The sequence below is a fragment of the Chenopodium quinoa genome, unplaced genomic scaffold, assembly GCF_001683475.1.
Source record: "Chenopodium quinoa cultivar QQ74 unplaced genomic scaffold, ASM168347v1, whole genome shotgun sequence".
NCBI classification, from domain to species: domain Eukaryota; kingdom Viridiplantae; phylum Streptophyta; class Magnoliopsida; order Caryophyllales; family Amaranthaceae; genus Chenopodium; species Chenopodium quinoa.
In genome coordinates, this window is record NW_018745675.1 from 301,511 (window position 1) to 373,599 (window position 72,089).

At 39.5% G+C, this 72,089-nt stretch overlaps 3 protein-coding genes and 1 long non-coding RNA gene across 4 annotated transcripts; 2 read left to right on the top strand and 2 right to left on the bottom strand.

Moving 5' to 3' along the window:
• Positions 1 to 16,562: 16,562 nt before the first annotated feature.
• Positions 16,563 to 20,965, top strand: LOC110717207 (conserved oligomeric Golgi complex subunit 4-like). The gene is made up of 3 exons (XM_021895858.1): positions 16,563 to 17,384; positions 18,077 to 19,009; positions 20,152 to 20,965. The coding sequence occupies exons 1-3, from the start codon at positions 16,692 to 16,694 to the stop codon at positions 20,779 to 20,781; spliced, it is 2,256 nt and encodes a 751-aa protein (XP_021751550.1). The 5' UTR covers positions 16,563 to 16,691; the 3' UTR covers positions 20,782 to 20,965.
• A 7,521-nt stretch (positions 20,966 to 28,486) lies between these two features.
• On the top strand, positions 28,487 to 29,875 carry LOC110717265. Its single transcript, XR_002510722.1, has 3 exons — positions 28,487 to 28,661; positions 28,741 to 29,195; positions 29,698 to 29,875. It is a non-coding gene; the product is annotated as an uncharacterized LOC110717265 (long non-coding RNA).
• A 1,199-nt stretch (positions 29,876 to 31,074) lies between these two features.
• LOC110717282 (protein FAR1-RELATED SEQUENCE 1-like) lies at positions 31,075 to 31,707 on the bottom strand. The gene has a single exon (XM_021895936.1). It carries the CDS (start codon positions 31,705 to 31,707, stop codon positions 31,075 to 31,077), a length of 633 nt encoding a protein of 210 aa, XP_021751628.1.
• A 14-nt stretch (positions 31,708 to 31,721) lies between these two features.
• Positions 31,722 to 32,944, bottom strand: LOC110717283 (protein FAR1-RELATED SEQUENCE 5-like). The gene is made up of 2 exons (XM_021895937.1): positions 32,387 to 32,944; positions 31,722 to 32,273 (listed from the first exon to the last, which is right to left on the bottom strand). Exons 1-2 carry the CDS (start codon positions 32,942 to 32,944, stop codon positions 31,722 to 31,724), a joined length of 1,110 nt encoding a protein of 369 aa, XP_021751629.1.
• Between the last annotated feature and the right edge of the window lie 39,145 nt (positions 32,945 to 72,089).

Consider the following 72,089-nt stretch of genomic DNA (forward strand, 5'->3'; position numbering starts at 1 on the left):
GTTGTGTTTCATATTTCAATCTAAATTTTATTGGGATTAGTGAATTTTTAGACTTTTTTTTTTGGATTGTGCTAATATTTTGGTGTTTAATTATACCCAAACATAATTGTAATGTGGCACAAGTGTTTGAATAACAGGAGATAAAATACTCATGGCACAAGTGTTTGTTTGTCACAAAATAGAATTACCCGTGGCACAAGTGACAATTTTCCACAAGAACAAATTACTCGTGACATAAATGTTTATCATCCACGGGAATATTATATAGCCGTGACACAAGTTTCAATTAGCCACACATTTATATTTTCTCGTGGCATAATATTTTGTTGTCATTTAAGTTTACTGGTTGAATTTATTTTCTCGTGGCAAGATCAAATTATGCCACGAATTTTGAATTCTTGTGGCATAATTCGTGGTACAAGTGGTGAAATGTTGTAGTGTACATTCTTAGGCGACAATTGTGTTGTCGTTATCTTTTTTAGCAATATTTTCTAAATTTGTTGCCTTAGGTAAAAAAAAAGCAATATTTTAGGTGATTGTTATCTTTAATGGTGTATAACAACACTTTTTTAATTGTTGCACATAGATATAGTAGTATTATTTTGGTTCATAGTAACATTTAATATTCGTTGCCTTAGGTTATCAAGGGTAATAGTTTATTTAGTGTTGCACTTTTAGGTGTTGCCTATTCTCATTATTTTTGTAGTGATGGTTACTAGTCATTTCCACCCTTTTGTCCATTTAATACAAATGAGGTTTTTTTAATGTTCATTTAATTGCATAAGTAAAAACAAAAAATGATTTCCCTTAAATAAAGTTGTCCTCAACTACAAAAGAAGGTATTTTAAATACGAAACTATTAGCTCATTTATTATTTGCTTACCAACCAAAAGGATGGTTATTACGAAACTAGTCGAACATTGATAAGTTTAATTGTGTTTATTTTATTTCTTTCATTAACTAATGATATTAAACGATTACAATCGTATTCCATTTTTACAGTAACCAATATTATGTTTTTAATTTTGCTTTCCTAAACTGAATTCATTACAAAATATCTGAAAATATTTACACCTGCACTTGTACACTTTTAGGACCCGAACTAAGAATAACAAAATTACTTAAAACATTAATATTACCCGAACTTATAATATTTATTTTGGAACCGAGCTTTACATAATTAGGCATTTTAATATTTAACACAAAACATTTAAACACTTAAATAATGCTAAACCGAACACATGATAATCCGAACTAAGTTGTAATAAACACATAAAATATTAGCTCTTGCAGAGTCCGAACTACCCTTCTTCACCGCTATTAGAGTTCTTGTACTCATCGGACTCACGCCTGAAATCCGAAATACCTCTGAAACGGTCTACTAGCTTCATACCATATGATTCAAATGCACATTCAATGTTTTCGCAATAAGCCGATAGGTCATCAACATTCAAATTGCACATCAGCCTAACGAATTCCTTGTACTCATCCCCATTTTCTTTGTACAACTTGCGAAAGTCTTCACTCCCGAACCTAAGCCAGTTGACAATTCCCTTTGGTTTCTTATTTTCTTCTTCATCCTGTTCTCCTCCAACTTGTCCTCCATGTTCCCCTTTTTCTTGTCCTCCCTGTTCTCCTACTAGTTGTTCCAAATGAAGCTTTGAGAACTCTCTTCTAAATGTGACTAAATCCCATGCATAATTACCGTGTGACTGCTGCAATTCGTCTAAAACCATTTTCCACTCTGGTAATTTCATAAACATGTGCAAGAACGCTGACAAATGCCTATAATTATGCTCATAGTACACACATTTGTAGACATAATCCTGCAACGTTCATAGCTGGATAGAAAAACTACTAGTGTAAAGATCGAGCATGTAATACAACATACAGTAGGCCTCCTTTCAAAATTTTAGGGGATTTTGTATTCTAAAGGGTTGGAGAAATGGGTATTTAGGATGAAACTTGATGTCGGCCACGTTGTTATTACCACTCCAGGTTATGGCGGCTAGTTGATGGCTGAACATTTGCCTTCGATTCCTTGCCTTCAATGCAAGGTACCCAATGTTAGCTTGTAGAATAGGAGGCCCTTCCATTATTCTATGAAAAACTTTACTTACATCAGCAACGGTTTTCGGCCGGGAACAGGGAGGGCTTACAAATTCAAAGGTAACCTTTATTAGAGGGTTGTCCATTTTCTCAGACATTTTATGAGTGGATTTACAGAATTAAATAGGGGGATGTACGATTTATATACACACCACCGAAGAGCACCAATTGAATTGATAAACCTTTAAGTTTCGTTCCACGAAATACAAAACTAGGCAGGAAAAACCAAAAAATAAAAAAAAATCCTCCCTTTAATTTTGTGCGCCTAAACCACACTTCACTCTGTCATAATTGAATTTACATTAAGGCAATATAAATTATAAAAATGACAATATTATGTTACTAGGAGATAACATATATTATGCACCATATTTACTAAAACAATAAAATTACGTACGAAGTTCACATCATAAAGCACAAATACAATAATATGACATAATATATTGTCAACAAAGACGTTTAAAACTACGAGTTCAACCACTAAACTTTAAAAATGCATAATAAACTAGGCAAACAAGCAATATAGGAGTACATAGCCAATAATGAAGTGGTACATCGCCTATTCTTATAGTAGTACATAGGCGATTTATGAAGTACTAAATAGCCGATTGATGAAATAGTTTTTGCATTCGGTTTTCACAAACTCGACCTGGAATGCATAAGGGTTGCGATGAGGATCATACTTGAAAACACACCTTGCCCGGGCTCAAGTCTCTTTTGCTTAAGCATACCACGAACCCCGTTCTTTATTGTAGCAAGTATAATCTTCAATTCCCCACGGACATCACCTTTGACTATATGAAGCTCAGCGTTCCATGACTTCCTCTTTGAAGTCAACGTAACAACGTTGACCTCACCAAGACCAGTGAAATTCTCCCGAGCAAATTTCAAAGGGACATTCTACACAAATGTAGGAATAATTTTAACTACTTTGGATTAGAGAAAATTGCAAATAAATGTACATCAATAACATAACAACTTTTGTACCATCGTTCCTAAGTCAATTTATGACTTTGTGAGGGTCACCCCAAAGGCTTCCTTGTCACACTAGCGAACCATCCTACCTAGCTTCCTCTTAGTAGCTTGTTTCCTTAGTTCAAATTGCACCGCGACTGCCCTCCAAACCGTATTACCTGGACTTGATTGTTTTTGTTGCATTTGTTCATCACCGGTGATATCAATCTCACCCCTGAAAATTCTACAATAAAACTTACCATGAAATGCGTAGTAAATAACCGAAGTATCATCTGCGTGGATATCATTGTCCGTAACAAATTCTTTCCACCCGCCGTCAATTAAGGTGGCAAATCTTGAGTCGTCTGTTTCCACTAGCGTGGTGACCAAGTTCCATGAGTGGGTAGTGTCTAGGCCCCTATGTATATGTGCATGCCCACCCATATCGGAAGTTAAACCCCTAAACACATCGGGGATACGCTGCATTTCACAAATAAACAACAACTAATTACAAGTATTAAGATTTACAATTATGAACAATACCATAATTATTAAAAAAAAAGAAAAAAAAAATCATTATTACCACACGGTCATTGCTTTCTTTGTATACAATTGTAAAATTAGCTAGCGAGTCGTAAACCTTGCAACCAAAGAAATAAACAACTTAATTAAACTAAGATTAAACAACTGACAATATAAATTTTAAAAAACATGATAATGTTGATTATTTACCGAAGACATGTTAGGTTAACTCTGGACAAGGCTTAGGAGTTATATAGGGACTTATAACATTAGTCCACATTTATAGACATTTACGTTGTTACGTTAGAAACACTGTTCAATATTCTACTAAGCCAACTTCATTGTTTAGAGACTTGAAATAGGTGTGATGGACATGCGACTACTCAATTCAGAGATTTGTCCACTCGGTTTCGATTAAAAGATTCCATTTACAATGTCAAAATACAGTACTATATTGTCATTCAATGACTAGTCACTATAATTAACATTTAAAGGAAACGTATGTTTCGTCTACTACAATTTTTACTGTCATATTTCTAAAATAATGGTCACCCCCATGAACATTGTACTTGTTGTATAATAAACATAAATGACTGTATAATAAGCGTAAATGATAGTTTAACTTTACAAAACTGAAGATCTTTTAACTAAAATGATAGTATAAGTTTTATTATGAACGTGTTTTTATACAAACAAGTACTACGGTTGGTCTTGGGAACACTACATAATAGTCAACAAAGCCATCTTCAATCTTCAGAAAATTGAAATATGTGTGATGGACTTGCGACTACTCAATTCAGAAGTTGTTCACTCGATTAGAATCAAAAGATTCCATTTACAATGTCATAATATAATACTATATTGTCATTCCAAGACGTATCATCAGTAAAAGCTATTGACATTATAATATAACACTATCATAATATAACAAAGTGTCTACATGAAAGTATACCCTATTTAGTCTAGTATCCTCTTAAAAGCCTATTGATATTATATTTTTATAAAGTGACAGTATAACATATCTATTCGAAAATATACCCCATTTACTGTACTATTCTAGTTTTGCAATGTAGTTGAAATATTTCTATTTGGTAGTTCAATTTCAAAGAATGACTAATAATATATAATTTTAACAATAAAAATAGACAATATATCCGACTAACATTTTATTGTACCTATAGTTACCGACATTTGGCTACAATTTCTAGGATCGAGAACGTCATTGTACTTATAGAATCAAGAACGTCATTGTACTTATAGAATCTTGTCAGTATTGGCATTTTCCTGACTTATCTTTATTTATGTTTATTAAAATACTTAAGTTTATTAAAATATATTACATGTTTTTTCAAATTATGTGTATTAAAGTATACAGTAACATTATTCAAATTGATAGTATGCTTTAAAAAACAATAGTATAGTAAGTACATATTGTTTATGGTCAAAAGGTGAAATAATTACATTGTGTGGTCATTTCTCCGACATTGTGATATGAAATTGTCATAAATTGATTCTTTTATTGTCATTCGCAACCCTGTAAAGAAAAAATGCATTGGTTCTTTAAATTATTATGCCATGTTATAATATCATCTTTGATAGTTAAAAATATAGGCCATGTTATAATAACATCTTTGATAGTTAAAAATATATTCAAATCCAATACTTGTAAAAGTAGGATGGTCCTCATAATTATTTAATGTTGATAAAACCATAATTCTTGTATGAATTACAAGTTCAATGTTATAACATGGTAAAGGGTATCCATTAATTACTACATAAGTAACGCCACTACGCAAATAAATTCATTATCCTACATGTTAAAAGGACTCTTATAACATGTTATAGGAAATTTATTATTTACTGGATAGGGGATTTTTTTTTTTAAGACTACTGGATAGGGAATTTTATAACATGTTATAGGGAATCTATTATTTACTGGATAGGTAATTTTATAAAATGTTATAGAGAATCTATTATTAACTGGATAGGGAACGTAACAATGCAAAGAATTGAATTTTTTTGAAAATCTATTCATGGGTATTTAACTTGTTCTATTTTATAACATGTTTACGAGATTCTATTCAAGTTAATCAGTGTGTTAGTTTTATAATTAGAAAGTCAAGTATATTGTCTACCAATTTAATCTACCAAATTAATAAATATAATCCCCTTTTGAAATAATGTTAAATGAATAAGGTATAATGTCAATTCTATTAGATTATAATGTCGTTGAAAAAATAGTTTCGTCACCTCTTTTAAATATTAATAATTATACTGTCTTTTAAATATATATACTGTCAATTTACTAAATATACCGTCAATTGAATAAATATAATGTGTCACTGAAATATGTTTTCATTATTCAGCTTTCATAATACAAATTCTTATAATACAAATTGTTAAAGTTGGATTTGTACCAGGTACTAGTACAGGTATCCTTTGGTCAAAAAATTAATTAAGCATGGTAGACCCCATGTGGTGTATTGTCATTTCCCCCTTTAAAGTATGGGATAATCTAATTTTTGTTTTACATGGTGTCAAATATCGTCATCTACATAAATTATAATGTTAAAGTTTACTATATGATTTGGGTATAAATACCCAGGCCACGTGGCCCAATCAAAGGAGGACACGTGTCACCCCAGGAGAGGCCCAAAAAGGACCAATCACCAGTTGACACGTGGCACTCCCAATCATCAGGGAAAAAGGCGGCTTTCAAAGGCTCAAATCCCAAGACCGTCGTAAATATGGCGCAGCCCATTTACCTAAGTTGATGACCTAGAAAAGGGGTCCTTGATTCCCATGACCCTATAAATAGGGAGATTTACCCTAATTTCGGGGTACGTTCATTTATTACACACAATCAATTCTCTCACATCAGAGAAAACACCTGATCTCGGAATCCGAGAAGATCTACTTTTACTTTCCGCACTTTTTACTCTCCTTCGACTCTTACTAACTTGGTCGTTGGAGGCGGAACTCCGCACAACCGGAGGTTCCATTTGTTTGCAGGTACAGGTAAAGGGAATCCAGTCTTGGTGACGTAACTCTCCCGTAGGACACATAAAAAACCCCGAAACATTTGGCGCCGTCTGTGGGGAGAGTACCTCTAAGATGGTTTCTCAAGAGACTGTACCGCCTCCTGAGGACAAACGTCCAGAAGCAGAGGTCCATTTAGACCATGATACAGATTCTGATCCAGAGGTCGAAGTATACACGACCAAAGATAGATCCCTTAAAACCAGACGCATCCGTTCCAAGGATAATAGGGAACGAGGCATTGATCAGGCGGGTCCGATTAAGTCAACCGGCCAGCCCCAAGTGGCAGGACAAACTGCTCACATCACCCGAGAAGAGTTCATAAAATTCATGACGAGCTTCAAGGGGGAGATGAAGGACCTGATCACCAAGAAGACGGATGGTCCCAGCAAGGGTTAGTTGGCAAAGAAGCCCTCTCACTTTGAAAATGCTAAGTCAGTGAAGGACAGGCCGCCCACTCCGCATTCCAATACAAATTAAAGGAGGGAGGCAGGCCTTTTATCGATTGGTCCAAGTTCTACTTCCCAGATCAGGGAAAGAGGAAGCCCATCAGATATACTAAGCCAGATGGCAGTAAGAAGACTTACTCTGTTGCTTAACTTATCATTGAGCAAAAGAGAAACAGGCAATTGTCTGACTCAGCTTCAACGTCGACTTTGCCAGATAGCTTCAGGCTTACTTCAATGAGGTATTCCCAATCTGTATAGGAGAACCTGTTAGGTGGCCCGTCCGTCCATACAGGTCGTCAGATGATAGGCTCGGTCCCATATGTGCCCTAACCACCATACCGACCGTTTGCCCAACCATACCAGCAACCTGCCCTCTTCGGGGGTCAGGCGGCATATCAATTCTAGCCACTTGACTAGCAGCTCTGTCTGCTAAAACTTGGGGAACAACCTTCTACGTTCTCAAAGGAAGTAACCGAGGCGGTTCAGCCGGCCAAGGTTAAAAATGTCATGGTTGGTACCTATGATGGTAATACCAACCCAGAAGACCACCTGATAGCCTACACCCACCTCATGTACTTGCAGGGGTTGGATGATGTCACGTGGTGCATATGCTTCCCAGCTACGCTAAAGGGCAGTGCTCAACAGTGGTTCATCAATCTGCCGCTTGAGTGCATCAATAATTTCAAGACGCTTGCGTTCTTGTTTGCCTCTAACTTCTCCATGAATATACCCGCCAAAAAGACAAGCCTTGACTTAGGCGCGGTACAACAAGGAGATAGGGAGGGGCTCCGTTCTTACGTCAGGCGGTTCAATCTGGTGAGAACCCAGATCCAAGGACTGTCTGACGACGTTGCATATACAGACTTATTCAAGGGTCTGAAAGACGGGTCAACTCTTAAGTTTAACCTCGTCCAGAAGAGAATCGCCACTCTTCAAGAGGCGCTTATGAAGGCGGAAGCTTATATACAAGCGACCGAACTCTGCTCCACTAGCAAGCAGTCGGACTCAAAGAAGTCTGACAAACAAAAAGGGAGTCGGCAAGAACAGCTGGCTTAAAAAGTTGAAGAGAGAATGAACAGAAAAGAAATTAGGGCGGTTGAGGATTCTGATCAGCCGTCTAAGAAGAAAAAGAAAGAGTTTAAACCGTACGTCTCTAAGTACGAGTTTAACAAGGACTGCTACTCCATCCTCATGGAGATCAAAGACCGGGTGACCATTGAGAAGCCCGCAGCTATGAAGGGTCTGGCCCAAAACCGGAACAAAGACAAGTACTGCCATTTCCATGAGGATATTGGCCATGACACCAACGACTGCTATAGCCTCAAGTGGTTGTTGGACAGATTGGCTGACAAGAGGGTGCTGAAGTCCTACATCCTCAAGTCTAAGGTGACCCTAAAGACGGACCCCAGGCAGCCGTAGAAAAAGTCAGGAAAGGCTGATAGGTTTTCGGACATTGATCCGAACATGATCTGCACCATTGCAGGCGGCTTCGCCTGTGGGGGCCCAACTATCAGAGGTACCAAGGATCATGTTAGACAAATGGATGTCAGCTCGGTCGATGAAGGCCAGACGTCTACCGATACCTTTCCTGAGGTCATCATTTCTGAAAGGACTACGGCGAAGTCCACCGGCCGCATGATGACCCCATTGTCATTGAATGTAAGGTGGCTAATCAAATGGTTAGTCGGATCCTTATTGACACAGGCAGTTCATCTAACATTATCAGCTAGAGTTGTCTGTCAAAGCTGAAGTACAAGCCAGACAGCATGCTCAAGGTCTCTCAGGCCTTGGTTGGTTTTGGGGGTAGAGTTGTGCACCTAGTCGGCCGCATTGATCTGCCCATCCGGCTGGGAGAAAGGGGGAAAGGGCGCAATATGGTCATCCGGTTCTTAGTCGTAGAAGAGCTGACCGCCTATGACATGATAATAGGTCGTCCGACTTTGAACGAATCCAAGGCCGTCATTATTCCATCCCTCATGCTTGTTGCTGGACGAATCTCCCGACTGCTGAGACTGAGATTTGACCCTCATGGGCCCAAGGGGCCATGGGGGTTCAAAAGAGGCATCCGTACCTTGGGGATTTTGCTGAAGGACCAGGTTACCCTCAGCCACTGCAAAACCGGATGCAGCATTGAGTGGCACTCCACTCTTCGACGCCCTTAGGGCGCTCGACTCTTTGCCGACCAACTCGATGCTTAGGCCAAAGCTTTTGAGGCTCTTGCCTGCGGAAGTTGGTAGGTCTCCTCCAGTAGGTGTCGTCTTAGTAGACAACACTTTCTTGGCTTTGGAGGAGCCTTTTGGAGTGTCCCCCGGCTTCTGCTTGAGCATCTTTGAGATGGACTTTGGAGGATTCTTGCTCCCATCCTGAAAATGGAACACATGGGTTATAGTCAATCATTTACCGTCTCAACACAATAAACATATATGAACAAGTCAAAAGGGCAGGCGGAACTTACCCCATCCTTTTTGGCCGCGAGTTGGGCCTGTTTTTTCTCCAAGTTTGCTTTCCTGATCCAGGCTGTAGACCTGGCAGGCGTCTTTTCAGCATTAACCATGCTTAGAGCTTTTTCTGCAAAAAGGTACCGACTGTTAGAAAAATCTTTAGCAAATAACATAAGAAAAATAGAAGCGGCATTAAAGTGCCGGATGGTGGTCTAGGTACGTCTCTCAAACATGGTACTAAGACCACAGGCGGAAAGGAACGCCTCGTCTTTCAACCAGTCCGGATGGGGCACCAGTTCTTGGGTACAATTATTTCTATACCGTCTTCCAAGGGCATAGTAGTAGTCCCAAAGAAGTCCGGCTCTAATATTTATGTCCAGTCCTCGTTAGGGACACGCGGCAGGGCACATTTCTTTCCTAAGAGATCCGATTTTTTATTATACCAATGGAGTGCATGATTTTGACGCCGGCTGGGAGAAGAAACCAAATAAAACTTGTTCCTCCAGTTAGTTCATTTTCATGGCTTATCAAGCGTCATCAAATATTCCGGATGCGTAGTCAAAGTATACCACGCCCTCCAGCCGCCTGAGGCACGACTTAAATAGTGCATGTGGGCAAAAGCCTCCCAGTCGAACGTTATGTTTTGCATCTCACAGGCGGCGATATAGCTAAGAATGTTCATTCACGAATTAGGGGTAAGTTGCCATACGCCTATATCATACACCCTCAAAATGGATTTTATTGTGTCGTGAAGGGGGAAGCGGAGGCCGGTTTTGAATGCCGCCTCATAACAGCCAAAGTAATTATCATTGTTTAGCTGATCGTCTTCCCAAGCAATTGTGCCTTCAGCAGGCGGCACTCTTATTCCCCAATTTCCCCCCAAGGGACGTTTATTAATAAAGGCAGGATGGCCCGTCTCCATTGCTGCCCTATCCCTGGCAGACACATGACCCCAAACGGGTCTGATTGCGCAGGCCAGGAAGACGCCTCATCCTCCTCACTATCGACATCCGCCTGCAGTGAGCTTGACTTCTCGGATTCCTCTAAAATGCCATCACTTGGAGTGCTTGGTGCACCCAGGGGATAGTCATATATTTCGTCAGCCGGCACCTCTAATGTACCGTGATCTCTATATTCCGGATCAGGTGTCGTCATCTTCGTCCAAGCCATAGTGTCCTACACAGACACAGAGACGGTCGGATTCAAAGAAGAGCAAGGGTGGTTCAAACACCTAGAGACGGCACCCCCAGTTCTAGACACAGCCGTACCAGGAGACCGGCTGACTACTGTCCTAGACTGTGTCGTGCATGTTGTTGGTGAATCCATTTATTCAAAGCAATATACACAAACGGTAAAAGGGATGAAAAATCTGAGAAGGAGATAGACAGTTACCTTAATGAGTTTTCTAGGAAGGATGTCAAGCGTTGACCGGCTGTGTCAAACGGAAAAAGCAGACGGTATTTTCAGATTGAAAATCTCAGGCGGTGGTCAGAGTTTCTCTCTCTAGAAAATCTCAACCTAGTTTTTCCTCTCTCTAGACTTTGTAAAAATGTCAAAGATGAGGGGGGTGTAACCCTATTTATAGAGGGGTAAATTCAGGGGCATCCTTGTAATTTCCCCAGAAGGTGAACAGCTAAAAATTGTTCACCAATGCCAAACTGACAAGTGTCACAAGCGCCACGTGGCACGCCACATCACCCTTATGGGGGCAAATGATTTGGGTAAAAATACCTAGGCCACGTGGCCCAATCAAAAGAGGACACGTGTCACCCCAAGAGAGGCCCAAAAAGGACCAATCACCAGTTGACATGTGGCACTCCCAATCATCAGGGAAAAAGGCGACTTTTAAAGGCCCAAATCCCGAGAACGCCGTAAAAAAGGCACAGCCCATTTACCTAGGTTGATGACCTAGAAAAGGGGGCATTGATTTCCATGACCCTATAAATAGGGAGATTTACCCCAATTTGGGGGCACGTTCATTGATTGCACACAATCAATTCTCTCACATCAGAGAAAACACCTGATCTCGGAATCCGAGAAGTTTTACTTTTACTTTCCGCACTTTTAACTCTCCTTCGGCTCTTACTAACTTGATCGTTGGAGGTAAAACTCCGCACAACCGGAGATTCCGTTTGTTTGCAGGTACAGGCGAAGGGAATCTAGTCTTGGTGACGTAACTCTCCCACAGGACACATAAAAACCCCGGAAACACTATAAATATTGTTACTTGGTGGCATTGCAATAATCACAGTCCAAACCGAAGGCAAGACATTTCCAAAAGAACCTAACATGGAAAATCGCTACTCTCTCAATAAGCCAAAATACCCTAAGGGATGCAAACCATTAGATGCACCATCTGAATTGAGTTTCTTTGATCCAAACACCACCAAGAAAAGTGAGAAGGATTTCAATGATTTTGTCTATGGCATTCTTCACAAGGAACCTTATGGGGTTCAATTTCTTGACGACGACGATATCAGGGCGCTCATAAGAAATCCAGATACACCATTGCCCGCTGTTTATGATCCTCTTCAAATTATGAAGAAGGATTGTATCATGCGGCCAGCACACCTTCCAAACTACTATGATATGTATGGTATTATTGGCAATCCCTCTCGTTTTAATTCTAAGCTTATTAACTATGATTATTCTAAAATGACCACTGTCTCTAAGGTTGTTCCAACCTTTATCAAGAAAATTGTTGACTCTTTACCAGAGGTTAATCTGAATTGTCTAATTTACCGTTTGACCAAAACTAACCCAACCGAAGCGAAGTTGGTTGTGGCACTGATGCACTTGTTGTTTATCATGTGCATTCTCTTTTTACCACTGTTGACTTTGTTGTTCTAATTAACCACCTTGTTTCTGGAGCACCTGCTTCTCGGTACGATGGTCTAAGGGTAACACCTACCATAGAAGAAAATTATCTAGCTTTACCAATAGGAACCCCAATTGTTGTATGGAACGTTCGCGATGTGGCTAGGCCATCTTTCTTGGTGAACTTCCAGTCCTTAGTAGACAAGCAAAATCCTGGAGTTATAATACTCCTAGAGACACGAGCTACCCTTAAGAACTGGACCCGTATCTATACAAAATTTAAGTTTACAGATATGCATGAGGCGTGTTTTCCTAGCCTTGGATTACTGTTAGGGGTTATTGTGTTGTGGGACGCAAATCTGGTTGGTTGTGAAACTATATTCACCAAGGGCGGCAACAGCGAGATCCTTGCTTTGGGTTCTATCAAAGTGAGTTTGTATATTACGTTTGTTTATTTATTGAGTTTGTATATTAAGTTTCTATTTTTTTGTAATTTGAAATTACCATGCAAGTCAAAGGGGCAGGGGAAGGTGGAAGTGGAAATGGAGTCGGGCCATCGGGGACTGCGAGTGTTGGTTCTGGTGATGAGGAGTAGCTTCGTGGCTGATGATGTGGAGTTGCTTCGTGAAGGACAAGGCCAAGGGTTGTTAAGCTAGAGGGAGCAATGTTGTAATTGTTGTTTTAGTTATGTTACTGTTGTTTTATTTTCAATAATTCGCATGAACAATTGTTGGACTTCTTAAGCTTTAATTAGTATTGTGTTGTAATATTTGGTACTCTTAGTTATGTTAGTGTGATGTATGGTACTTTTAATTATATATTATTGGTTTATGTAGTATTAATAGGATATGTAGTTTATGCCGACTACTATTCCTATTCCTTTGTGTCAAATATTTGTGGTTAAGAGTTGTCAACAATGTCATAGAATAATCTCATTCTCATGTTGTGGAATTGGGCTTTTGATAACGTTGGGAGATGAAACAATCTCATTCTTAAGTTTGTAAGAATTATATCCATGATATTTGAATTGGCCTTTACGTAAATTTTTAGTGCACTAGTCAAACTATTTCTTCCCTATTTAAAAACTAAGTAAACCTAGTAAAACTATTAAAACATTAAAAGCCATGGTATATTAAGTCATACTAATATAATAAGTAAACTATTTTTTCATTATATTTCCTCCATATTTTTATAACTAGTCAAACTATTTTTTTTAACTAAGTAAACCTAGTAAAACTAATAAAACATTAATAGCCATGATATATTAAGTCGTACTAATATAATAAGTAAAACTATTTTTCCATTATATTTCTTCCATATTTCTTAAACTAGTCAAACTATTTTTTTTAACTAAGTAAACCTAGTAAAACTATTAAAACATTAATAGCCAATTTTGCATCTGTGTAAATGTTCCTAAACGTCTCTTCAATCTTGAAATCTGTCACTAAGCCACAAAGATAAACAACGGAATTCCCATATGCCAACCTCTCTGCATCCATCCGGTGTTCCATAACACTCACATATCTCTCAGCAAAGTCACAAAGTCCAGTATTCTTATCGAAAAATTCATCAAAAAAATTATGAATGCTTTCCGACCTCTGCATGGTCTTCATTCCAGCCCAAAACATGTGCTTCATGGCCGCGGGAATCCACATTTCACGCTCTGAATACAATACAGCCAACCACATGTTACTCTCCAAGTTATGCTTCCACCTTAATTGCTTCCACCTTAATTCAAACTCCTCCATACTTAAACTATCATATATTACATTCTTCAGCTCCTCTTTGAATTCAAAATACCCTTTACACTTGCCTAACTTGCTGCCAAACTTCTCAGTGATATGCCAAAGACACCATTTATGCCTTGTTTGTGGCATAACACCTTCAATGCTTTGCACATTGTTGGATCTTGATCAGTCAATATAGCCATGGGAGGATTTCCCCTTATAGGATCAATCTAGGTTGAACAAACCCACCAAATATAACATTTGACAAATAAAGAAAACAAAATAAGCAATGCAAAATTAAGCTTATAAACAAAAGTTATTAGGATGAAAAATTATAACATCACCTACTTGAAAGTTTCTGTAATCTCTCGAGATATTAGGGCACAACCAAGCAATGTTGTCTGCTCTTGATGGTTTACACCAACAAAATTTGCAAATGGCAAATCATATTTATTCATCAGAAAAGTCGTATCGAAACGCACGACATCACCAAAAAATCCTCATAAGCAGCTCGACTTCTAGCATCGACCCATAACGCATCCTGAAGCACCCCATTTGAATCCAACCGCTGCATGTGATAGAAATTCTTGTTGTTCTTCTACATCATCTGAAAATAATTCATCATCGCATTTGCGTCACCATCTTTGAATTTCAGCTTCTTCTGCTTAGCCCGCAAATTATGCAAGTCCCTCTTAGTAAATGGCATATTGTCTAGGCCATTCCTCTCACTGGCCAACATGTTATGCATCATTGAGGAACTGATACCAACATCATCACCAAATTCAAGCCTTCGCCTAACATAAGGCACTATCTCCAATTCAGCCATCCTGTACTTTGGAACAAACAATGCTTTAGATGGGGTTGGAATATGGTTAGTATGCTTCAACTCCACTTTCTTCAACTCCTATTTACCAATTTCCAACAATCCAGCATACACCTTTGCACCACAACCACATTTTTTGACTTCTTTGTTCCTACGGGTTCCCCTTCTAACTCCCTTGAAAGTCTTTTCCTTGCAATCCTCTTTCTAGTATCTGGTATACCAAAACAGTCACATTTCCAGGTTGTGGCACGTTTTACCTTAACTCCTTGCACAATCTTATACGCACTTTGAGCAAGCACCACCCCAAATCCTTCCTGCTTACCATATGCATTATAAAAAGCATCAGCTTCTTGCCATGTTTCAAAAATCATTCCGACCTAAAAAAGATCCACCCTAACACAGTCCATGTTCACCATAGACACATCACCCTTCTCCTCCTGCTCATCTGGAGTGCAATATCCCCCACTGTCACCACTCCCCTCTGCATGAAGCTCAACCATTTGTTGATTACCCTGCAACATTTCTTCATCATCCTGCAACTCCCCTTCCTCACCAGACAAAAACAATACTTCATCTGCCAGTGCCATTTACACCTACACTATGCAGATTACAAACCCAAATATTTTGCCATTAACTAACTCAACAACTTATGGGGTAAAGGCAATCAAACAATAACCATTCATACAATAAGACAATACTATATAAGCAACAGAAGCTAGCCACATAAGCTAGCCACAAATCTTATCAAATAGAAATTTCTTGTTACATCTAACTCAACAACTTATGAGGTAAAGGCAATCATAATAATAACCATTCATACAATTAGACAATACTATATTAGCAATAGAAGCTAGCCGCAACACAAACCTTGTCAAACAAAAATTTCTTGTTATATCTACCCCAAAGTTACAGACTGCAATTAGTACCTTTCTACCCCATAAGTCATAGCTCATTACCATAAACTAACAATAACATAAGTTACAAACATCCTAAATCATAGCTCATTACCATAAACAAACAATAACATAAATCATAGCTCATTACCATAAACTAACAAACACACATACATTCAATTCAATTAACAATAACTCCAAATTTCTGTTTACAGTGTACTAGCTTACCACATGAAACCCTAAAATCGAAATTGAATTACACAAACCCTAAAATCGCGCAACTATCTACACATTCCCTAATTCAATTACTTAATTAGCATGAAACCTACAATCGCAGTTGAGTATTCAAGATAGGTACAATACCTGTAGGGATGAGTGGATATGGAAGAACACACCTCAGCTCAATTACAATTACCAAATTCAATTCAAATACCAAGATTTTGCATTCAATTCAATAACGGACTCGCATCAACCATAACAACTCAAATACAATTTTTTGGATGAGATTTGGGGTTCATAGGAGATAAGAAATTCCTTCCAAGGAGGAAAGGAGGAAAAATGAGGCAATTTAGGTGAGCAGGAATTAAAGAAGAAAGGGGGAAGACGAAGTGGAGAAATGAGCATAATTCAATACAATAACGGGTAACTGTTTCAAACGGGAACTAAAAACCCGTGTATTTTGTATTAATACTACAATACATGTATTTCTACCAAACTACAACATTCGGACCTACAAATTCATTTCTTTATTCATTAAACCTGTGCTGTGCATAGCACCGTGCAGGGCTTTGCCGCTGGTAGTAAATCACTAAATTGTGCAGTAATCCTTATAAGTGACTCTATACTACCAGTCGACACATTTCAATTCACCAGAAAAAAACCTCTCAGCTCTCACTCTCACTTTCCAGATCTCATCAATGGCGTCCAAGACGCCTCCACCACTCCCAACCACCACCCCATCAACACCCACCACCACCGCACAACCACCACAATTCTCCATAAAATTCGGGACCCCAGAAGTCCTCTCCCAACTCCGGTCCCTCACCGACGTCGGCACAATGACTCGTCTCCTCCACGAATGCATCGCCTACCAACGCTCCCTCGACGTCAACCTCGAATCCCTCCTTTCCCAACGCTCTTCCCTCGACACCCATCTCTCTTCTCTCCTCAAATCCTCTCAAGTCCTCTCCATCGTCCGATCTGACGCCGACCACATCCTCTCCTCCGTCCGATCAACTTCCGTTCTCGCCGACAATGTCTCTGCTAAAGTCCGTGAACTTGACCTCGCTCAATCCCGCGTTTCATGCACCCTTTTGCGACTTGATGCCATTTCTCAGAAATCTGCTTGCATTGATTCTGTTAAAGCTTCGCTTGAGTCTGATGATTATGAATCGGCTGCTGAACATGTTAAGAAGTTTCTGGAAATTGATTTGAAGTTTCGGGATTCTTCTGGGTCATCTCAGAAGGAGGAATTGCTTGCTTATAAGAAACAGTTGGAGGGTATTGTTAAGAAGAAGCTTCTTGCTGCTATTGATCAAAGGGATCATCCTTCCGTTGTCAGATTTATTCGCCTTTATCCTCTCCTCGGAATCGAAGAAGAGGGGTTGCAGGTAAATTTTGAGATATTAAGTTTTGATCATGTTGCAATTATGGTTGTGTTTTATATGGAATGGGTAGAATTGGATTGATTTCATGGTATATGAAATTGGATTGTTGTTGTAGTATTGGAATCACGGTGCTTGGTATGGTTGTGTTTCATGTGTAATGGGTAGAATTGGATTGTTTTCATGGTATTTGAAATTGGGCTGTTATTTTAGTATTGGAATCGCGGTATTTGGTATGGTTGTGTTTCATGTGTAATGGGAAAAATTGGATTGTTTTCATTGTATATGAAATTGGGGTGTTATTTTAGCATTGGAATCGCGGTGCTTATTATATTTGTTGATTTAGGCAAAATGTAGGTACTTTTATGTGGGGAAATGTAGGAATGTGCGAGTAAATGAGTAAGGATTTGGATTTTTTTATCTGTCTTTTTGAGTGTTGCAGAAGGTTTTAGTATTTATTTAGCTACAATTAAGGTTTTTGTTTCATGATTAATGTGTAAGTTTGGATTGTTTTCAATTTATATGAGATTGGATTATTTAAGTAGTGGAATTTAAGTGTTTTATATGTTGATTTTGGCAATATGTAGGTATATTTCTATGTGGGAAATGTAAGCTGTGATAATTGTTAATGTTGGAAAAAATTTTGTGTGTGAGTGAATGTGTATGAATTTGAACGATTTTGTTGTTGCGTGTTGCAGGTATATGTGAATTACTTGAAGAAGGTAGTTTCTATGAGGTCTAGGATGGAGTTTGATCAATTGGTGGAGTTGATGGAGAATAGTTATACGAATAGTAGTAGCCAGGTTAATTTTGTAGCTTGCTTGACTAATTTGTTTACGGATATTGTGTTGGCTATTGAGGAAAATGATGAGGTTTTGCGGATATTGTGTGGGGAAGATGGAATAGTCTACGCCATCTGTGAGCTGCAAGAAGAGTGTGATTCAAGGGGTTTCTTGATTTTAAAGAAGTATATGGAGTATAGAAAATTGATGAAATTGACCAGAGATATTAACTCTTATAGCGAGAATTTGCTCTCAGTTGGGAGTGTGGAGGGTCCTGATCCAAGGGAGGTGGAGCTCTATTTGGAGGAGATTTTGTCCCTCACCCGATTAGGTGAGGATTACATTGTGTATATGGTGTCAAAGATCAAAGGGCTTAGTTCAATTGATCCAGAGCTTGGTCCTCGAGCTACCAAGGCTTTTAGAAATGGGAAATTTAGTACAGGTCTTCATGAGGTGACTGAGTATTATGTCGTCTTGGAGGAATTCTTCATGGTGGAGAATGTAAAAAAGGCTATCAAGATCGATGAGCATGTGTCCGATAGCTTGACAACATCCATGGTGGATGATGTTTTTTATGTCTTGCAAAGTTGTTGTCGAAGGGCGATATCCACTTCCAAAAGCGAGTCTGTGGTTTCTGTTTTGAATGGGGCTGCCAACTTGTTGAGTAATGAGTATCTTGAAGCTTTGCAGCAGAAGATGAGGGAGCCAAATCTAGGTGCAAAGTTGTTTTTGGGAGGTGTCGGTGTTCAGAAGACTGGAACAGAAATTGCCACAGCTTTGAATAATATAGACGTCAGTTGCGAATATATCCTCAAACTACGCCATGAGATTGAGGAGCAATGTGCAGAGGTAAAGCTCAGATTTTTTTTTAATTAAATTAGTTTATTGCCAATGAAAATATAACTATTTTCTTGATATGGTTGTTGCTTGCATACAGTATATGTCTGAAGTTTGAACTAAATGTGATGTATGCTTTTTTTAGTATCTTGACTATTTTCCAGGTACTTGTTGACTAGGTTTTAGTTCTGTATGATGGATTGAGCTCATTTTATATTTCTCACGTAACTTTACATGTGATTTTAGATGATAAAGCTTTAAATGTTTATTGTAACTCAATCTTCTTTTTTGAACTTTATTATGTTGACCCTCTCCCAAAAAGAAAGACCTTATTTATGTTGAAACTTATTCTTTTTATCTTTTCTGCAATGGACTGCATGGTTGAACAATTAACTAACAAGAACAAGCACAAGAATTGGGAAAGACAGGATGATTGGTATATAGTAGCCAATGGCTTCAAGATACAAACTAATGGCTTTAGGCTATAACTCTCCAATGTTCCAAAACAAATTTCTGAATGCCTTCTCTCTCCTATGCTTCTCCTATTTATATTACTCTACTTCATTACATGATGTGGCATATAGCCTTAAGTACTGAATTAACTAATTTTGTCTTCATCTCAAGAGTACAAAAAGTAATAAGCCAAAACAGCTGCTTGCAGCTTTAGTGAATTGTTGCATATTGTAGTTGTGGGTTGTGAGCATTTCCCTTTCTCTGTTGCCTCCTGCTGTACATGTAGACAATGGATGGTGTGGGTTGATTCATTGCATTTTCTTATCATTATATTTGCATTTTTATCTATGTATCATTGATTATTCACAGTTGGTCAATTTTCTTAAGGATATTGTTTTTGTAGGACATTAAAATTTGAGGAAGATTGAAGTTTAAACAGGATTATATTCTCTAATGATTATTAAGAGTAAATAACTGTACAATGTCAGTCTCACTGAGATTAGTAGTATTTGTCTTTCTGGGATATTAATCGGTATTTCTGATGTGTTACTCAAGTGAGACCATAGTCATTTCAAGTAATGTTTTGCAAGACTTGCTTACTTAGTCATCTTTACACACAGTTTTCTTTAGATGTATGCCTCTCATGTCAAGGGATTGATCATGATTTCCATATATTAAGGAGCCTTTGTCCATTTTAATAGGTATTTCCAGCACCAGCTGATCGAGAGAAAATAAAATCTTGTCTGTCCATGTTGGGAGAGACGAACAACATTTTCAAGCAGGCATTAAATGCTGGCATGGATCAACTTGTTGGAACTATTACTCCTCGAATACGCCCAATTGTGGACAATGTGGGAACCATTAGTTATGAGTTATCAGAGGCTGAATATGCAGATAATGAGGTGAATGATCCATGGGTCCAGAGGCTTCTTCATGCTGTTGAAACTAATGCAACATGGCTTCAGCCTGTAATGACCGCCAACAACTATGATACCTTTGTCCATCTCATCATAGATTTTATCACAAAGAGGCTTGAACTCATAATGATGCAGAAAAGGTTCAGTCAACTTGGAGGTTTACAGCTTGACAGAGATACTAGGACTTTGGTAAGCCATTTCTCAAGCATGACTCAAAGAACCGTGAGAGATAAATTTGCTCGACTTACCCAGATGGCCACCATTTTGAACTTGGAAAAGGTCTCTGAGATTTTGGATTTCTGGGGTGAGAATTCAGGGCCAATGACTTGGAGACTAACTCCTGCAGACGTGAGGAGAGTGCTGGGTCTGAGGGTTGATTTTAAGCCTGAAGCAATTGCAGCTTTGAAGCTGTAATTCTTTGTAGGTTTCTTACTTGTTTACTCTGTTTCATATCTTCTTGTTATCTTTTCTTAATCTTTTTTCCCATTTTTCTATATACGTGAATGAGCGTCTTTTACGGCAAAGAATGTACAAACTCTCAAGCTGTACCATTTACAGAGTTTTTACCCTGATTCAATAGAATTTCTTTTCTTTCGCATTTGTGTTGTACTTTAGACATTCTCTATGCAAACTTAAGAGGCTTTTTATCTTGGTCATGCTGTGTAGTGACATTTTATTACATATTAGTTACCGAGGTTATTGAAGTTTTGCACTTGATAAAACAGTTAATACAGCTCATTCTGATTGTTCTTCAGATAATCCATCTTTGGCTCCAAATCTTGTGCAGCCCTTGTATTATTATGTATTTTTATTTTACATGTTTTGTTATGTAGCTAATCAGTGCATGTTTGTATGTGATTACATTTACTTCCTGGTAATATTAACCTTTTGCTTATTCTTTTTACCCCTCAAAAGTAGCACCCTTCTGCGTGTTTCAGCTGTCTAATCTTTGTTCTAAAACTTTGCTCTAGCTCCTTGCTTGATGTTTCTCAGTTTAGTGAGGTAGGTTCTGCAGTTGGAAGAAGGTGAAAGTGCAAAACTATAGGTGCAATCATTTAAGGTTATAAAAACCTTGCTACTGGTTGGCTATATTTCCGTCTGTTGTCCTGGTAATAATTTCTTTGTGTATAATCTCAATGTTTACTCAAGCATCTATTACAAGGATTTTGAGTATATTTGATTGTGAATTGTGTTTTTGAAATTTTAGGATTTTGCAGGGTAATGGTATGGGGTCATAGTGTTTGAAGATTTATATTGGTGTGTTTGAGTAATAACTTGGGTTTTAAGACTTCAGGATGGCTTTTGTTCAGTTGCAGAGTTGATAGTCTTCAAGGATCCTGTGGTTGAGGTCAGTGGCTTTGAACTTGATCTAAATTTTTGCCTGGTTTCATATACTCCTTTTTCAAATAAATAATGACTACACTTAAGTCTAAATTTTTGCCTGGTTTCATATACTCCCTAGGTTTTGATTAATGACTACACTTCACTTTTCAAGGAAATAATTGGGAAGTAAGAGAGAGAAATGGATAAAGTGGAATATTTGTAATAATAATAAAACAATAGCAAAAAAGTAAAATAAAATTAAGAAAATAAATAGTGGACCCAAAAGTGCAATGATATGTACAAGAGTATGGAAATGAACAATATTTTTTTATTTTATTTAGTGGATGCCAACTAGCTTAGTTAGTTAAATTTTGGGAGGTGGTATCCAGTATTTGGGAGCAAATCCCGTCTATATAACTGTTATTTGTGGCTCTCTCTACACCAAAAAAAGAAGTAACATTTTTTTGTAGACAAGTAGGTAATTGTATACATTATTTCAAAACGGAGGTAGTATGAATTTGTGTTATGATAGGTTGAAGAATGCTGCTTTCTGTGTAATGTGTTTTGCATTATGTGATGCTTAGCATTTCAGTTAAGCGATGACCGCTGTCTTTGTGCTCGTGTGCTTGTCGTCTTCTTTTCTCTTTTTGTACGCAGTCCCTAAAATCTTCTCCTTCCTAGTTCCCTAAAGTCCATACCCTGATCCTCTGCCTGTAGATTTTGCCGTATATAGCTGATAGCAAGTAGCAAACTTTGTTACAAACCCTGGTTTTCATATGAAGATAATACATCCATGTTGTACTACTGCCCAACTAGTAAGCTACTGAAATCCAATTACTATGCTGGAATAAATAAGAGCTGGCATACTATAGTATCCTACTTTGTGGCTCCTGGGATTTTTCCATAATCTATGTCCCATATTAATCTTTACGTTGAGATATGCAGAGATTAAGAATACTGAAGCTGAAAGAAGAAAACGGGCGTGTAGCCGTGTAGGGCCCTAGTTTAGAAGTAGAGTGAAAAACCTTTTCACAAAAGAGAAACTTTCAATTATATAAGACACCCAAAATAGGAATACATATAGTATTCTATGACATGGAGGGGATATATACTTGAGGATTCTTCGAGCCTGTTAAAACAGCTCATGCTGTTGGTATATAGATATTACTCATCTATCCTACAAATATAGATAGCGACGAGGAATGAAACTTAAGGGTATAATGGGCACTTCATTGTAATTTTGTTGTGTGATAGATAAAAATTGTTGCTGGATCTGTCAGTTTTCTGCACTCTAGAGAAATTAATGATAAAGATCAGGCAGCCTTTTGTGATTCTGCCCACGGCCCCCATTCATGCTGACATATTCTAAATGTGGCATTAAAGCTATGTTATCAGGATAAAGCTATGTTGATGATAATAAAGAGGGAGGAAGAGGAGATAGAATAACATACCAAAAGTTGTGTACTCCCTCTGTGCTTTATTTATTTATTTATTTATTTATTTATTTATTTATTTTTTGGTAAGTGATACATTAGGTTATGTGAGGAGTTTTATACAGTTTGGTTAAGATATTATGTACATGAAGTTTGTTGGAGGGCTATATATTGTGAGAAAGTGAAAAGGAGTTGATAGTAAAGAATGTGGTTATAAGTCTTATGACTTGTGAGAAGAAAAAAAATAAAGAATTTGGTTATGAGGAGAGAATAAAAAAATGTAATAATGGAGACTAAGAAGGAGAGAGGGCCATTACAATTTTTTTTTACTTATTAAATAATGGAAGAATTATTATTTATTACTTTTTTTTCTTTTTTTTTTTGACAACCAAGAAAACAACAGAGGAAATTAGCCCTTCCTAGCCTTCAAGGCCAGATTATGGGCTTCTGCTATTACATTTCTATTAGTCTTTATAGTCATCAGTAAAGTTAAGGATTCAGCAATATTTTTTATACCACTGATTTTCGACTTAATTTTTCGATCCGCATCGTCTGAGCTTTGGAGACCATGAATGAGGTTGCTGCAGTCAGTCAGTATGATTGCGCTCTTACCTCCAAGGTTGAAGCTCTGCAAAGCCAGGAGGGCAGCCATTGCTTCAGCCTGTATGGGAGATTGAGCGAGGATTCTATTGCTCCCCTGTAGTACCTTGCTGCCATTTTCATATATCACCCAACCTACTGCGGCTTCCCAGTCACCTTCCCTCCCTGTTCTTCCTTTCTTCCAAGCTCCATCAATTTTTATCTTAACCGTAGGGTCAAGGTTGCTGATGTTGGAGCACCATATCACATCGCTACTCTTATAGTTGTTGCTGCTCCTGATCAGTTGTTTGTGCATCTCTTTCTTGACACTCCTCCCTTGCTTCCATCTATTCTTCCAGTGTTCAACTTGCTTGAGTATATTCCCTGGTTCAGGGCTTTCACTTCTGAATAGAGCATTATTTCTTGCCAACCAAATGCTCCAAAGTGTGCAGATAAATTCAATAAGAGTATCGTCACCTAAATTCTCAGTGTTCAAGATTAAGAAAATGAAGTTCCTGACCCAATCCCTCACATTGAGGTGGTGCCCATTTTCAAAGTTGGTACCCAGGTTACCACCTTTCCACACTTTCTTAGTAATCTCACAGCTTCAAAACAAGTGTTCAGTACTTTCTTCTTCATTGTGACAGAGATGACATTGGCTTGTAACATCAATTTTCCTTTTCACCAGGTTATTGTCTGTAGGGAGGGCATTGTGAATAATTTTCCATACAAAAAGCTTGTGCTTTGGCCAGATTGTAGACTTCCAAAATTTGTACCAGAAGGCACCATGTTCATGATCCTTATTAGACCTTCCTAGTGCGAACCAGTACTTGGATTTCAGAGAGTAATTCCCTGATTTGGTTGGACCCCATTCCCAATCGTCATTCTTCTTGAGCTTAGGAAGATGAGTAGCTAGCACTTCCGTTGCAGGTTAGTGGGGTATCCATTTCCTAACAGTAGCAGGGCACCAATTCCCATTACTATCCATCAGGTCAGCTACCATAGTTAGTTTGTTTGTTCCCTCACTAGTAGTATGTTGCCTCATTGTTAATCTGCCAGAATTTAGCCACGTATCCCCCTCAATGGAAGTAGATTTTCCATCATGAACAACTCTTCTAAGCCCTCCCTGCATTATATTAATGCTGCTCAGAATACTTCTCGCATCCCTTGATGCTAATCCAGGGATTCGATTAGTCCTTCCTTTGTCGAACCAGTCCTTGCTGTACCGAGCTTCAAATATTTTGCTAACCTGCAGCTGAGGGTTAGATTTCAATCTCCAAGCCTGTTTAAAAACCAGAGCTTGGTTCAGGCCGTGGACGTTTCTCAGACCCAACCCCCCACTGTGCTTGTGGAGCTCGAGAGTGGCTGCTTTCCTCCAGTATATCGGTTTCTTCTCTGAAGACGACGACCACCAGAATCTGAGAATGGTGGACGAGATTTTTTTCAGGACCTTCTTTGGCATGAGATACGTGCTAAGAATGTGGCTGGTCATAGCCACGAGAATTCCATTAATAAGTACCAATTTGCCGGCTTGGGAAGCATTTAGAAATTTCCATGAGGAGAGCTTGCTTGCGATTTATCTACAATCTCCATAAACACATTAGTGGTCCTACCATCCACGTCCATGGGGCACCCAAGGTAGGTTCCCATTTTATCTTTATCTTTCGCTCGGAGGACTTTTCTGAGAATCTTTTTGAACTTAGCCGGCATCTTCTTCGAAAAGATTACAAATGATTTGTTGAAATTTATCATTTCTCCCGACAAATTGCAGAATTTATCCATCGTTTCGCGCAGAGGCTAGGTTATCAATGGTTGCTTCAAGAAAGAATAGAGCGTCGTTCGCAAAGAAGAGGTGGGAGATGGGAGGGGCACCTCTGGCAACTTTGATACCTTTGATATCTGCTGAATTTTCTAGAGCTTTCAGCTTTCTTGACAGGGCTTCAATACAGAAAATAAAAAGATAAGGGGACAAGGGGTCCCCCTGTCTTAATCCTGAGTTGGGAATGATTCTCTCCGAAGGTTCGCCGTTGATGAGTATTCTGTAAGAGACTGAGGAAACACACTGCATTATCCATCGTACCCATATTGGCGGGAAATTCATTTGTTTTAGAACTTCTTAAAGGAACTTCCGACTAATTCGGTTGAAGACTTTGTTGAGGTCAACTTTGAAGATGCTTTCGAACTTCTTGCCATTTGATCTGCTCTTGATCTTGTGTAGCATTTCGTGGCCAATGAGACAGCTATCTGTAATGGATCTCTGGGGAATGAACGCATTCTGGTTTTCTCCCACCAAATCACCTATAATGTTTCTGAGCCTCTTAACTAGACACTTGGAAATGATTTCATACGAAGTGTTGCATAAGCTGATGGGTCGGTATTCGGAAATGGAGGTCGGCCTCTACACTTTTGGGATCAAAGTTACGAAAGTTTCATTCATTTCCTTGAGTAGGTGGCCTCCCTGAAGAATGCATGTGCTGCGTTGTTGACATCAACTCCCACCAGGTTCCAGCTCTGCTAAAAATGCTAGGTGGGGATACCGTCCTGGAGATTTATGTCCCTTCATACTAAAAGCTGCTTGCCTGACATCTTCAAGGGAAAAAAGCTGCTGGAGGATAGCATAATGATGGTCTGAGAGTTTGGGAATATGAGTTTTCCAGTCGTTCCAAGTCTCATGGTTCCATTAATGCTGTGTACCTGCACTAAACAAGTCTTTAAAAAAGTTAGTAAATAAAGAGTGGATTCCTTTGTCATCAGAAATCCAATTTCCATTATCATCCATCAGCCCCTTGATATCATTTCTAGCTTTCCTTGCAGCTGCACACTTGTAGAAGAAGGCTGTGTCGAGGTCGGCCAGATTATCCCACTTTGTTCTATAATCTGCCCTGCTACAAACAATAGTGCTTTGTTAGATTCTATAATCTGCCCTTGAATGCATTGAGCTTACAGTATTTGTGAACTTCTCTCTCTAATACTTCATTATCATCGTACATATCATGTGAAAAATTAGCTTCTCTTTTTTTTGGAAAAATTTTTGTCAGACTGCATTGATTTTTTTGATTTGTTAACTTGATGTTGATTTAATGTTGATAGCATTATTATTTCTATTTTGCAGATTGCGGCCATTTAAAACTAAATATAGGCCTTCGCATTTGGTTGACATGATGTCTAACTTTATTCTTGATCAAAAAAATTCTATAAATGAAATCGGTTTTGGAGGGTTGTTATCATTGAAGTTGAAAAGGAATCCTACTAGTATGTATAGGTGGCTAATTGATTCTTTTGACTGCGGTAGCTGCATGTTTTCAATTGGTAATAATAAGGAGTTTGTGGTGAATGAATATGATGTGTATGACGTGTTTTGCCTTCCTTTGAACTCCAAAAATGTTGAGGAGATACCTAGATCTGCTAATAAAAATAATCCAAGACTTTGTTTTCAAACATAATTGGAGATTGCATTTTGGGTTGACAGATGAAAATGATCAAATTCCACTTAATTTGTTAGAAGCTAGGATACCTACTTTAGGTCAAGGTGGAGATGAGTTTAAGCAACTCTTTGTTATGCATGCTATATCCACGTTTTTAGCTCCTACTTCTAACAGAATTGCTGATCTTAGGATTGTCAAGGTGTGTTGAACAAATTAAGAATTTAAATTGGTGTAAATATATTCTTGAAAAACTGTGTGAAGGTGTTAAAAGTTACAAAAAAGGAGAAATTCAGAATTGTTGTGGTTGTGTTTTGATGTTGGAGATTATTTACTTTCATAGGTTGAAATTTAAGAATGTTGAATTAAGTACTTCTTTACCCTTAATTCAACATTGGAATGATGAATTGATTAAGGATAAAATTAAGAAGGAAAAATTGTCCAAAAGTTTTGGGTGTGGGATTTTACTGTCTGATGTGTATCCTGTTAGTGGTAAACTGAAGTTTCTGGATGGACATGTTGTGGGTACTGCAGGAGGAAGTATGGGGAATGTTGGGGGGGGGGGGAGTGATAATGTTGTGAGGAATGTCGGGAGGAGTGTTGATGTGCCTGATTCCCAGGGTACAATACAGTTCATTCTCCCAGCACGTTCGATGTCAGATCAAGAGATCCATTCGGCTGCTATTGATGTAAGGAGTAGCTGACTTTTATTCTATATTATTATTTTTATAATTGGATATGATTTAAATGTTTATACATGTTTCTTTTAATGTTTTTGCAGCCAGTTCATGAGCAATTTTTGTTCATGAAAAGAGATATGCATGTGATCTCTTCTTTTTACAATGACAAGATAAAAGAGATTCTTCTTTCACGTGGTGAGGCCAACAACTCTTTAATTTGTCCCAGGATGATTCGTTTTTTATGGATCCTCGAGTTCAATCTGTGTTTGACGAGATCTCTGAACTTGCTATTTGGGTGACAAAATTACCTGAGGGGTGGGGTCAAATTTCTACATTTGACCACAACAAAACAAATGGAGGGAGGGAGGCAATTAGAGGCACTATCCCCGTGATTGGCTTTGAAAATATTCTTGCAAATGGAGGGTTCAGGTGTTCGTTTTCTTTGGATTGGAAATCTGATGAAAAGCTTATATTCATTTCACACTTTTTGAAGTCAAATAACAAGGAAATGAAACTATTGGATCCATTAGTCCTAGAGGTTGTTGACTGTTGCATTATCAATGATTCTTGTTTGGCTCCTAAGTAAGTAATCTTTTGTTTGATTACATTGATTTTCTCTTATTAATTTTATTTATGAAACACCTTTTTAATTCTTATTTTATACTCTTTGACTCAGTGAACTGTTGGTATTTTTTCACCAAAAGAATTTGATTCAAAGGTAAGAATTCTACACATTAGGAGAGCCTTCTGAAATCATGAGCAGTAGTATTTTGGATTGTTGGGCATTGCTTCTCAATGAAAATCAGAAATATTTGAAGGATGGACCTCGGAAATTGTACTTTGGTTCTTCAATTAGTGTGAGTTGTTTAAATATTTCAATGTTTATACATGTTTTTACTTTATACTGTTTTTTTGATTTGTTAAAATATTATGTAGGTTACAATAGTAGAAGCTGCCGGCAGTGATGGCAACAAATAATGGACAATGTTTATCAAGGTTTAGAGGAGTGGATGAAAATAGCTTGCAATGATTTTGATTTGTTAGAAGTTGAGCTGGTAATACTTTCTGTTTTTTTATGCTTTAAAAAATATAGTTCCCTTTTTTTTATGTTATAGATACCTTTTTTTAAATGAGAGTGACCGTTGAAAATTGCATAAGTATATTTTTAAAAGAGGTTACTATAATATCAAAAATGGAATCTAATATGTGTTTTTTTTTTTTATTGTGACTAATTGTGGTATTATTGTTGCAGATATTTTAACCTTGTCTTTGGGGCAATCACTATTGCTTATTTTGTGGTGAATTTGACTAAAGGAAAAATTCAGTTTATTGTTAATCTGAATTATGATGAGGATAATCGTATCTTTTTGATAAAGTTGTCTAGTCTCCTGGTATTACTTTCTCACTCAATATTGTGCATTTCTTAGATATTGTTCTCTGTAATGCACTATTGCTTTGAGTGTGTTGTTGATGCATATGTTTATGTGATGAATTTGTGGCATAACGCATTTGGTTGTTGAGCATAATAAGGATTAAAAATATCATGCAATCCTTTGTGACTAGTATATTGTGATGTCTTGTGCCTCTGGGCCTTTTAGTTACTTGTGCATAAATATTTACCATTAGATTACTAGCAATTTTTTGCCATTAAGGTGAGGGGCTGTTAAGTTTATGTACTATATACCCCTTATATTGGACAATATCGTGATAGTTTGTGAGTACGTCTGATATGTTAATTATAATTGTTTTGATGATGGTGTTTCAGTTATCATTTGAGACATTGACTTCGAATTAAGGCATAAATTGCTGCTCTGCTTGACTTTTTTGGAATTGTGTTGCATAAAAATAATATGTTGTTTTGTTCTGTGATGTGATTATATGCTTTTTTGCTAGTGTGATATGATCAGTACCTACTTTGATCAAAGGCTTACTCAATCTGGAGAGATGGTTGACTACGCTTTGGAGTTTCCCACTTTGAATTGGAGATCTAGCAAATATAATTCAGATTCTGGTGTTTATATTATGATGACCATGCTTTTATTCAATGGAGTTGGTGAGTTTAAATATGAAGTTGTAAAAACAGTTATGCTTCTTTCCCTATTAAATTATTTGTTTAATTTCTTTTTATTAATATCACAATATCTTATATTGATTACTTACTTTTTTAGGCTTCAAATAGGAGGATTCTCCGGATTCAAATTGCTGCATCTTTGGTGTTATCTGATATGAATGAAGCTAGATCAATTATAATTGATAAGGTGGCTGAATTCAAACCTGATATGTAGTGTCTTTCAAAAGAGGTTGAAGAAAGAAGAAGCTAACTGAAGACAACTGAAGAGAGGAAGAATAAGAAGAAGCCAACTGAAGACAAGAAGAAACGAAAGGGGAAGGCTTAAGATGTCAGAACATGATTTTTTGACTTAGTTATTTTTCTGATGCTAAGCCAAAGTACTGTGAACATTGAGGATTGGTATTAGTATTAGTATTAATTCAACTTTTGTGTATGATATTGAAGAAGATTGGAAAAATATTCATTTTGTGTAAACAAGCATTTTCCAACATTTTATGAAAATTATATATTGTTTGTTTTAAAAAAGAGTCTCTATATTAATATACGGGTTACTATGTTAATGTGAAATGTTATTCTAAACTTAACTTTATAAAGGTCTTTATGTGATAATAAAGGTAACTATGTTAATATTAAAGGTAACTATGTTAATATTAGAGGTTTACATTGAAATGAAAAGTCACTATATTATCATAGGTCACTGTATGTTAAAATAAAGTCACTTTATTATTTATAAGGTCTTTGTTTGGTTAAAAAAGGTCACTTCATTTTCAATATTGTATAGTGTGAAAATTTAAAACTATGTTAAATTAATGGCAATTATCGTAGGTCACTATATGTTAAAATAAAGTCACTATTTTATTAATAATGTTACTATTATAAATATAAAGGTGACTATGTCAAAATTATGGACTATATGTTTATTAATGTTAAAAAATTGACAATACAAGGGTATGAAATAAAGATTACTATTTAGGAATAAAGATCGCTATATTGTGAAAAAAGGTTACTATTCTAAAAAATTTAGCCATTAAAATTAAAGATTATTATATTAATCATAAACATTATATTATAATAATCAGTATTTAAAAGATATAAAGTTTCCAAAAATGAAATTACAAATAAAACGTAACCATGTAACAATACAGGTTGCTACGACAAAATTTAGTGCTCTTAAGACAACATTTGATGTCTTTAGATTATCAGAGCATATACTTATTATTAATATTTGGTGTTTTGGCACCAAATTCTCTATGCTTCCTCCTCTTCCCTTTTTTCATGTAGTCATAGCTTCCTGGAATCCTTTTATTTGATTGTTTTCCTTTAGTTTTTGCATGAGCTGGATCCATTACTTGAACAACACTAGATGAAGTTGCTTCCGAATTCTCTTCTACACCTGTAGTGTTCTCAAAATGGTTGTTAGTTGATTTCATAGCAGAAATAATCTCATCTATTGCACTTGAATCTTTTGTGAAGCTTTCTTCTAAGACTTTTCTTGCTTGTTCAAACTTGTGGCTCTTAAGGATTAGACTATAATACTTCCTCACCATGTGTAGCTGCCAGGGTGTGAAGTTGTTTAATGTCCCCTTCTTCTTTTGCTCTGCCTCCTTACTTTTCCAAACTTCAACCTTAGCCATTTTAGTCCATCTAAAAGATATGTATTGCTCTGGGATATTTTCAACAGAATGCATGTGCAAGATTCTAAGGCTATGGAAGCATAACCAACCCGACTCTTCAAAATTCTTGCATGGAAATTGAATTGTTTGGTTTGCTGGATCGTAAGTTACTGCTTGAGTTGTGCCATCTCTTCCTTCAAGGTACACTTGGTAAACCATTTTGCCTCCATTAATCAATAACAGTTAGTTTGAGATCCAATGGCTAGGTTGAATTCTTCTTCAAAGTCCCTGAATAATGTATGTGTATAAACCTCAGTAGCATGTTTAAATAAGGCAGACATCGGATAACTTGAAGTAGGAATTGATTTTGTGCTATGGAACTCATAAAAATCCTCATTCCTTCTCCAAGTCTTCACTGTCTTTTGAAATATGTCGTAGAATTCTGTCAAACTCGTCTTCTTGTTTGCTTTAAATCCCACTGCATGATTTGTGCTCTCACTTCTCTGTGACGATAAGATTCCCGCGGAAAAAAAGTCCTTACTTAGAGTTGTTGACCACTTATGCTTTAGTGAGTATAACCTCTTGAACAAACTGTTGTTTTTCAGCTTGTACTTTGTTATCATTGAATCCCAACATACTTCAAACTGAGCTTCGTTAATACAACCACTCAAGCATTTCGTGAAAGCAGCTTTGAATGTGTCATCACTCTTCAAAATTCCAAATCTTGTTACATCATTTTGAATCAAATGCCATAGACATAGTCTATGTCTAGTGTTTGGAAATACCTGTACATTTTTATACAGTTACATAGTTTCACAAATGGTTACTGCATTTAAAATAGAGGTAACTAAATATAATTTAAGTACAAACATATTTAGATGTAGTAGTAACTAATTACCTTGAGTATTGCTGCTGCCATGGCTGCATCTTGGTCTGTAAACAGTGAGACTGGACATTTACCACCCATTGCCTTTTTGAAGGTCTCAAATAGCCACATAAATGACTCTATGGTCTCATCACCAATAAAAGAACAAGCAAATATAGTGTTCTTCCAATGGTTGTTTATTCCTACAAAGGGTGCGCAAAGGAGGTTGTAACGATTCGTCCTATATGTGGTATCAAATACAGTGACATCCCCATATATTTTGTAATCTTCAAGCATCATAGAATCCCTCCAAAACAAGTTACAAACCCTTCCATCTGCATCCAACCTTACTCTGAAAAAGAAGTTAGGGTCTTTAGAATAAGCTTCCTGTAACTTGTCACAAACTACTTGAGAATCTCCTGCTTCAATGGCCTTTATTTTCAGTTTATAACAATAATTCATGTGGTCTTTCACTTTATGACCAATGACATCTTCTCCTCCAGCTTCATTTGACATGTAATTAAAGGATTCCATAGGTCTTAGTCCAGATTCTTGCATGACCTCAATCACTTGCCCTTTAATTTCAATCATTGCACGCTCTGAACGGTGGGTGGAAATGGTTCCATTGTGGTCTAGTGAGTGGATGATTGTGCACCAACACATGTTGAACTATCTCAAATTGCCCCTCCTCATTCAATTTGGCTATTATCAAAGCATTACAATTTGTCCTTGTTATAGGAACTCTCCTACTTTGTCTTGTTTTTTTTTAACCGAAGAACTTTCCTCTGTCAAGAGTTCTGGAATTTTTTCCTTCTTTTTACCAGAATTCCTCCGTCCAGCTGCAGAGCTTACAAAGAACTTTTTGGTGATAATATCTTTAGTTCCGGTTTTGCTTGTCTGTTTTGCTTTTCTAACACTAAAACCAACTGCAGCAGCATGTTGACAATACAATTCATGTATTTCTGCAAGTGTTGCTCGAGTTTCTCCTACTAACCAACCACTAATCTCTTCATTATTATTTGCACCTGTTATTTATTTGCACCATCCATAATTATCATTTATATAGGTCAAATTGGGTATATTACAATAGCACTCTAAAGTCTACAGTACATCACACATATCAGAAAAGCACTCTAAGATAGATCACTATACTATCATTAAAGGCAACTATATTACTTAAAACTGGCTTTGCATGTCTCTAACTACTGTAAACCTAATTATTTTCAATCAATATAAATTACGTACTACTAGTTGCAGTTATACGAGTTAATACCTAAATACCTAATTTAATTTTCCAAACAAACAATTGCAATTGCATAATTGCTTAATTTACATTATCAAATTCTAAAATCAATTGCATATATATCGCATAATACCTTGAGCTTTCATTACATGTTGATTTTTCTGCCGAACTTCATTCTCATCCTCAGCTTCAATAATAGCTTGTTCTACATCTTCAAGAGCGTCATCTTCTTGTTCCAGTTCGAATTGAATGGGATGATGATACAAGCTTCCTATAATTTGACAAATCAAACAATGATCAATAAATTTGCATAGTTTGATCAATCAAATAGATTATCGGTAATAATTCTTACCTTTATAGTTGCTTTCAATTTGAGCTTCATCGTTCAGATCGGAATTAATGACATTAATATCGAACTTTTCTATAGTGTCCTGTATATTTCGATTTAGATCAAATTCAAGTGAATGTATAGAAGAATTTTCCATGAATTTTGCAAAAATTGATTGATTATGGAGAAATTATTAACCTTAGAATTGATTAGAAGGAGAGAGAAAAAAAACTTCGAGCTCTATTATGGCGTAGATGATGAAGTTGTAGAGGAAAGAGAATTCATCGATTTTTTTTACGGGAGTGTGTGGGATGGGAAAGAGAATTCATCAGCTTAGTTTTGTCACGTGATATTTGTTAGGTCCACAATAAGTTTATTGTGGACCAGGTCCACCCAAGATTTTTTGATGACATTGAAATTGTTTGGAATGTGAATATGGATAGAATCATACGATTGTAGAATATCTAATATTAAAAAATGCTTAATTTGTTTAATTTATTGTTGGTTAATATTTGGTTATGGGTGTTGTTATTCGCTGGAATTATGAAGAGGTATTCCAAGTTCCTTAATTTCCCCATATATCTTCGGGCAACTAAGGAGTTGAAAGAGAGGTTCGAGCATATGATAGTCACTCGAGCGATGGATATTGCTAGAAGACCATTTTCTATTTGTGTTCTTTGATATAACTTCTATTTTGTTCAATGTTTAAGAACAAAATTTATTTAGCATTATTTTAAACTTAAACGTGGGCTTTTATTTATGCCATTTTTTTTACTTGGTTCGTGTAAAACGGAATAATTTGTTTCCACTTAATATTTTATTAATAAATTATCCATTTTTTTAAATTTTTTTAATGTTTTTTTTTTTTTAAATAGCATAATAAAAAAAAAGATTATTACATGCCAGTTGTTTAAAATAGGAATTTATTAATAACGACGATATTTTTTATTGTTATTGAATAAAAATTTAGACATTTAAGATGATTACCAAATCATTTTACAAGAGGTTATTTGGTTGTAATTGCTCATTAGCTTATCGTTAATAAATTATCTGTGAACGACGAGTTCTTGGGTTGTCGTTACATGCCAACGGCGAAATGGATGGTCGTCGTTAAATTTTAACAATGAACATCGTTGATAAAACTAATAACGAGAGAGCCTATTACATCGAACAAACGATGAAAATTCGTCGTTAAAGGTTTTAACGACGATTTTTTGGGGGTTTTAACTTTTAACGACAATAATTCGTCGTTAAAACCAATTTTCTAGTAGTGTATTATCAATCAGTGGTTCTAAGGAGACGAATGTACCATGCGCATGGTACATCCGTTCAAAAAAAAAAAGCGGAAAGAAAATTCTATAGAAATGTAAAGAACATTTGGTTAAAGTGAAAAGAACATGGTATAGAATTGTAAAAAACATATATCTAAAGTAAAAAGAACATATTGTTAAAATGTAATGAACGTGATAAAAGAATATAAGAGATATAAAAAAAGAACATAAAGCTATTAATAACAATGAACATGACACTATTTTATAAAGAACTCACTGTTAAATAATATTCCTTATCTCTGTGTTATTTGATTGTCAGTGTAATGTATTTTTATTTGTGATATAATTATCATTGTTTACCGTGAAATGTTCTTTAAATTTTGTCTGTAGAGTATGGTGGGTGAATATAAATAATGTTTATTACATAATATTATCATGTTTTTTATTAATATTATGGATGTTTTTTAGATATACAAAAAGAATATAAAGCTAGATGTTTTTTTGTAAAACAACTATATGTTCTTTACAAAACAGTTATATGTTCTTTACAAAACAAATATATGTTCATTCGCATTTTATCAAAAATCCGGATGTTCCATACTTAGTACATCCGCCTCCACAAAGAAAATTTCAGTACATAATAGTGGCCAACAAATAAGCACGAACGTACTCATCAGGTTAAATTTTTCTACCCAACCCTAATCTTTACTACTACGCACAAGATTCATCAACCTTTTTCTCTCTTTCGGTGAGAAATTAGAAGAAAACAATAACCTAGTTTTACCTGAATACCTAAGAAACACGGATCAAAGTAAGATTTCAAGATGACTGCCATTAAAAACAGATACGTTGTTTGGTACACTAAGCTGCTCCATTTTTTTTTTTCCAGTAATAAGAAGAAGTATTTAATTCGAAACAACGATCTTACTACTTCACTTTCCAGAAATTATAGGGACAACGATCTTACTACTTCACCTTCCAGAAATTATAGGGACTGTTTTATTTGGGAGGATGTAGAGGGTTTTGAAAGTGGGTAAAAATGTACTTTTGTCTATTAATAAAGCTTTGTCAGGTGAGTCACTAAAACAAACTCCGTTTTGCTGACTGGACCTCCGATCACGAAAAGAAAGACGCGTATTTTTGTTTATTGTTGCTTAAAGTTTTGAGAATTACATTTTAGAGAGAGAAATTAAAGAGTTTGATTTATCTGTACAATTTCGTTGTGAATTTAGTCTCGGAAGTGAAACATCATGGTAATTGTCATGTATGATTTCGAACTTTAATACTCTTGGCAAACAAATTTTAGCCGTTAATGATGTTAATTATATTAGTATTCATCTTAATTTTGTTCCGGATGAGTAATGGCCTCGATTGCTGATTTAATCAGTTACAATTGTTATTTCTCTTGCTTTTCCGTCCACCACCCGCATACCTCCCATTAATTCTGTTTGGAGAGCTGAATTTGCTGCAATAGTTTTACTCAGCGGATGCGCTTGCATGCATGCTTTGTCTGGCTCCCGAGACCTACTCTTCCAAGCTCCATCCCCTTCAACTTCCCATCAGGCTCGTCCCAGCAGATAAGGTGCCCCTGTGCTACGGTAAAAAATTAGGCCATCGGTCCATAAATAAATAATGAAAATATTATGCAACTACTTTTTTTTTTTACTTTTTTAATAGACGTATTAGAACAATGCTACTAATTAGACCCTCGATCTATTTTTCATTCTTAAAAATCAGAATATTAACATTTTTTTGTCAAATATCAAAACGTGAAAAAAAAAATATTAGGTAGAAATCTAATACTCATACTCCATACTTGATTTTTATTTTATTTTTTATTTTTTTTTTGTTTTTTTGAAACCCATACTCCATACTTGATTATTTAGAATAAGTTCTATTTTAGAGAAAGAAGGTGAAAAAAGTGGGAAAAAAAATAATTATAAAATGAAAGCAATAAACATTAGATTTTGGTTTTACGTTTTAAAAACACTAAGCTTCTACCTAAAACATGATAACAAATATATAATTGCAACAAATATTCCTTATTAAATAAATCAAACCCTTTAATTTGAAGGCCCATTTTGTTGGGGGCCTGTTAGATGTCCCATGTTGGACATGCAGAAACTTTTCATACCCTGCTTTTGCCCACACACCCATCCCCTTCAACCTTCATCAACTTACTCTACAAAGATTAGTGTTGATGACACCCATAATTTTTAGCACTGACCTTGAATTGGTAGAATGGTAGAAGAAGTTGATCAAGGTTGAAGAAAGGTGGGGAGAGAGTATTCAAATCAAAATAAACCTAGTAAATATGATTAAACTCATAAACAAAAATTTAAAACAAAAATAAAAATGTAAAATACAGAATATTGTTTTAAACTTCCAGTCACATATATAATAATAATTTTTTTTTTTTAAAAAAAAAATTCCCAGTTTAGAATAATCCAGGGAAAAAACACGTAATAAAAACATAAAATTAGACAAAAAAAAAAAAAAAAAAAAAAACAAAAAGAAAAGAGTGAGAAAGAAAAACACTACTTGAGGAATGAGTGAGTAATAAATAATCTTGCATGGGTGTGTGGGCAATTCTCTCAGCCTCCCACCCCCCAGTTCAGGAATGTGTGAGTGATTGTGATTCAGCTTGCATTTAAATTCTCAATAAATATGACAATAAAACTTAATTGTCATATTTGTTGAGAATTTGAATACAAGATTATCTATCACTCCACTGGCCGATACAAGGGCGGTGGTTCGTTCAAGACATCAAGCGGGTTCATTGAATAAAGTCCCTTAAATTTTCTCAAGGAAAACACTATCAACATAATGCCTTTAAAACTACATATCTTAGTGTACCCACTACCCAACTGTATGATAGTGTAACATACTTCTTTATTAGTATGTTGCTAAATTTACTTTTAAACAACCATTCTTCTTCCATGTTTGAATTATCTTGTTTGAAATATCTCAAATTTCAGAGGCATGAACTAAATCTCGTCGCTAGCTCATTGGATTGTGATCCGAGGTTAAAGCTCTCAAATTTGCATATTACTCAAAACTTCTCTATCCGTGGTAACGGATAACAGTTTCGAACACGCTTTATTCAAATCATTTAAGTCTACGCATATCCGCCATTTTCCTGACGACTTCTTCACCTCTATAAAACCTACCGCTAGAAGCTTATTAACTTTAGCCTGTATCACCTCAATCTTCTTAGTTGAGAAGTTCCTTTTCTTCTGCCTTCCAATAAACATGGCATCAAATGCCTTTGTAAAGAGTATATTCGCTGAGCTTCCTACATCAACGGGGACCCACTTTACCAAACTTTCGCCTATTGACAGTATCAATACCAGCGGATCGTCATGAGGAAAAACCACACCTTTAATATCTTCTCCTATAAAAGACACAGTTGGTACTCTAAGTGGTCGGGGGCGCTCTCCTACACCCAAACAGGCTCTTCTTTGCCCCACTAACTGACTCTCCATGCACCGGCCCGCCGGTAATGATATCCACAACAATATTCCGTCTAGACGACGTCATAACCTGTCCCCCATTATCACCATGTTGGCTAGATTCTAGCGCATGTCTATCACCTCAGTGATCAGGCTGGTTGTATTTAAGTCGCTTGGCTAGTTGCTACTGTTGTCGACCAGGCCTGGTGTGCTAGATGTCTCTTCCGGATCAACTCTTTGATGTATGCAATCTTCGGTAGTGACCAACATCACGATGAAACATATAGTATTTCTTCATATCCCTACCCTTTGATCTCATCGGTTTCGGCCGAACCCAATCCTCCCTTTGTTGATTAACTGAATAAATTGTTGCACGCGGCATATTCAGTGGAGTATAATTGATACATCGCCCTTGCCCCATAACAGCTCTGCTGTCTTGTCGGCTTCCACTTCCCCTCGACTAACCTTGCTAATTGGGCTTAATTACTGGTCTCATACACAATGCTATCAGACAGGCGCTGATTTGTTTCTATCAGTGCAACTCTAATGCTGGTTTTTAAGAGTTCTTCACCCTTGATATAATCGCGCGCTTTACTAAACGCTGCCCCCAGGTTTGAAAAACTCTTCCGCGTTAAGTAGCGCTTAACTTCACATTCATTCAGCTTGTTCATCAGTGCCATAACAACTATCTCTTATTGTAGTTTTGGAATGGTATTTGCTTCATTGTTGAATCTTTTGACATAGTCCCATAGAGACTCATCCTTCCTTTGCACTCCCGCCATTAATTCTCTAAACGTTCGCTGCCTTGCACTATTGCTTATGTACTGGCCGATAAAAACCTCTACCAGTTTCTCAAAACTATCAATTGAACCATGCTCCAAATTTGAAACCAATCCGATGCGGCTCTAGTAAAGGTTGTCGGAAAAACCTTACACCAGACAACATCCGAATTGGTGTATAACAACATGTTCCCCTCAAAGGAAGCCATATACCTCTTTGGGTCACCCTTTCTATCATACTTGCATAATGGCATTCTAATCTTTTCCATCGGCTAATCTAGATGTTCTTGTGTAAATGGTGATGCTCTAGGCTGATCCAAAATCACAAGCTAGATGTGGATAAAAAGTTTAGGCTAGTAAGGTAAAAGAAAAGGAACTTCTCAACATAGAATATTGAGGCGATACAGGCTAAAGCTAATAAGCTTCTAGCGGTAGGTTTTATAGAGCCATGCACTTATCCGAAATTGTTGGCGAATGTAGTAATGGTGAAGAAGTCGTCAGGAAAATGGCGGATATGCATAGACTTTACTGATTTGAATAAAGCGTGTCTGAAAGACTGTTATCCATTACCACGGATAGACAAGTTGGTGGATTCTACTTCAAGTTACGCCATGCTTAGTTTCATGGATGCATTTTCCAAGTATCATCAGGGCAGCTTGTATGAGCCCGATGGAATCAAGGTTGCCTTCATAACGGACGCTGAGAGTATACTGTTACAGGGCAATTCTGTTTGGTCTGAAAAACGCAGGTGCCACATATCAGAAGCTGGTGGATAAAGTGCTTGAGCTCCAAAAAGAAAGAAATGTTGAGGTGTATGTAGATAACTCGATTGTCAAGAGTAGATTGGCTTCTGACCATATTGTCTATTTGAAAGAAACCTTTGAAACTATTCGGCAACATCGAATGAATTTGAATCTTGAGAAGTGTGTGTTCGTAGTCTGGTTTAGAAAGTTTCTGGGTTTTATGGTTAGTGAAAGGGGAATAGGTGCGAATATAGACAAGTTTGATGCCATCCTCAATTTTCCACAGTCGAAAACTATACAAGATATCCTGAAACTCACTGGTCAAATGGCGGCATTGACAAGGTTCATAAGCAAGTCAGCCAATAAAGCGCTTTCATTTTTCGTGGCCTTACGGCAAAATAAAACTTTTGTGTGGGGAAAGGAACAAGAAAAGGTGTTGGAGGTGGTGAAAAACCATTTAAGGTTGTTGCCGATAATGGCAAGACCTGAAAAGGGCGAAGGATTATAGTTATACATATCGGCTTCTCCAAAAACGGTTGCAGCTGCACTACTGGTATAAAGGAAGAAACTGCAAGAGCCCATATACTTTGTGAGTCATGTGTTGAACGCAGCAGAACGACGATATCCCTCGTTGAAAAAATAGCTTATACGGTTATCATAGCGGCTAGAAAGTTGAGGCCATATTTTGATGCGCATACAATCGAAGTTTTGACAAATCAACCGTTAGAGAAGTCACTTCAGAAAATGGACACGTCAAGCTGATTGCTTAAATGGGGAATTGAATTGTCAGAGTATGACTTAGTTTATAAGCCTAGAGTTTCCATAAAGGTGCATGCTCTATCTGATTTCATAGTAGAGGCATCATATACCAAGGAAGAAGAAGTAATGGGTGAATGTAATGTCTTTGTAGAGGGCTCAATTGCTTTGATTGGCTTAAGGGCCGGTATCATAATGACTTCACCGCAAGGGGATGTGTTCGAATATGCAATTAAGTTCAAATTCAAAGCGTCAAATGATGAAGCTGAATACGAAACAACAATTACCGGTATTTAGTTATGTTTAGCTGTAGAGGCTAAGCTGATTATCCTATCAATTGACTCTCAGCTAGTTACAAGCCAGTTTAGTGACGAATATGAGGCTCGAGAACCGACAATGATCTCCTACTTGGAAAAACTGAAAGAACTATCGGCGAGGTTAGATCACATTGAAATCAATCTAGTGCCAAGAAAGTTGATGCCCAGGCGGATGTCTTGGCAAAACTGGCAAGTTCGAGCTTCAATGATTTAGAGTGAATCGTTATGGTCGAGATTTTGAATCAGAAGAGCATTGATGAGATACAAGTTGAGGTAAATTGTGTTTAGGTTGGACAGAAGTGGTTTTACGATATTTTGGCATACAAGTTGTATGATGTTCAGTCGACTAATAAGATAAAAGCTCAGAAGGTCAAAAAGGATAGCATTTATTTCGTTGTGTTCTGGGGTGGGTTGTACAAAAGAGGTTTTTCTTTACCCCTTCAGAGGTGAATTACGACATTTGAACCCGTAAGACTGATAGAGGAAACATGAAGGCTCTTGCGGTAATCATATAGGCGCTAGGGCCCTTTATTTAGAAGCAATTAAGCGGAGTTATTACTGGCCGACAATGAATGTAGATGCATTGGAATATATGAAGAATTGTGAGAAGTGTTAGAAGTTAGCGCTGATAATAAATCAACCGCTAAATGACTTGACTCATACATTGAATCTGATCCCTTTTACACAATGGGAGATGGATATTGTTGGTTCGTTCATGTCGCGACTGGTGGCAGGAAATTTCAGATAGTAGTAGTAGACTACTTCACCAAATGGATTAAGTTGAGCCGGTAACAAAGATAACAGCTAATGAGGTCAAGATGTTTATCTGGAAAAGTATATTTACTCGGTTCAAGCTCCTAATGGCAATGGTTTTTGGTCACGGCTCACAGTTTGGTTGTGCCCCGATGAATAATCTCCTTGATGTATAAAGTGAAATTTGCATGTGCAGCTGTGTGTCACCCTCAGTCTAAAGGCCAAGCAGAGGCTGCAAATAAACAAATCCTTAGCGCGCTCAGGAAGAAAATTGAAGATGTAAGGGGGTTATGGGCCGATTTGGTGCCGGAAATATTATGGTCAAATAGAACGATAACAAGAGAAGCCACAGGGGAGTCGCCATTCAATTTGGATTTTAGGTCAGAAGCGGTTATCCCAGCAGAAATTCAGCATTATTTTGAGGAGCAAAATGATCCTACTTTTGCGAAAACGGTTGGATTTCTTGCTAGAATTGAGGTTAAAGGGTGCAGTTAAGTCGAAAGCTTATAAGAATTAAATAAGCAAGGCTTATAACAAAAGAGTGAACTGTCGTCCTTTAGAGGATGGTGATTTAGTTCTACGAAGAACTACTACTAACGATAAGAGAAACTCAAAGGGTAAGCTTACAACAAATTGAGAAGGCCCATATCACATATATGAGACCACAAATTGAGAAGGCCCATATCACATATATGAGACCATAAGGTCAGGTTCATACCGGCTTATGACTTTAGAAGGTGTACCTCTCAAGAACGTCTGTAACGCAAGCGTCCTTAAGAAAGATTATGTTTGATTTTTGTAGTTTGTTGTTAATATGTAATATCGGTAGGATTATGTACTTAAATTTTATGTACTTAAATTGTCTTGTAGTACTTTTTCTTGGCTGAAGCCCTTAATAGAGGGAAGTGAACGGTGTAACATCATAATTGCGCCATATCACCCCCCCGTTTTTGATATGGTAGTGCAGGGCAGCCTACCTAGTTGTCTCACTCATTTAAATGCACTACTAGAAAACAACCCATTTCCGACGGACACATAATTCCGTCGGAAATTTCCGACGAATTCAACCAATCCATCGGAAGTTTCCGATGAAAAATAAATTCGTCGGAATATAAGTATTTTCTGATGGAATATTCCGTCGTTAATTAAATTTCCAACGGAATTTAAATCAGTCGAAAATTTTCGACGAAAATTCCGTCAGAATATATATTAAAAAAAAATTTCTTTTTGTTGATTTTATATTTCACGCCACTCATTCCTCTCTTAAAAAAAAACCTTCTCTTCTATTCCTCTCTCGTCCTTTTCCTCAGATCTCACGCTTCTCTCCTCCTCTTCCTCACTTCTCTATTTCTCACACCTCTGCTCTTCTCTTTTTGTCTCCTCTTCTTTCTCTGCTCTCTTTCTTTCTCTTTCTCACGCCTTTCTTTACCTCTGTGCGGTTTTTATGATCAAATTCGTGGTTTTTACGGTCAAATTCGTCGGAAATCCCTAGATCTAGAGGTTCCATGGTCTAATTTGGCCGTATTAAACCAAATTCGAGGTGAAATTCAAAGCTTCGGTTGTAAAGGTATGTTTTCTTGTTTAGAATTTTCTTTCTTTATTTTTTTTTGTTAATTTTTGGGTCGCGATTCTGGTTTTCGGCAGTGGTGGTGGTGGTTTTAGGTGGGTGGTGGGGTGGTTTGTTTAGGATGGGTAGTTCGGCCAGATTTGTTAAGGTTAGGGTTGTAGATCTGGGTTTGGTTTGGGTGGTAGATCTTGATTTGGGTTGGTTAGGGTTAGGTGGGGTGGGTTAAGGTGGTGAATTTGGTCGTTTAGGGTTAGGGGGTAGGTCTGGTTCGGTTAGGGTGAGTGGTGTGATTTGGTTAGGGTGAGTGGTGGTGTTGTTCGGGTTAGGGTGGGGATACTTTAGATCTAGGCTTAGGGTTAGTTTGGGGACAGTAGCGGTCTAAGGTCTTGGCTTAGAGTTAGGGTTAGTTAGGGGATGGTGGTGGTCTGATGTGGGGGGTAGTGGCGGTGGTGGTCTAATGTTGGGGTTAGTGTTAATTATTTAGGGGTTGGAGGTGGTGATATTTTGTGCCGGTGGTGGTGCGGCGTGTTTTTTTTTTTTTAATTTTATTGAAGCATTTTCTGACGGAATTTCCGTCGCAAATTTCCTACGGAATTGTGTCCGTCGGAAATTTCCGACGGACATTGTTGGGGCCGGAAATTCTCTTCTGACAAAGAAATTTCCTTCGGAAAAGGCCGTTTTTCCTACAAAATCTTTTCCAACAACCGGTTCCGACGGAATTCAGGGTGTTTTCGACAGAATTTTTTCGTCGGAAAGGGGCTGTTTTCTAGTAGTGACAAGGAAGGAGGTTTAACTTATACCACACCCGCTGGATTCGTGGAACCAATAGTAAGTCTAAACAACTGTTGTTCCCAGTCTGAATTAGGTCATAGGTTCAGCAAAAATGTCTTACCGGTGAAATTGACGATATTATGATCTAACCTGTTTCGGGGTTTTATGATGTCCTGCGGGAGAGTTACAATTGCGGGACCGGATCCATGCGCCTGTACCTGCAAAACAACGAAAAATTCCGGTTGGTGGGAGCTCCGCCTGCGACGATCAAGTTAGAACGTGTTTAAGGAGTAAAAGGTGCGGAAAGTAAAGGTGATCTGGTTCCTCTAAGAAGAGGAGTGATCAAGGTGTTTAATTAATGCTAAGTCTGGTCTAGCAATTAGTATGCACGTGTGTTTAGGCTTCTCTTGGAGAGGTGATTAATCAATTTTGAAGCCCCGTTTAATGAAGGATAATTACTATATTTATAGCCTCAAAGTACATGCCCAATACAAGGTTTTCTAGAAAAACCTAGGACTGATTGGGCTTGCCTTGGGATTCGTGTTGGGTTTCGTAGCGTCCAACGCTACGCGGAAGAGAAACCCGCCCATGACCCGCCCCAATAATTAAAGCAATAAAGCATGCATAAACATAATTAAACAATAATTAAGAAAAGGGAGAAAGAAGTAATACCCTTGAAGCGTGCTTCGCTCGTAAACCGAGCTCTTACTTCGAAGCTCAAAGCCTCACAAGCGTGACGGCCTCCAACGGCTCGTACCCACGACCCGACCCGAAGGATCTTTGTCTCGAGGGTTAGTCGAGACTTGACCAAGTATAAAACTAGAGTTTTACGAACTTAAAGGTTTTCTCAATAATATGAGATGCCTTTTTGAGTTCCACTCAAGTTGATTTCCAAATGCCCAATCTTGGGGTATTTATAAGGAAATGCAACTTGCACTCCCATTCATGATCAATGTGGGATAGTTTCATTTTTATCTAATTTATTTAAATCAAAAATAAATTATAAAACAATGCAATCAACAATCAACAAGTGGCATGAGGAGAGGAGAGGTGAGGTGAGGACCATAACCATGGGGGGGGACCATTGCCTTGCTCCCCAAGGCATGGCTCTAAGCCTTGGTCCCCACTCTCCTTAAACCGGCATCAAGCAAGGGGCGGGGGTAAGCTAGCTGCCAGCCTTGCTGGCCAGCTTGCACTGCCAGCCCAGCACAACTAGCACGCACAGCACACATCAGCCAGCACGCCTAGCGCATGCGTGCTACTAGCGAGCCACGCATGCTGCTAGGTGCTGGGCGCTGGGCGATGCCTGGAAAGGTTCTGGCCCCTGGCACACGCACACACTCACAGCAAGCACAGCGTGCTGCTGATGCTTGGTGTTGTGCTATGCGAAGGTACGCACACGCAAGTACGTAGTGCTAGCGATGGTGCGCCTAGCACACATGGTGCGTCTAGGCTTTCGCCTAGCCATGCAAACTGCATGCTAGCTCGATGTCACGTGCTGACTACTTTGCCCTAGTCACGCACCGTGCGCCACTTGCTTACAGTCTATCGTAAGACAAGTCAGGCTTTCTCCCTTGGCACTATTCTTTGTGCCCACGTAGCACAACCCTTTGTGCTGCTAGAATATATTTTCTAGCACGTCCCCTTAGTGCTAACAAGACCCCTTGGTTGAACTAAGCACTCACCCTTAGTGCCTTAGTCCAAATTTATGATTAAATGTCGTAGACAATTGAGCACACAAGCTATCACCCTTGCTAGTATGCCCGATCACTCACTTGGCACCCTCGTGCCTTAGTTTTCCTCACACTCTCTAAGTGTTTGAAGGAAAGAGATTGAGTTGCAAGAGAACACAAATGCTTTTGGAATGCTTTTTGTATTACTCTCAACTTGAATGTACAAATAAGTCTTGGAGCCTATTTATAGTGCTCCATCCTACTTATAAGGATTATCTAGAATATTCCTAACCTCCTCAAATGGAGGGTTCTAGACTTCTCTAATCTAGAGAGTTCCCATCTCTAAAGGAACATACATACAAGGAGGTTCTACACACTTCCTAAGTCTAGAATGCTAAAGACTAGCCTAGAACATTCTAGAACTTTACAAAAGTTATGTACATATGTAGAGAGACCTAGAAGACTCCTAATATGTACCAGACCTTCCTTGATTATTCTAGAGTCCTCCACTCTAGAATAGTCTTCCAAAGAACCTCGTAGATAGCTCCAGAACCTTCTAGAATCACCTCACGTTTTCCGGACTACCTGCTGAAAGGCGTGTCGCGTACCTAACAAAAATAACCTAACTAGACCAGTACTATGTAGACGGGCAAGTAAGGATCGAATCCCAAGAGACTAAGGTTCACCTAAATTATCTAGACTTAAATAATCACTAAGCATGGAATAAACTAGGAACTGCTGTATGAAAAACTAGAATTAATCAAAAGAATATAATGAATCAATAAACTAAAACACCCAAGATCAAGTATCACCACAATTACGATCGATGCAGTTATCTATCTACCCATAACATACAATTCCAAATAACATGGGGAAAAGTAAAACCTAATCAATACCAAGGACCTCTCTTGAGTATCAATGGCTTCTCTAACCACAATCAAGCCTATTCTCATGGAATCATGCAAATTAGAGACATTAAACACTTTACCTCACTTCCCAATTATCAATTCAACTACTCTCGTGATGAATTTCAAACCCTAAATTGATCTACTCAAATCCGTTAAAACCCAACTCTCGTTGTGATTAAAACTATGGAATAATAACAATACTAATTATCTCTAAACTTAAGGAGATAATAATGTCTATTCTAATGATGATTACAATGGGTATTTATACCCTTAATGAAATAAAAACAAGAAAATAATAAACCGGCAATGCGCACCACACTGCCCGGTCTGACCGGGCTTGCCATGCCCGATCGGGCGCGTGGGATAAATGCCTAAGCTTGCTTTGTTCTTCATATTTAGCACCAACAATAATCCTACTGTTCCCGGTCTTACCGGGCATGCATAGCCCAACCAGGCACAGAAGAAAAATGCAGTTTGCTTGTAATTCTTCTCAAGCTTAGCTCATGTTTAGCTCGTGTTTACATCCTTGTCCACTAACATCTCCGTAAACGCTCAAAACGTGTCCGAACAATCCAAGAAACTCCAAGTTCCTGTAAAACTTATAAAAACACACCGAACACACTAAAGAAGAGAATGTTAGCGGAAAATGGCTCTAAAGAGCCTAAAACCATGCAAGAATGTAATGAAAAGTCGGGATAAATCTATGTATAAAACGTGTACATCAAATTCCCCCAAGCTAACTCTTGCTTGTCCTCAAGAAAGACAATAAAAAATAATCAACAACCAAACAACATACTTCACCCCTTAATGCAATATTTAAAACACGGACTCAAAATCGAAATCAACCAAGCATGCATCCTAGCCAACCAATCAAATCACTCAAAATGTCGATCCACCTAATTAATCGTCAAACGAGACCAACCATGTATATTTCAAGAATCGATGACTAGAATATCTCACATCGGTGGTCACTCAACACACTTTTTATGTGGCGAGCTAAAAGCGAGCTCGATCTCTCACCATCCCCACCAATAATGCAACCCCCCCATCTCACAACACTCGCGTGTTTAGAGGGTCATAATATCGCTCAACCTAGTCAATGTGGACTCGAAATGCAACATATACTCCAGCATTTTGACAAAAGACTCGTTTCACATGAACACAATGCTATGCACGAAGATCGAAAGGACTTTTTCAAGCTTTTAACGTAGGCCGGGAATAAGAATGGGTAGGAAGTAATTTGGGAAATGCGGGCTATATTAGTCTAACTGGGGAGCTATCAAATGCAATGATTCACACCTTCGATTCACCATTTTTGATCAACAAAACACAAACCCAACTACAATAAAAACACCCATTACTTCTTCACATTCTTTTCCAACTTCAAGCTTCTTTTTATTATTTTTTTTTCACATCAACATTTTTCCTCTCTTTTTTACTTTATTATTTTTTTTCCTTTGTTGTTCCTCGCTCTTTGATTCATTCCCCTTTTTTTTCAATAAACCTCCATGCTAGTTTTCCTTCTTTTCTCTCTTTTTCTTTCATATATTTCTCATCAATTGCAACTTGAAATAAAATCACACAAAATACCGCATAATATAGCTCCTCCAAGCTAGACTTGGGAAAAGTAACCAAATTGGGACTAATGGGTAATTTTGTGAAGTTCACGAAAAATATAGTCAAGCTACAACATGGGTGAGCAAGAAGGGAACAGATGTTCTAAATTCGTATGGAGGTCACCTAATGAACATGGCCTTCGTAATTTCAACGTGCACGTGCAATGCATTACGACACACTACTAAGAGTCTAGAATCAAAACTAAGATCAATGCTACACCAGGAACTAAACACACACATGAATGAATATATAAGGCTCAAGCCTCACGGTTAACACAGTCAAGCTCCTAAATCATACATGGTTAATAGCTTTGACCCCTACTAGGGATCAACCAATTCAAGGTCAAATCATGATCTTTTAATCCACAATGCAAGTCTTTCAATCGAAATTAAATCAAAACCTTTTTGGCATTAAGGATAGGGGCACTAGGAAGTAGTTCAATGGCCATTCATTATCATGATTCTCGTATTTCATCATTTTTTTTAGATGAAAGCATCGAACCTTACTGCTAGTCTAAAGACACTAAACTAGAAAGAGAGAGTGAAAGATATAACTTGTGTACACAAGAACTTCCCCCCAAGCTAAATCAGACAATGTCCTCATTGTCTTAAAGGGAAGTTAGTGGGAAAAAGGATAGAAATTGAGTCATGTGCACAATTCTGATCATAACTTTTGATGTATTATTGATAATGCAGTGATTCTAATTGCATTGGAAAGTAGACTTGAAGATCTTTCCGACGATAGGTCACACGCAAAAATCCGTTAAGTAACGCAAAAGTTATGGCCTGTCGAACTTGAGCAGTTTTGCTGAAACGTATGTGCGCCCGGTCTGACCGGGCATGGGGTGCCCGATCGGGCGCGAAGGATATTGAAAGGTTTAACGAATTCAGCTCTTCTTTGGCTCAAAATCTGCACAAAAACAAACTCCCACAAGCACAAGTTACACTCTCCTTACCTCTCTAAAAGCCAAAGACAAACAAAAACACACAAAAATTAGAAAAGACTACAATAAAAACAATAAAATATGGGTTGCCTCCCGCAAAGAGCTAGTTTATCAAGGTCTTTAGCTTGACCTTCGTTATTAGCTCAACCTGGTTCACCACACGAAGAAGGAACTCTGCGATGTTGCCCATGAAAATATCTGCCTCCAAGTGACTCCTTCACTTTATATTTGACATGCTTTGTATCCGAACTTACCTTCATGTAGCTAAACACATCATTGGGTGGAATTTTGTCCTCGTTTCTCAAAAAATTTCTACCAAATACACACTTATCAACCAAAGGGTTAGTAGTATCAATTCTTAAACAAGTACCGCCATCAAATATAAAATTATGGTCATTAAAGAGCTTAAACATGACTTGTTTATCCTGGGCCCTAATGGTCACTTGTCCTTTAGGAACATCTATTAGAGCTTGACTTGTGGCAAGGAATGGACGACCGAATATAATCGGGATCTTATGGTCTTCTTTCCTGTCCATAACAACAAAATCAACAGGAAAAACAAGTTCACCAACCTTGACTAATACATCCTCAACCACACCCTTAGGGAGTCTAGAAGTCCTATCAGCCATTTGAAGAGAAATAGGGGAAGGTTTAAGTTTTTGCAAACCCAATTTTTCATATAATGAATAAGGCATTAAATTAACAGTAGCACCTAAATCACACAAAACCTTGTCGAAATTTTTTTCGTTTATCATACAGGGAATAGTGAAACTACCAAGATCATGCAGCTTAGGTGGTAGGCTATCACATAAAAGAGTAGAGCCTTTCTCATTTACTACTTCTTTATCCTCATGTTGATCTTTAATATTCTTCACAAAATTTGCAAATTGAGGCATTTGAATTAAAAGATCGAAAAAAGGAATAGAAGCGTGTACCTTCTTAAGAGCTTCGCAGTATTTCCCAAAATGTCTATCGAGCACGGCTTTTGACAACTTTTGCGGGAAGGGCATAGGTTCCTCATAGGCCGATGGAGCAACATGTTTGGGAATTTTTACATCCTCACCCTATTCATCTTTTCTTGGCTCCACATTGCACACTTTCTCATCTATTTTCCTCGAAAATAATTCATCTCTTCTCAAGAAAACTGCATTGCATTGTTCCTTTTGGACTTTTGCTTGATCATGAAGAATTGATAAATGACTCACTTGTTGTGAAAGTTGAGAAAGGTGGGTTTCTATCCTCTTATTTTGAGCCATAAGTAATTGAATTGAGCTTTCAAAGTGTTCATTTTGCTTTGCTTGTAGCTCAAATTGCTTTGTCATAAGCTCTTGCTGCGAAGAAGGGAGGTAGTGAAAGTCTCCATAGTGGAATCGAGGTTGTATTTTGAAGTTTTCGGTGATAGTTGTTGATACATGGGTTGGTGATTAAAAGATGCCTTTTCTTGAAAATTAGGTGGTGGTGGCAGAGAATACAATTGAGCTTGAGCATCATACGACCTTTTAGGTGCCGTAGTATAGAAGGCATTTGCTAAATCGATTGACATTTCGTCAGAGGGAGGTTGACATTGTGGTGCAATATGGCCTTGAATACCACATAATTGACATGTTTCAAATGAAGTGGAAGGGGGTCCAGCTTGGATTTTATCAAACTTGCTTGTTAATGCTTGTACAGAACTTGTCAAGAGAGTTAAAGCATCAATATCAAATTTTCCTCTAGTCTTCAGAGTATTTCTACCCCCTGGATGATAATTGTCATTGGTTTCCATCTTCTCAATAAGCTCCTTGGCTTCAGTTGGGTTCTTAGTCATGAGAGAACCCCCGGACGCAGCATCAATGTATATGCGAAACTCATGGGTTAGACCATTGTAGAATGTTTGGATCAACATCCACTCTGGGATACCGTGATGAGGGCATTGTCTCTGTAAGAGCTTGAATCTTCTCCATGCCTCATATAAAGACTCATCATCAGGTTGATGAAAGGTAGCTAGCTCGTTCCTTAACTTTGCTTTCTTCTCTTGCCCTAAAAATCTTACTAAGAAAGCCTTGACAAGCTTATCCCATGTATCAAAGGAACCTATACCTTCGTCTCGTAACCATTCTTTCGCTCTATCCCGTAGTGAAAAAGGGAACAATTGAAGTCTGATAGCATCATCCGTAGCACCGTTGAGCTTTATGGTGTCACACTGCTCCAAGAAACTATCTATGTGACTAACAGGGCATTCATGAGGTGTACCCACAAATGAGTCATTGGAGATGAAATGTATGAATTGAGGTTTTAATTCAAAGCTCTGAGCGGCAATAGGTGGTCTGACAATGCTAGATAGGAGCCCGGTTGCTGTATCAGGAATCCCGTACTCCAATAAAGATTTTGTGGCATCGTCCATGTTTCTATTATGTCGATTTCTTATTCTCCAATAGGTGTACCTGCAAATGAGTCATCGTACATATGTAGAGAGACCTAGAAGACTCCTAATATGTACCAGACCTTCCTTGACTATTCTAGAGTCCTTCACTCTAGAATAGTCTTCTAAAGAACCTCGTAGATAGCTCCGGAACCTTCTAGAAGCACCTCACGTTTTCCGGACTACCTGCTGATAGGCGTGTCGCGTACCTAACAAAAATAACCTAACTAGACCACTACTATGTAGACGGGCAAGTAAGGATCGAATCCCAAGAGACTAAGGTTCACCTAAATTATCTAGACTCAAATAATCACTAAGCAAGAATCAAATCAATGGTGGAATAAACTAGGAACTGTTGTATGAAAAACTAGAATTAATCAAAAGAATATAATGAATCAATAAACTAAAACATCCAAGATTAAGTATCACCACAACTACGATCGATGCAATTATCTATCTACCCCTAACATACAATTCCAAATAACATGGGGAAAACCTAATCAATACCATGGACCTCTCTCGAGTATCCATGGCTTCTCTAACCACAATCAAGCCTATTCTCATGGAATCATGCAAATTAGAGACATTAAACACTTTACTTCACTTCCCAATTATCAATTCAACTACTCTCGTGATGAATTTCAAACCCTAAATTGATCTACTCAAATCCGTTAAAACCCAACTCTCGTTGTGATTAAAACTATGGAATAATAACAATACTAATTATCTCTAATCTAGTATTGGCATAATCACAATCAATTTAGCATAAACAATTGCAATAGTTATTAGAGAATTTAAAGAATCAATTCATGCATCAATCATAATTGGGCTACCCTAGATCTTGGAATAAGAAAACTACTCACACATATTGAAAGAAGCAATAACAATAATAATCAAGGAAAACATAATTGAAAAAAAAAAATAATTGAAAGAGAAAGGAATAGAGATGAATACCAATGATGCTTCAATTGAAATTACTCAAATTGTTAATCAACAATACCCAAATCTAACCTAGGAATTAAATTGCTAAAAAGTATTAAACTAGGGTTCTAGAGAGAGAAATAAAACTTAGGGAGATAATAATGTCTGTTCTAATGATAATTAAAATGGGTATTTATACCCTTAATGAAATAAAAATAAGAAAATAATAAACCGGCTATGCGCACCACACTGCCTGGTCTGACTGGGCTTGCCATGCCCGATCGGGCAGATGGTATTAAACAAGCGCTGCTCTTCCTTCATTGCTTCTCCTCGGCGCTCGATCCAACTGGGCAAGTGGTGCCCGATCGGGCGCGAGGCACATCCTAATTGTTTCCTTGCATCTTGATCTTCGTAGCTTTGAGCATCATCAGCCACCACGCGCCCGGTCAAACCGGGCATGGGCTGCCCAATCGGGCGCGTGGGATAAATGCCTAAGCTTGCTTTGTTCTTCATATTTAGCACCAACAATAAATCCTTCTGTGCCCGGTGTGATCGGGCATGCATAGCCCAACCGGGCACAGAAGAAAAATGTTGTTTGCTTGTAATTATTCTCAGGCTTAGCTCATGTTTAGCTCGTGTTTACATCCTTGTCCACTAACATCTCCGTAAACGCTCAAAACGTGTCCGAACAATCTGAGAAACTCCAAGTTCCTGTAAAACTTATAAAAACACACCGAACACACAAGAGAAGAGAATGTTAGCAGAAAATGGCTCTAAAAAGCCTAAAACCATGCAAGAATGAAATGAAAAGTCGGGATAAATCTATGTATAAAACGTGTACATCACCTGCTGCCAAAACATGTACTTCGGGACTTCATCTCGGAAAACTGACACCACCATGGTCTTCCTTGGCCCAAAATATGATGGACCCCCAGATTTGGGCCCATTTGGACTTTGTTTGGGCCTCCAAATAGCCCATTATTGTATTACCGTTATTTGGGTGTTCACTAGGATTACACCACCTGGGCTAAATAAAGCTTTATAGGGGGAGGTGCTCAACTGGGCACCAAGGGCAAGCCCCCTAGCTACGATTATGCCCTGTTGCCTAGTGACCCAAATGAAGCTCATGGCTATCTAAGGGAGATGATCCGTGACATTCTCCTCCACCCAAATTCTTGACGTCCTTGTTAAGGTCTCGATTCGAATGCCTCGATTTTGTCCGCAAATTGCCACAAGTCTTCTTCTTTTCCCAAGAGGCCTCGCTGTCCGAGAGGCCCTTCCAAGCTACAATGAGTATTTTGTCCGTACATACTTCCTAAGGAACATACATACAAGGAGGTTCTACACACTTCCTAAGTCTAGAATGCTAAAGACTAGCCTAGAACATTCTAGAACTTTACAAAATTTATGTACATATGTAGAGAGACCTAGAAGACTCCTAATATGTACCAAACCTTCCTTGATTATTCTAGAGTCCTCCACTCTAGAATAGTCTTCCAAAGAACCTCGTAGATAGCTCAAGAACCTTCTAGAAGCACCTCACGTTTTCCGGACTACCTGCTGCAAAAACTTATACTTCGGGACTTCATCTCGGAATACCGACACCACCATGGTCTTCCTTGGCCCAAAATACGTTGTACCCCCAAATTTGGGCCCATTTGGACTTCGTTTGGTCCTCTAAATGGCCCATTATTGTGTTATTGTCATTTGGGTGTTCACTAGGATTACACCACCTGGGCTAAATAAAGCTCTATAGGGGGAGGTGCTCAGCTGGGCACCAAGGGCAAGCCCCCTAGCTACGATTATGCCCTGTTGCCTAGTGACCCAAATGACGCTCATGGCTATCTAAGGGAGATGATCCGTGACATCGAGCTAGCCTAACGTCCACATGGCTAGGCCATTGTGATGCTACGGCAACTCTCGAACTTGTTGCTTGTTGATTTTGCGACGCTCGGTCTCGACCCCCTAGGCTTGATATCCGACGTCTGTGTTCTTAATACTCTAGTGACTCAATAAATCCTCCGGATTGATTCGTCGGTTTGGATCGGCAGTTCGTTTGGGTTCGACCCGAAGGGTTCAGTTAAGACAAAGCTGTAATATTAATTATTCATCAATATTACAGATCGGAAGCGGCCTCCACCCAGGCATTCCGATCACTTGATCTCACTGAAGAATTAGCTTCCTGATAATTTTGAACCCTCTATTAGAATAATACACTTGTTGGAAGGACACCATTCCTTTCAATCTCCCACTTGTCCTTCCGGACAAGTGTGCATACAGTGTATAGCCTATTTCCTATGTCACTTAATGTCTCTTCATGAACTATAAGGTAAGAATCTTCGTCATCCTTATTTCGTCCAGAAGTGTTTCTTGATCTCCGAATTCGACTGTCAATAAGCTGATGATTTATCAGGTTGACATTATTGCTCGTCCTCTCGAACTTCGTCAAGTTCGATTTTCCTCCCACTTGTCATTTTGGAAAGGTGTTCCTTCTCCAAAAAGACACCATCACGAGCAACAAACACTTTGTTCTCGGATTTATTGTAGAATTAATACCCCTTGGTTTCTTTTGGGTAGCCCACAAAGACACACTTGTCTGATTTCGGGTGAAGCTTGTTAGAAATTAATCACTTGACATATGCTTTGCAACCCAAAATCTTAAGAAAAGACAACCTTGGAGGTTTCTTAGTCCATAATTCATATGGATTCTTTTCGACAGCTTTTGACGGAGCACGGTTCAGTGTTAGTGCCGCAGTTAGTAACGCATGTCCCCAGAAAGAGATAAGAAGTTCACTAAGACCTATCATTGATCGAACCATGTCTAACAAGGTTCGATTCCTCCGTTCGGATACTACGTTTCATTGAGGAGTTCCAGGAGGTGTCAACTCTGAAAGAATACCATTTTCTTTCAAGTGATTGTCGAATTCATGGCTCAAATATTCGCCACCTTGATTTGATCGAAGTGCTTTTATCTTCTTGCCAAGTTGATTCTCAACTTCACTATGAAATTCTTTGAATTTCTCAAAGGATTCAGATTTATTCGACATAAGGTAGACATAACCATATCTATTATAGTCGTCGGTGAAGGTAATGAAATTGTCTTAGTTTTGTAAGCGGTATCAACATTTGTCTAATCATATGTAAAAACATGCAATTTCATTAAACATATATAAACAAGACATTTTGAAACAACTATTGTCAAAGTCTTACGATCAAAATAACTAGGTGTCCAACACCATAGATCATAGTATGTTCAAAAGCATGATGAAACTAAGATTAGTTTAATTACATGTCATAGAAAAAATAGTGCATGCAAGCACGATCGAAAAACCATCTTCGTCGTTTTCTCGTTTTGCACGTATACTTGATAAGCTTCTCACTTGGTCCCTAAAAAGGCAACATAAAGTGAGTCATATTTGGTATCTAATACCTATGATTTGCTTAATGCACAAGTGTTTAAGGAAGATACCTGAGGCACTTGCCACATTTCTCTCCTCCTCCTCTTGGAAGAGCTTGCATTCCCTTTTGTAGTGGCCTTGACCACCACAATAGAAGCACCTCATCCTTGCCTTGACCTTCTTCTTCAAGGGTCTTTTGCTTGCTTCATGAGAGGTGGCTCGGAGAAGCCGCTATACCACAACTCTTAAAGAGCGAGTCTTCTCTTTCGCAGCTATATGTGCCCTGAGAGCATCATAGCCCGAGTGGAGAGAAGTAAGCAAGACATGACCCGGCATCTCATCCTCTAATGGGATTTCGAGAAATTCCATGTGCTTGAAGAGCCTAGTCATTCTAAGCACATGAGGTTGAATGGGCATACCGGGTCTCAATTTGGTATTACATACCCTTGACCAAATCCGGTACCTTTCCTTTGCAAGACAACCCTTTTCCGGTGGCTTTATCTTCATGTTCGAGAGTGACCTAGTCAAGTCAAACCCGAGTCCATCATAGTTGCCATTGTCACTCTTGGTGACTCTTATATTGACAACGTCCTCAAGTCCTTTGAGGAACATGTCCGGAAAATAGAAGGAGAGCTTTTCCCTCCAATCTTCCGGGATGAAATCAACCATAACTCGTGAGACTTTCTTGCAATTGGAAGACCATTCTTCATGAGCCTCATTGATCATGATGCCTTTAGAGAAGAAGCTTGGCATGGGAGTATCAAGAGTATACTCTAAGGAACAATTCCGGAGAGTTTTCCTGAGTTCATCCTCCCACTCCTTGAAGTTGACCAAGTTGAGGCAAAAGGCCAACTTTTCGGGGAGTTCCAGGCACATAGAGTTGTTGTTTGAGTTACTTGCAGACATGGTTCTACAATTGAAAGAATTTGAAATGAAGAACCATTCATATAATCAGCCATAAGTTTGAATTTAAAAGAGGTCATGCAAATTTTCAATCTTATTGAGCATTTTATCCACGCATTAATAATTTGTCCCTTTTGGCGAGAATAAAATGATTCCGAGATCCTAAAGATCAAGAAATGATTAAGCATGCTTTGGCTTGTCTTAACATTAAATATCTTAAGATAAACAATCCAATTGCTAATAGCTCTAAGCTACTCTCGGTTTGATAAAACGTCGCATCTAATGCATTCTTGACATTTTATCTCTTTTGCCACGACATCTAAGGACTCCTTACTGATATACCTAGTATACCTTACGTTCCTAGTATACCTTACGTTCCTAGGGAAGTAGTGATGCCTCGCTTTGGCGCAGCCCATCACGTACGCGCATTAGTTCAGTAAGTGTTGTTCTTGGAACGACAAATTTTAGCTCAATATTATAGGGACCTAGGGTTTCTATGTTGGTTGATTTAAGTGAACTTAACTAATCATTGCAACATTTGAAATCCTAGACATGCATCTAACATATATACACATATACACATATATATATACACACATATATATATACACACATATATATATATATACACATATATACATATATACACATATATACATATATATATATATATATATATATATACATATATATATATATATATACATATATATATGTTTCGGGGTCTTCTGATGTCCTGCGGGAGAGTTACAATTCCGAGACTGGAACCGGACGCCTGTACCTGCAAAATAACGGAGACTCCTGGGAGCTCCGCCTCCAACGGTCAAGTTAGTACCTGATTAAGGAGTAATTAATGCGGAAATTAAAGTAATAAGGTCTCTCTAGGTGAGAGTGTTTAATGTTGGTAATCTGCTTTGTTAGCGAGATCAGCCGGTTGTTAGTGTGTTCCGTAACGTTTCTGTTCTGTTTTTTCCCTTAATGAGGATTAATTAAGTATTTATAGTCTTGAGAAGTGTGCCACTCTCTAGGTTTAGGGTAAACCTAGGGCTGACCGGGCCTCTAAACAGGATTGGGCCTTGTTGGCCGGTTTTCCCATTTGGCATGGGTGGACACGTGGCGTGTCTCAATTGGTCCGTAGAGGACATATCTGTGATTGACACGTGGCAGGCTCCTATTGGCCTACGTGAAAGACACGTGGCGGAACCTGGTTGGTCCACTTGTCAGACGGTGATTGGTGGATAAAAATCCCCTAATCATTTGCCCCTCACAGGTGGCACGTGACTGGTCACGTGTCACCTGTGACAGGTGCCGCACGGTGACAGGCGACGGCCTGCTACAGGTGTCACCTTGCAAATGGCCGAGAGATTTTCCCGCCCAAATTTTGAATTTGGAAGCGACCCTTCGCCTTCTCACTTTGCCTATATAAGGAAGTGCTGACTTCGGTCATTTTCACATTTGAGAACTTTGCGAGAACATTCGGACCCCTGAACTTGCTCTGACATTTCGGACCTTTTCTGCCTACCGCCTGTTCTGACAAGCCGACTGCACAGGATTTTCAGAACTTCATCAACCGTCACTCGTTCAGGTAACTGTCAGTTCTCTTACTCTTAATTTTTCTTTTTATTTTTTTGAAATGGCACCACGGAAGCACACGACACGACCTAAGTTAGTGATCAGCCGGTCACTGGGGACGGCTGAATCTAGGACTAGGAGTGCCGCCTGGCCTTTTCTGGACCCATCTTTGCCCTTTATACAAAGTCCGACTGTATCTGTGTCTATGCAGAACGTGATGGCCAGAACAAAAAAGACTGCTTTGATCTCAAACTCGGACGGCTCCTCCCAAAGGGTGCTCATTAGTGAAACATCTGACCAGGCGCCAGATGTAGAAGTGAAACGAGGCGGCTGCCAAGCCGACAGTTCTGAGGGAGGGGTCAAGATGGTCCCTTCCCATTTCACCGTTGATATGTCTAATTTTCCTCCTGCTTCTTCTAAGGGAGAGGAGGCGGGCCCCTCTGGGAGAGGGGAGGAGTCGTCCTCTTCGGACTCGTCAGAGGACGAGTCCGAGTCCAGCTCTTCTGGCCACGCTTCTCCAGGCTCAGAAGAATGAAACAGCCGCCTACAAGAGGCGAGGCTTTCTCATGCAGTTGAGAAGGGGGGCAATTGGGCGGAGCCGTCCGCCTCATACAGAGAGGAAAACACCCCCTACTACTGCACGGTACCCCGGGGCCGGATCGCAGCCATGCAAGACAAAGTGGAGAGCTTTATAGCTAACCACAGAATGGGCCCCGACTTTCTAGTGTTTGTGCCGGATCCAGAAGACACTGTCGTCTGGCCGGCTGGTACCAGCTATGATGACGGCTGCTTTGGCTGCTATGTGGCAGCCATCAAAGCTGGACTGCGCTTCCCATTACATCCGGATGTTCAGCGGATTTTAGATGGGTATGATTTGGGGTTATGGCAGTTAGCCCCAACTCTTGGGTAAACGTACTCGGCTATGTGGCCGAGTGCGAAATGTACGGGGTGGAGCCAAGCTTTGAAGCTTTCGCCCACATGAACTATCTCAGCCGGACCCCTAAGTCGGGAGGTACCGACTGGTATCAATTAACAAGCCATAGGGGCTACCTCATGACGAGAGGTAAGGCGAACAAATGGAAGGATTGGCGGAACACCTTCCTTATCATCGAGGGTTCAGACACGGAGCTGAACAAACGCTTTAACAAGTGGAATAGGGATCCGCTCTTCTCGCAGGCGGCCGCAGCATGCCGCCTGTTCCCCCAAAGGCTAAAAAAGAGATCCTAGACAAAGGACTCTACAAAGTAGAGACTAGGGTGAACTCTACTTCAGGGGTACGAGAGCAAGTACCCCTAAACTGCGTCCCGAGCTTCAAGTGGCTCTATGACGAGTACTTTTTGGCCGCTTGTGGCCTCAGCAGTCGGTGCTCTAGAGGTAGCCGGCCTGACGAATACTCTGTTTTTTCACGCCTTGTTTACTTGGGATTTTTACTAACTTTGCTGTTTATTTTTTGCAGCTGACGCCATGAGTAAAATAACAGTATCCAAGACTGCGACGGCCATGTTGCGGGCCTCTCTCATGCAACAGTCTTGTACCGACTCCCCCAACAAGGGGGCACCCTTGGTAGGCTTCGAAACTCTTCCTCTTTTAGGAGTTGTCTTATGCATATACTAACTCTCTTTTTTTTTTTTTTTAGTCGGGCACTCCAAGAGCTTCTTCCTCGCAACAGCCGGACCCCAAGGCCCGGAGGACGACTGTTGCAAGCTCTCCTGGGTCTTCCAGGAAAACAGTGGCGGCTGAGAAGCAGCCGGCCACTTCTTCTAAAACTCCGGCGGGGCCGCCTAGAAGTATGGACAATTACTTGTAAAAACTTTTACACTTTCTTCCTTCTTGAGTAGGTCTAACTTGCTTTTTTACGCTTGATGCAGCCGGCCCTCAGGGGCCTGACTTGGTAGAGGTAGCCAAGTCCATGATCAAAGTAGTTCCTCCATCTGAAAGGGAGGCGGTCAGGGGTGTCGGCACCCTTGACCTTGATGGGATTGCAGGGGTCCTTGCTGAGGTATACTTTTTGAGTATTTAAATTTCTGGATGCCTGTTTTCTTTTTTGTTTGGAAACTGACGCCTGTTTTTTTTTTTATACTTAGGCCCTGCTCCGAGTTAACGGCCTTCGCAAGCCGCTTGATCGGAAGAACAAAGAGGTAAAGGCTGCAAAAGCTATGGCCGCCTCTGACTGTGATAAGGCAATGTTTCAAATTGCCCAAAATGAAGTACTGACCATTGATATTCTTTATTATCAGGCGCAGGCTACCGCCGCTGTTCGGGCTCAGTTAGAGGCGGCCCAGAAGAAGAATGACGAGCTGGAGGCGACCATCACAAATCTTAAGGCCGAGCTTAAACCTCTTCGCCTAAAAATGTACTCTTACGAAGCCATAGAGAAATCCTTGGCAAGCGTAAAAGAACGCCTGGTGAGCCAAGAGAAGAGTCTTACCCAAGAGCTCTCGGAAAAGGCCGAGCAAGAGAAGAAAGAGCTCGTCCGGGAGATGATGGAAGACTCCGCTCAAATCCAGCGCATGACCTGGGGCCGCCTGTTCCCCAATGCCGACTTTGCCTCTTGGGAAAGAACGTACCGCCAGTGTTCGGAAACATATAATCAAGAGATCCTGGCGGCTGCTGAAGAAGAGGCGTTGGGAGAAGCGTTGGAGGAGGAGGAGGAGCCGGTTGTGGCGCTTGTGCCACTTGGGGGTGAGGCATCAAAAAAGGATGCAGATGAAGCCGAGTCCAGCAAGAAGAGTGCTGACCAGGCGGCAGCTGCTAATACTGAACTGCCCCCTTCTTAAGCTTAATGTATTCTTTCCACGGCCTGCGTGCCGTTTGCTTTGTATTTACCCGGCCAGGGGCCGGGGCTTTGAATATTTTGCTTGTTTTTAATGACCGGCTTATTTTTAATGAATTTTTGTTTGCAATGAATTTTTGTTTGCTTCAAATTTGTCCAAGTATTCCATATCTAATATCCCATTGTTTACTAGACCGACTGTTGTACATGGCCGAACGTTGCAGACAGGTACGGATAGTTAGTACGCCGCCTATGCCCCTGGACGACTGGTTGTCTGTTTCCAGGATAGACGATCAGTCGGCCATTTATTCAATCGGTATTCGAACTATTTTGTCTGGATCCTTTTTAGGCAGGCGGGCCAGTCTTTTTGTAATTTTAACCAAGTAGGAAAGTGGTCTGACCAAGTAAATAGAGTATTACCTAGTCGCCAAGGAATTTAGAGATAACAAGCGGCGGGTACCGGTTGTTTCCCTTTATTGCCAATGTTGTTGGCTTTTAACTCATAATTTGTTAACTTAGCAAGAGTAGTGGTTGAGAGCCCCTGTTTGTTAAAAAACAGGCGGACGACTCATACCTTTTAGGCTCCATACTAAGTTTGAGTGACTATTAAGTTAACATAGGAGTTACTTAGTCTTCGTCACAATCTAGATTGAGTAGTAGAGGTACCAGGCGGCGGAGGCCGGCTAATCCCCTTGATTTGCCAATGTTTGTTGGCTATTAACTCAATAGGTTACCTAGTAGGAATAGGGGTTTGAGTGCCCCTGTTTGTTAAAAACAGGCGGACGACTCAAACCTTCTAGGTTCCATACCAAATTTGAGGGAGTGACTATGAGTTAACGTTGGAGTTACTCAGTCGCCGTCACTTTTGTTTGAGAAGTAGAGGTACCAGGCGGCGTAGGCCGGCTAGACCCCTTGATTCGCCAATGTTTGTTGGCTATTAACTCAATAGGTACCCCCTGCATTTATCCCAAGTAATACAGGCGGTCATCTGACTCAGATGTCAACTGCTACCACTGGTTTGGTTAGTGATAGAGTTATCCTTGTCTCAAAAACGGCTACGTGGTTGCCCTTGGGGACAGTCGTATAGGTGTCGTGTAATTAGTTTATAGAACAATGTTCCACCCAAAAGGGAGCTGCTCTCTGCGACGAATTTCATCCGGAGGGATGCCGTCGGACGCCTGCTATGATGTTGGGACAGGCCGTATTAGTTTTGTAGATTTGATCAGTTGGCTTGGCGCCTGGTCTGATCATTCGGCCTGTGGCCTTGGTAAGTTCTTGGTGAACGTAGGTGCTAAGTAAAAGAAGGGTAGCCGCCTGTTAGGCACAGGGTCGGCCAGACCCTAATCTTTTTAGCTAAGTATTAGGGGGGTGGCTATGTGCTTGGAACCAGTCGGCCATCTTCTTATGGAGAGTAGCCGACTATATGCCCAGGCGACATGCCCCTATTGTGAGTGAAATACTCAATGGAGAGTAGCCGACTGTAAAGGTACAGACGGCATGCCCCTCTGAAGATAGTGTAAAACTCAATGGAGAGTAGCCGACTGTAAAGGTACAAACGGCATGCCCCTCGTAATACAAAATTGAATAGTAAGTGCAAACTTTTATTAAGTAGCTCTTTACTTTACATCATTCAAAAGAAATATTTTTTAAGATTATCTACATTCCAAGTTCGAGGCAACGGTTGTCCGTCTGGTGTTTCCAGACGGTAGGTACCGTCCCTGACTTCCTCATAGATTCGGTAGGGTCCTTCCCAGTTGGGAGTTAGTTTGCCAGACTCATTAGCCCTACCAACTGCTTCCATTTTTCTAAGTACAAAGTCCCCTACTTTGAGTGGACGCCTGTGTACTTTTTTGTTGTATGATCTGTCATTCTCAGGCGATAGATCTCATGGCGCAAGACAGCATTGCCCCTCTTTTCAGGAAGTGAGTCTAATGCCAGGCGCATGGCTTCCCAGTTTGCCTCTTCGTCATATAGCATTACTCGAAGAGTCGGCTCGTAGTGTTCTATTGGAAGAACAGCTTCCGCACCGTAAGTTAGGAGGAATGGAGTTTCTCCAGTCGCCCCTTTTTCAGTCGTCCTAATGGCCCAGAGAACATGTGGTAGTTCATCCGCCCATAGGCCGCCTGCTCGTTCAATCTTTTTCTTGAGACCGTCTGAGATGATTTTATTAAAGGCTTCTACCTGGCCGTTTGCTTGTGGGCGGCCGACAGATGCAAAGTAGTTTGCAATTCCTTGGTCACCCAACCAGCTTTTGAGAACAGGCGTCTCAAATTGGGGACCATTATCAAAAACCATAGACATGGGAACCCCGAACCGAGTGATGACATTTTTCCAAATGAATGAAATTACATCTTTCGTCTTGATTCCCTTTACAGCCTCCGCCTCTACCCATTTAGTGAAGTAGTCGACGGCAACAAGTATGTACCTCCTTCCGCCTGTAGCAGGCGTATATGGACCCAGGATGTCCATGCCCCACTTAGCAAACGGTAGTGGGCTGTGAATGGTAGTGAGGTCAGTAGCCGGACGGTGAATTAGTTTGCCAAACCTTTGGCACTTGTCACATTTTTTCACCATCTCCATTGCATCTGCTTCCAAAGTAGGCCAAAAGTAGCCCTGCCGCCTTGCCCTTTGAGCAAGCATCCTACCACCTATATGAGAAGCACAGTAACCAGAGTGAAGATCATCTAGTATCTCTCGTCCCTTTTCTGGAGTAACACACTTTAAGAAGGGTTGAAGGTACCCCCTCTTGTGAAGTTCTCCCTTAATCATTTCAAAACAGGAGGCTCGTTTTTTCAGTGCTGCCGCCTGTTGAGAATCATCCGGCAGTGTACCGTTTGTCAGATATGCCCTGATTGAATCCATCCAGGTTGAGCTTCTGTCTAGGATTCCAATAGGGTTTTCCTCGATGCTTCTCTTCTCCATTACTCCCAAAAAACAGTTCGAGGAGTATCAGAGGAGGCGGATGATGCTAATTTTGACAGCGCATCCGCCTGGTTGTTTTCTGATCTCGGCACTTGGATCAGATGGAAATCCTCAAGGGAGCCGACTGCTTGTCGGACCGCCTGTAAATACTTGATCATGGCCGGATGGGTTGCTTTGTATTTGCCATTGTACTGACTCACTATCAGTTGTGAATCGGAACAGGCGTCTATTTTTCTTGCCCCTGCCGCCTTGCACATGCGGATCCCGGCTAGTAAAGCTTCATATTCTGCCTCATTGTTTGAAGCCTAAAAACTGAAGCGTAGAGCATACTCAAACCTGTCGCCCTCTGGCGACTGACATATGACGCCTGCTCCACAACCATTTGAAGTAGAGCTTCCGTCCACATATACCTTCCATACTTGGTCTGGAACTTGAGAGTTAGAAGGACGAGTCATCTCTACAATAAAGTCAGCAAAGGCTTGACCCTTCACTGCTTTTCTAGGCTCGAAAGTAACTTCGAGGCTCTGAATTTCTATGGCCCATTTGATCATTCGGCCTGACGACTCCATGATGGTCAGCGGCCGCTTGATAGGTTGGTCTGTATACACGACGACTGTATGTGCCAAAAAGTAGGGCTTCAATTTTTTAACAGCCATGAAGAGTGCAAGACCAAATTTCTCCACTAGGGGATACTTCAACTCGGCATTTTTCAATACATGACTGACAAAGTAGACCGGGAGCTGACAGTCGTCTCTTTCAGCAAGAAGAACAGCGCTTAACGCATGATCAGAGACGACCAGGTACATGTAGAGTACCTCTTTGGGCAAAGGGCTGACCAGCCTTGGCAAGGAATGCAAGTGAACTTTCAATTTCTGGAAGGCCGCCTCAGCATCCGGCCCCCATTCAAACCTTGCCTTCTTCTTAATGGCCTGGAAGAAGTGTAAGCATTTGTCGCCTGATCGGCTTAGAAATCTTCCCAAGGCTGCCAGACAACCTGTTAACTTCTGAACCTCCCGGACGGTACGAGGCGACTGCATGTCGATGACCGCCTGCACCTTCTCAGGGTTCGCTTCTATTCCTCTCTGATTGATAAGGAATCCGAGAAATTTCCCAGACTCAACTCCAAATACACATTTCTTGGGATTGAGCATGACATGGTGCCGCCTGAGTGTGGCGAAAGTTTCTCGGAGGTCCGACAGATGATCTTTCTGAAGTTTAGTCTTGACAATCATATCATCAATATATGCCTCGACGTTTCTCCCAATCTGATCAAAGAACACAGTGTTTATCATTCGTTGGAAGGTAGCCGGGGCATTCTTAAGACCAAACGGCATGACCGTGTAACAATATAACCCCTGATCAGTGACGAAGGTCGTCTTCTCCTGATCTTTCTTCCATAAGGGAATTTGATGGAAACCAGAATAGGCGTCCATGAAACTCATCAAGCCATGGCCGGCTGTTGAGTCGACCAGGTTATCAATTTTAGGCAGAGGGTAACTGTCTTTGGGGCACGCCTTGTTTAAGTCTGTGTAGTCTACACACATTCGCAAGGTGCCATTCGGCTTTTTAACAAGCACCACATTTGCAACCCAGTCTGGGAAGTAACATTGCCGAATGAACCCTGCATCAAGTAATTTTTTAACTTCGGCGGCTGCCGCCTGACTTCTTTCTTCGCCATGGTTCCGCTTCTTTTGCCGTACCGGCTTCTTTTTCGGATCCACAGCGAGTTTATGTACCGCCAGATCAGGACTAATGCCTGGCATTTCATGGACTTCAAATGCAAAGATGTCCTTGTATTCTTTCAATAGGTTGTGAAAGTCGTCACCAAGGTTTCTCAGAGCAGTCGTCCCAACTTTGACTGTTCGGTCAGGACGTGAGTCGTCTAAGATCAGGTCCGCATGCTCACCAGCCGGCTGAGGGAAGAACTCATCCGGCCGCTCCTCTTCCAATGATTGCTATTTTCTTGCTTTTCTTGCGGACTCTGTCTGGGACGCCTTTCTCTTTTTGCCGCCTGCTTCTTGAACAGGCACACTCTCCTTGACATTGTCAAGGTCTGTTTTTTCACCACTTGACCCAGGGGCCATAACAGTGGGCTTGACATCCGAGAGATAGCACTCTCGGGCCATCCTCTGATCTCCCCTTAGGGAGCCGACTGTTCCATTATCCCTCTTAAACTTGAGCAACATAAGAGACGGGATTATAACAGCCTTGGAATTATTCAGGGTTGGTCGACCCAGAATCATGTTATAGGCCAAGAGTTCCTCTACTACTAGGAACCGGACTACCATGTGTCGTCCTTCCCCTTTTTCGCCCAGGCGAATAGGTAAATCTACTCGTCCCAGTGGGTGGACGACTCCTCCTCCAAACCCTATTAAAGGGTGGGAGGCCGGATGTATGCAGTCAGTCTGATATTTCAGTTTCGACAGACATTTGCTGCTGATGAGATCTGAGGAGCTCCCGGTATCTATGAGGATTCGGCCAACTCTCTGGTTGGCCACTTTACATTCAATAACGAGAGGGTCGTCATGCGGCCCCCTTACCCCTCCTAGATCCTCTTCAGTGATGACAATCTCAGGAAATGTATATTTGGACGGCCGTTCTTGGTGAACGGAATTTACATCTAACCGCCTTATATTATCTTTGTTGCCCCTAATAGTGGGGCCGCCTCCTGAGAAGCCGCCTGCAATGGTGTAGACGACTGCATCATCTGTATCGGAGCTGTCGGCCTGTTGATTCTTTTTGGCCGACAGCTTTTTTGAGGAAGTGTTCCCCGTAGATTTCTTGACATAAGTGTCAAGATCACCTTGCTCAGCCAGGCGGTCTAGGTACCGCATAAGCCTGATGCAGTCATTGGTGTGATGACCAACGTCATCATGATAAGCACAGATTTTATCTTGGTTCCGGTTGTTTGCAGAACCCTTCATGGGGACCGGCTTCTCAATTGAGATCCGTCCCTTGATTTCTTTTAGGATAAACTGGTTATCCTTGTTAAACGCATACTTTGGGGAGTATGGTTTGAATTCTTTTTTCTTTTTCTGGGCCGGCTGTTTAGAGGAATCAGCCGCCGAGACCTCTTTTCTTTTCTCATCTTTGTTTGACGACTGTTTCTGTCGTCCTTCTCTTTTGTCGAACCTTTTCCCGTCCGACTGTTTTATCGTACACAGATCAGTCGCCTGTATATAGGCTTCTGCTTCAATCAAGGCCTCTTGAAGAGTCGCCACCCTTTTTTCGAACCAAATCAAATTTGAAGGTAGACCCGTCTTTGAGACCTCTAAAAAAGTCGGTATAAGCTACCTCATCCGGTAACCCTTGAATCTGTATTCTCATCAGGTTGAACCGCCTGATGTAAGAACGAAGCCCCTCCTTCTCGCCCTGCTGAACTGTTCCCAAATCAAGGGTCGTTTTCTTCGCAGGGATGTTCATGGCGAAGTTGGAGGCAAACAAGTAAGCAAGCGTCCTGAAGCTATTTACACAACCAGTCGGCAGGTTGCCGAACCATTGCTGTGCGATCCCTTTGAGAGTCGCTGGGAAACACTTGCACCAAGTGGGATCATCCAACCCTTGAAGGTACATCAGGTTGGTGAATGCCATCAGATGGTCTTCTGGGTTAGTAGTGCCGTCATAGGCGCCTACTAGTACATTTTTCACTTTGGCCGGCTGAGCGGCTTCAGTAATTTCCTTGGAGAAGGCCGACGGCTGTTCACCAAGTCTAAGCAACCGTAGCTGCCAGTCCATAGGTTGGACGTTTTTTGCTGCAGGTCCACCAAATGGAGGTGGCTGCATAAAATACTGTTGTTGCGGTACAAATGGTAAGTTTGGTACCGCCTGGGCACTATGAAAGCCGGACTGACGGGAGGTGCCGCCTGACTGACTCTCATGGTACGACTGAGTATGCCTCATCGAGGCATTTCGCAAAATGTCTTGAAAGTTTGAAGTAGAAGCCGACTCTGACAATCGGTCACTCTTCTTCTGTTCTAGCAGTAGCCGAGCATCTGTGAATGTTTGCTTTGACCCGTCCGCCTGAATATGACGAACCGGTTTCCTATTTCCTGTAGGATAACGGAATTTTGTGAAATCAAGGGCAGGTGGTTCCCGCTTCCTAGATTTAGGATGAGGAGTCGCCTCTCGCCCTTGAACTGGCGTCCTCTTCAGTGAAGTGGAGGGTTTCTTGGCCGACTGCTCCTTGACAGAAGCAGGCGGCTTCTTGTTGATCAACTCTTGAATCTCTCCCTTGAAGTCCCTCATGAAGGTCATGAGTTCGTTCCTTGTGATGGGAGCAGACCCATCAGTCGGCTGTTGCCGAGCAGGCGGTGCGCCTTCTGGCTCGCTTCCTGTTTGAAGATGCTCCCGTTCCCTCCTTTCGGTATGACGGGTACGTCGGGCCCTTAGGGTCCCGTCTGGAGCTGTATGAGTTTCAACTTCAAATTCACTTTCGGTGTCATGGTCCGACTGAACTTGAGGGTCGTTTAGGGGACGCCTCTCTTCAGGAGTCGGTACAGACTTGGATGCCATCTCTGAAGTACTCTCCCCACAGACGGCGCCAAATGTTTCGGGGTCTTCTGATGTCCTGCGGGAGAGTTACAATTCCGAGACTGGAACCGGACGCCTGTACCTGCAAAATAACGGAGACTCCTGGGAGCTCCGCCTCCAACGGTCAAGTTAGTACCTGATTAAGGAGTAATTAATGCGGAAATTAAAGTAATAAGGTCTCTCTAGGTGAGAGTGTTTAATGTTGGTAATCTGCTTTGTTAGCGAGATCAGCCGGTTGTTAGTGTGTTCCGTAACGTTTCTGTTCTGTTTTTTCCCTTAATGAGGATTAATTAAGTATTTATAGTCTTGAGAAGCGTGCCACTCTCTAGGTTTAGGGTAAACCTAGGGCTGACCGGGCCTCTAAACAGGATTGGGCCTTGTTGGCCGGTTTTCCCATTTGGCATGGGTGGACACGTGGCGTGTCTCAATTGGTCCGTAGAGGACATATCTGTGATTGACACGTGGCAGGCTCCTATTGGCCTACGTGAAGGACACGTGGCGGAACCTGGTTGGTCCACTTGTCAGACGGTGATTGGTGGATAAAAATCCCCTAATCAATATATATATATATATATATATATAAGCACAATAATATATATATATATATATATATATATATATATAAAGCATAAAATAGATGCATTTGGCAACTAGCATGATCCCTTGAAATCTTCAAATCTTCAAGGGTCTTCATCTTGGCTCGTCTTCATCGAAACGCCGTCTTGAGAGATCTTCGCCAAAATAAAATTACTAGCTACTACGACTAAGATTAATCTAAATATTAAGGTACAAAAATACTCAACGGTACGCAGACCGTATTTAGATTTACAAAAATACGTAACGGAATGCAGTCCGTATTTTCTATCCTAGTCGGGTCCCACTAGTTGCCATTTTCACGAAACCTGTGAAACAAGCTTTCATTCACCCATTCACTATATGTGAATGGTCCATGCATTTTACGAAGAAAAACAAGTAATAATGCACAACACGCGAAGACTAGTAACTAACTTAGGTGTTAAAACTAGTCAAAGTTGTTTAATATATTATGTTTATTAAGGCGCAATTTGTTCACGAAAAAATTCAAGCTCCCACTAAATTCCGCATCCAAATTAGTTAATCTAATTAATTATGCCGGTAAACTGAAATTTTGTCAAAATTAAAATTTTGCAAGAGCCGGAAAAATCGAGGTCTAACCTCGATAAAATAATTAATTAAAATTATAACGGCAAAAATTTTACAAAAAACGATAGCCCAAAAATCAAGCAAAATAGCCCACCCTCATAATACGAAGGGTGCGCACCATGGCTGCTAGGCAGCCCATGTGTTGCGCCTGCTGTGCTGGGTGCCAGCATCCACGCCCAGTATAGCGTGCTACGCCAGCCAGCACTAGCAGCTCGCTACGCATGCTAGCTTGCTAGCTGGTGCCTAGCAGCGTATGACAGGCTGGCTGGGGCTTGCTGCCATGCTGCCCAACAGCTTGCCCAAGCAACTCCAGCAGCCCAGCCACGCACCTAGCACAAGGCAACATGCAACATCCTCGCCACACGGCACAGCAGCACCTCGAGGCTTAAGCACCCTTGTGCGCACCTCGAGGCTTAAGCCCGGCTAGCCTTGGTGACGCTTGGGTGTTTTTGCCTCGATTTGCATGTCGTTTCTCGGGATTTTAATCCTGAATTACGTGTGACATAAAATTAATCCTAAATTTATTTTAGAATCAATTTAGGGCAAAAATGAAATTAAAATAAGTCCAACTTAATTAAATTTAATTTTAATGGTGCACAAGCCTAAATCATCCAAAATTGCCCTTTGAATTAATTTAGGTCTTTCTTGATGCTTTAAAATTGAAGGGCCACACCCAAAATTAATTTAACCCAAATTTAAATTAATGATGAGTTTTGACAAAGTAGGGAGGTGGAAAATAAAACCAATCATCCAATGAAAATTTTTTCAACTTTTAACTTGTGTAAAATAATAAAATTACATCTTCCAATATGAAGATTAATCAAAATTTAATCACAAGTACTTGAACTTTAAGGACTTTAATCAACACAATAATGATTAAATAAAAAATTAGTTCAATCATGGAATTTAGAGTAAAAGTTCCAACCATTTAAACACTTAAAGATTGGATCTTTAATATACAAGGGAATTACAATTTTCCTTCACAATAAACATTCACACTTTAATGCAATTGATTTGCATAATTGTGAAATAATAAGTTTATGTGAGAAATTGAACATACCAACTTAAGAACACATTATGACTTCATAACCATGCTTAAAAGGGTTTAAAATTTCTGTAGATTAGGGATGCAACAATGCATTTAATCTACCCTTGACATGCATAAATTAATCAAGGCATAAAGATTTAAAATTTTTCGTCAAAAACGAAAAACCCCTCAAAAAACATATTTCTGGGAGGATTTGGAACATCGATTCCACCCAAAAATAACTATTTTTGAGTCGAAATCTGGGTTCGTCAGCCAAAACGAGAAAAATACGAGTTTCAAAATTAATTAAAACGAGCTTCTAATCCAATTAGAAAACACAACCAGAAATTAAATCCATTTTAAATCACCTTAATTAATTACAAATTGCAATAATTAAAAAGAGCGCGGCTCTGATACCACTGTTGGGTTTCGTAGCGTCCAACGCTACGCGGAGGAGAAACCCGCCCCAATAATTAAAGCAATAAAGCATCCATAAACATAATTAAACAATAATTAGGAAAAGGGAGAAACAAGTAATACCCTTGAAGCGTGCTTCGCTCGTAAACCGACCTCTTACTTCGAAGCTTAAAACCTCACAGGCGTGATGGTCTCCAACGACTCGTACCCACGACCCGACCCGAACAATCTTCGTCTCGAGGGTTAGTCGAGACTTGACCAAGTATAAAACTAGAGTTTTACGAACTTAAAGGTTTTCTCAATAATATGAGATGCCTTTTTGAGTTCCACTCAAGTTGATTTCCAAATGCCCAATCTTGGGGTATTTATTGGGAAATGCAACTTGCACTCCCATTCATGATCAATGTAGGATAGTTGCATTTTTATCTAATTTATTTAAATAAAAAATAAATTTTAAAACAATGCAATCAACAATCAACAAGCGGCATGAGGAGAGGAGAGGTTGGGTGAGGACCATAACCATGGGGGGAGACCATTGCCTTTCTCCCCAAGACATGGCTCTAAGCCTT

What these genes read in the sequence shown, in the direction of transcription:
- LOC110717283 (XM_021895937.1), bottom strand. Translation starts at nt 32,944, where the DNA reads ATGATTGAAATTAAAGGGCAAGTGATTGAGGTCATGCAAGAATCTGGA. An exon ending in TGGCAGCAGCAATACTCAAG is followed by an intron (nt 32,274 to 32,386) that starts GTAATTAGTTAC and finishes AAAAATGTACAG; the next exon opens with GTATTTCCAAACACTAGACA.
- LOC110717282 (XM_021895936.1), bottom strand. Translation starts at nt 31,707, where the DNA reads ATGGTTTACCAAGTGTACCTTGAAGGAAGAGATGGCACAACTCAAGCA.
- LOC110717207 (XM_021895858.1), top strand. Translation starts at nt 16,692, where the DNA reads ATGGCGTCCAAGACGCCTCCACCACTCCCAACCACCACCCCATCAACA. An exon ending in TCGAAGAAGAGGGGTTGCAG is followed by an intron (nt 17,385 to 18,076) that starts GTAAATTTTGAG and finishes TGCGTGTTGCAG; the next exon opens with GTATATGTGAATTACTTGAA. An exon ending in TTGAGGAGCAATGTGCAGAG is followed by an intron (nt 19,010 to 20,151) that starts GTAAAGCTCAGA and finishes CCATTTTAATAG; the next exon opens with GTATTTCCAGCACCAGCTGA.